This window comes from Barbus barbus, assembly GCF_936440315.1.
Source record: "Barbus barbus genome assembly, chromosome: 13".
Classification (NCBI taxonomy): domain Eukaryota; kingdom Metazoa; phylum Chordata; class Actinopteri; order Cypriniformes; family Cyprinidae; genus Barbus; species Barbus barbus.
In genome coordinates, this window is record NC_136741.1 from 6686621 (window position 1) to 6756949 (window position 70329).

General features: G+C 36.6%; 8 protein-coding genes across 13 annotated transcripts; 1 reads left to right on the plus strand and 7 right to left on the minus strand.

The window, feature by feature from the left end:
- Positions 1–1006: 1006 nt before the first annotated feature.
- Positions 1007–6339, minus strand: LOC306878815 (lysosomal cholesterol signaling protein-like). 3 transcript variants are annotated; one of them, XM_079431358.1, is made up of 8 exons: positions 6161–6239; positions 5034–5550; positions 4069–4136; positions 3871–3974; positions 3602–3696; positions 3445–3499; positions 3219–3356; positions 1007–2338 (listed from the first exon to the last, which is right to left on the minus strand). In XM_079431358.1, the coding sequence occupies exons 1-2, from the start codon at positions 6171–6173 to the stop codon at positions 5288–5290; spliced, it is 276 nt and encodes a 91-aa protein (XP_079287484.1). In that variant the 5' UTR covers positions 6174–6239; the 3' UTR covers positions 1007–2338; positions 3219–3356; positions 3445–3499; positions 3602–3696; positions 3871–3974; positions 4069–4136; positions 5034–5287. The 3 variants fall into 3 exon arrangements, with proteins under 3 accessions (XP_079287484.1, XP_079287483.1, XP_079287482.1); XM_079431357.1 differs by having other exon boundaries at positions 1015–2391; positions 6161–6339; XM_079431356.1 differs by having other exon boundaries at positions 1015–2394.
- Positions 6340–6563: 224 nt separating this feature from the next.
- LOC306878949 (WAS/WASL-interacting protein family member 1-like) lies at positions 6564–20016 on the minus strand. Of its 2 annotated transcripts, XM_079431575.1 has the most exons (10): positions 19947–20016; positions 19608–19683; positions 14060–14145; positions 11517–11646; positions 10932–11081; positions 9935–10687; positions 9637–9846; positions 8448–8561; positions 7607–8258; positions 6564–7306 (listed from the first exon to the last, which is right to left on the minus strand). In XM_079431575.1, exons 3-9 carry the CDS (start codon positions 14108–14110, stop codon positions 8206–8208), a joined length of 1461 nt encoding a protein of 486 aa, XP_079287701.1. In that variant the 5' UTR covers positions 14111–14145; positions 19608–19683; positions 19947–20016; the 3' UTR covers positions 6564–7306; positions 7607–8205. The 2 variants fall into 2 exon arrangements, with proteins under 2 accessions (XP_079287701.1, XP_079287702.1); XM_079431576.1 differs by lacking the exons at positions 19608–19683; positions 19947–20016 and adding an exon at positions 19752–19805.
- Positions 20017–20407: 391 nt separating this feature from the next.
- Positions 20408–25795, minus strand: LOC306879217 (acetylcholine receptor subunit alpha-like; the record flags this gene model as incomplete). Its single annotated transcript, XM_079432005.1, has 8 exons — positions 20408–21180; positions 21327–21566; positions 22842–23074; positions 23191–23386; positions 23523–23620; positions 23844–23888; positions 24030–24188; positions 25778–25795. 6 exons carry the CDS (start codon positions 25793–25795, stop codon positions 23069–23071), a joined length of 522 nt encoding a protein of 173 aa, XP_079288131.1. The 3' UTR covers positions 20408–21180; positions 21327–21566; positions 22842–23068.
- On the minus strand, positions 25316–28596 carry LOC306879421 (ATP synthase F(0) complex subunit C3, mitochondrial-like). Its single transcript, XM_079432356.1, has 5 exons — positions 28536–28596; positions 28252–28339; positions 27525–27602; positions 27037–27227; positions 25316–26610 (listed from the first exon to the last, which is right to left on the minus strand). Exons 2-5 carry the CDS (start codon positions 28288–28290, stop codon positions 26496–26498), a joined length of 423 nt encoding a protein of 140 aa, XP_079288482.1. The 5' UTR covers positions 28291–28339; positions 28536–28596; the 3' UTR covers positions 25316–26495.
- Positions 28597–29311: 715 nt separating this feature from the next.
- Positions 29312–38163, minus strand: LOC306879422 (endoplasmic reticulum junction formation protein lunapark-B-like). Of its 2 annotated transcripts, XM_079432357.1 has the most exons (14): positions 38030–38161; positions 37707–37756; positions 37560–37601; positions 35995–36182; positions 35715–35773; positions 35490–35530; positions 34982–35065; positions 34831–34882; positions 34535–34747; positions 32487–32592; positions 32284–32354; positions 32026–32190; positions 31731–31817; positions 29312–30547 (listed from the first exon to the last, which is right to left on the minus strand). In XM_079432357.1, exons 2-14 carry the CDS (start codon positions 37731–37733, stop codon positions 30366–30368), a joined length of 1317 nt encoding a protein of 438 aa, XP_079288483.1. In that variant the 5' UTR covers positions 37734–37756; positions 38030–38161; the 3' UTR covers positions 29312–30365. The 2 variants fall into 2 exon arrangements, with proteins under 2 accessions (XP_079288483.1, XP_079288484.1); XM_079432358.1 differs by lacking the exon at positions 31731–31817 and having other exon boundaries at positions 29314–30547; positions 38030–38163.
- Positions 38164–42095: 3932 nt separating this feature from the next.
- Positions 42096–45857, plus strand: mtx2 (metaxin 2). The gene is made up of 10 exons (XM_079432812.1): positions 42096–42289; positions 42639–42686; positions 42803–42849; positions 42976–43048; positions 43225–43301; positions 43365–43457; positions 44187–44225; positions 44368–44493; positions 44608–44684; positions 44820–45857. Exons 1-10 carry the CDS (start codon positions 42250–42252, stop codon positions 45022–45024), a joined length of 825 nt encoding a protein of 274 aa, XP_079288938.1. The 5' UTR covers positions 42096–42249; the 3' UTR covers positions 45025–45857.
- On the minus strand, positions 45651–55774 carry LOC306879663 (transcription factor NF-E2 45 kDa subunit-like). The gene is made up of 4 exons (XM_079432811.1): positions 55681–55774; positions 50345–50557; positions 50038–50199; positions 45651–48079 (listed from the first exon to the last, which is right to left on the minus strand). The coding sequence occupies exons 1-4, from the start codon at positions 55711–55713 to the stop codon at positions 46865–46867; spliced, it is 1623 nt and encodes a 540-aa protein (XP_079288937.1). The 5' UTR covers positions 55714–55774; the 3' UTR covers positions 45651–46864.
- Positions 55775–59884: 4110 nt separating this feature from the next.
- On the minus strand, positions 59885–63000 carry LOC306879037 (cytochrome c). Of its 2 annotated transcripts, XM_079431721.1 has the most exons (3): positions 62752–63000; positions 61760–61934; positions 59885–61665 (listed from the first exon to the last, which is right to left on the minus strand). In XM_079431721.1, exons 2-3 carry the CDS (start codon positions 61926–61928, stop codon positions 61520–61522), a joined length of 315 nt encoding a protein of 104 aa, XP_079287847.1. In that variant the 5' UTR covers positions 61929–61934; positions 62752–63000; the 3' UTR covers positions 59885–61519. The 2 variants fall into 2 exon arrangements, with proteins under 2 accessions (XP_079287847.1, XP_079287848.1); XM_079431722.1 differs by lacking the exon at positions 62752–63000 and having other exon boundaries at positions 60178–61665; positions 61760–62661.
- Between the last annotated feature and the right edge of the window lie 7329 nt (positions 63001–70329).

The window sequence follows — 70329 nt, forward strand, 5'->3', positions numbered from 1 at the left end:
AATTGTGAAAAAAAAAAGATTTTATATCTAATATTTTTATTGTTCCAAATAAAATAGCTATGTGGAGAAAAATTATAATTATATATGTGACCAACTTATAAAACCCTGTTTATGAAAACTATAAATTTAAAGGGATTTTATAGATCTCAAAGTTGCAGCGCAATAAAAAAATGTAAACCTCCAGCTGAATTAAATATATGATTTGGAGCACATTCACACGTAGCATAAGCATAATTCTTAGAACTAAATCCAATTCTCTGAGGCATTCTTGCAATTACTTTTAACCAAGGTTCCTGCTTCTGCAACCAGTTAGGGTTCACAATGATGCTGCTAAAGCTAGAGCTTCCTGCTAAAGCTGCTCTGGTCCAAAACGATTCTGTCACAGCTGCATCAAAGCATCCTCTCACGTCCTCAATGTTTCCTGTCACTGGTGTGCCATATTAAAAATCACACAAAAAATGTGCTGTTTTAACAGGGAAATATATGATCAGGAAATATTAACCATTTCTATTGTGCTTGAGTTCTTGAGAGGTTGTGCCTCCTGTTTTATTAGTTCGTATTTATCACTTTGAATGTTAATTTGAATAATACACCCACCAGGTAAGTAATAAGTAGCATCTCAAAGAGGAGTGACATGACTATGTAGCCCTCCATTTACTATTTGAAGCCCACAGGGATATGGCAACCCATTTTAACATTTAATACACCTGGCTCTGCTAGTCGTAATTCCGATTTGACTAGAGAAAAATATGAATTCCAGATATCTATTCCACAATTTTGAGTAATTATGACTAGTCAAAATATACACTGAAGATCATCCCACATGTAATAGTTTTGAGTTTCTGTTACAGAACTTGTTTGAGAGATTGTCAGTGGGCCAAATTCTGATATAAATAAATCGCTATCAAATTGCCTTTTAAAACATTGCCCTTTAAACATATAAAACCTGCTCTGCAGCTGCCATCTAATAGGTACAGCTTTCGACTGTAATGTATAAACAATATTACAGAAATTAAAAAAACAACTTTATTTTTATACATAAAATTTTACAATTTATGACATCAACAAAGAAATAAACAATAACTTTTCACCAGTGACTGCCCTCCTGCTTTCTAATGTCATTTCACATATCTAGATTTAAATTTATGCTATACATAAATGCCATCGCCTATATAGAGTAACACCAGAAAAACAAATTTACATACATAAAAGATGCTTAATAAGAGAATTTTCACTTTAGTCAACATTAAGGTACATAAAGTAATGCTGTAGATTGAAAATGGAGTGACCCCATTGTAAATTCCAGAGATTGTCCTGAATTTCTGCTTAGTTCGTTCTAAAAACGTAACTCTGTAGGATAGTTTTAGGTTTGTAAACATGTCTTGCATTGCTTTGCTACAAGGCAGTATAGTCTTGTCATTAAAACAAGCCTGACAAGTAACACAAAGCATACAATTAAAATCCCAGTCAGAAGTGTTTTTAAAGCACTTGTGTAGACAGCATATTTCAGTGTTTCAGCGACCATTTCATCATAATTAATGTAATTATAATAATTAGTTCACATTCATGCTCTGTTCCAAAAAGCAACATCCTTGTTGACTATTTAGAATTGCAACTCTGTGCACCATACAAACAGGGTACTGCATAGCAGACTCAACTTTCAAGATTTAAACAGTGTTTAACATTAGCATATATAAGAATAATACCCATAAATACCGGACAAAATAACATTTTTAATTCACCTCATTCACCATCTTGGACTTATTCTTCACTGAAGATTGTCTCAGTGTATTCTGGGATTGCCTTTCCACCAAGTCTACATGCTATGCTGCTTTAAAATTGGGCTAAAATTACTAATCTTAGGAGTCAGAATAACCACGTTACTCACCTTTCATAATAGCCTTTTGTTGAAGCATGCCTATGATGCCTTAAAATGCTGCCTCCAAAGGCAGCTCACTGGGATTTGGAACAGAGCAAGTCTGTGTGTAATTTGATGGCTATTGAATGAAATAAAGGGAGAGTTCTGTGCTCTTTGCATGTCATGCATAGTAATTCAAGAAGTACAACAAATACTGATGAGAGAACAACTTGTTTCATAGTTCAGTCTATTTAGTTCTTTCTTGGGCTTGTGTCACATTACAAAGTGGAGGAACATTTGAAGCAATATCACAGGGAATTGGAAGCCATATATATGGGTCACATGGAGTAAGACACCGCTCTTCTGCAGCTGTGTCCTGAATGCAAGGCCACGCCTTTCTGTCTTGGCCACGCCCACACACAGGAGCCAATCAACTCACTGCCAGTGTACCAAACAATACCCATATACCAGTGAGTACACCTGTCAATCAAAGAAAGGATTCACCAACGGGTCCAGTGAGAGATTCAGAAGACCTACTAGGAAGAAAGTGAGAGAAGCAGATCAAAGAGAAAATGGACAGGAAATGTCAAATGTGTGATGAAATGTGTGATTTTTTTTTTTTCACACTTAACCTTTTAATGTAGATTCCCCTTTATGGTTGATTCCCCCAACAGTGTAAACCTGTGACTGTGGCACTATTTAGTTTTCTAGAGCATCCTGACCAGTCCCTCACAGAAAATGTGTAAATATAAATCTACAAATTGCTAAAATATATGACTGGTCTGTATTATGCTATATTAATTTAATAATACATGTCTTGGTGGGCTTCCATCTCTTTCCCCATAATTTATTGTCCACACTGTACTATGAATAAAAATGGCCCATAAATATACTAATAATAATATGTGTGTTGTGATCCAAAACTGGAGAATGTGGCATGTGGAGAAACGCAAAGAAAGTGCAAAAATGAAAATGCAATAGAAAACATCTATAGGACAGTGCAACAATACTGCTTCAAATTATAAATTAAAAATGATTCCAGTTTAACCAACGATCAAATATATGAACATTAAACATCTCAAACACAGAAAAGGAAAAAATACAACCATAAAATCATGTTTGTCATTGAAAGAAGTATATTAAATAAAAGAAAGTATTAATATGTCATATATAATAATTCTCAAGAAATAATTTCTCATTTTCTTTTAGCTTAACTTGAAGAAATAAAATAACTAAAACTAAACCAGAAATAAAAATGTATAAAATAACTTTACAGACATGTATAAAATATGAAACAATGTAAAAATAAAGACAATTGTAGCAGTATATCAGTGATACTAAATTAATTATTGACACTCACCCTCTATTGCGAACAATATCCTGAACGCACTGATCTTTATGGTATCTCACAAACTGTGTACAGGTCAGTCGTATTTCCTCAGGAACAGCAGCAGATTCAGGGCTTTCATCTTCACCAAAACCACACAGAGCAGCCAGCCTACAAACACAGAACACTGTTGCTGAAGCTACATCCAAAAATTGTCACATAAGAGTATAGAATAATAACACAAACATGGCTGATTCACCTCTTTTTGAATGGAAGAATAAGTCTAACCCAAAAATTCCAAAGGAAACAAAACCCTGATAGAGAAATAGGACATTTTAAATATTAACAGCAGATCTTCAGATGTATCTAGCTACGCCTATATAAGTTTGCAGTGAAAAATGTGTGACTGTGATCACCTGTCCATAATTGGCTACAGCACAAAATAACTGCAGTTCGAGGTAAAGTCGTCCTGGATCAGATTGAACAACCACCACAGACAGCTGGACAGGTTCTGAATTATACAAATAAACAGTCCCAAATATAAAAAAGATTTTAGGAGGATGTTGAAAATAGTGGTCAGAGTATAATTTACAATGCTTCATGGTGCTTACTTCATTATGCATGTGTATGTATGTGTTTTTTGGGAGTGTGTGTTTTTCTCATAGAGTATGTGGAGTGGACATACAGCCAGCATGCTGACAACGAGGAGCAGGCAGAGGAGCACATGTCGAGCTATCTATCTCTCCTCCTGCTCACGTGAAGAGCTTGACGCCTCACTCAGGAAAATCCCTAGAAGAGAAACACAATTTTATTTTCCCTGATGAAACTTTATTTAATAATTTGACAATGGATAAAAATTAAATAAAAAAATATGTCAACCTGCTGAAGGCACTGGTGAGTCATTAAGATGCCCAACTATCATATCTGGCATGGGTTCACTGCAACAAACATCTTTCAACAACAAAGGAGAAGTTATACTACACATACACTCTAGAAATATATGCAGTACTGTCACCTTACTAAAAGGAATAGTTCACCCAAAAATGAAAACCACCCTCCGGCTATCCAAGATGTAGATGAGTTTGTTTCTTTACTGAAAGAGATTGGGAGAAATTTTGCATTACATCACTTGTTCACAAATGGATCCTCTGCAGTTAATGGGTGCCATCAGAATGAGCTCACACAACTAACCAAAATATCACAATAATCCACAATAATCAATTAATGATAGATTTGCTTCTTACAAACATGCAACTTTTCACTTCACAAGATGTTAATTGATGGACTAGAGTTGTTTGGTTTACTTGTGAATCATTGAGATGTTTTGATCAGCTGTTTGGAATCTCATTCTGACGGTACCCATTCACTGCACATGATTTAAGTGATGTAATTCTAAATTTTTCCAAATTTGTTCTGATGATAAAACAAACACATATACATCTTGGATGGCCTTAGAGTGTACACTTTTTCAGCACATTTTAATTTTTTTTGGTGAACTATTTCTTTAAAGGCATAGTTCATTACAAAATTAAAATTTAACATTACTTACATTTATTCAATGTGTCAGTGTTTTTTTTTTTTTGTCCATACAGTGAAAGTCATTTGGGTCCAATGTTGTTTTGAACCGCGTCAACTTTTATTACACAGACAAAAACAGTTTTAAACATTCTTTAAAATATATTTTATGTTCCGCATAAGAAAGAATGGCAGTCAGGTTTGGAATGGCATAAATGTGAGCAAAAAACTTTTATTTATGGGTGAACTATCCCTTTAAGTTAGTTGCTTTCCTACTTTTAGCTCCCCAATACTGAATATATGCACATGCATACACCAGAAATATACAGTTACCTGTGTTGAGGCTGCTATAGGTTTGCTCTAGCTCAGATGAGTGCTGGTTCTCTGTCTGGGGTTGTCTCACATGTTCTGTTGTGGCTGTCATGGAGTTCTGATCTAGGGCTTGATAGTTCTGCTCCTCCTGGGTCCCTCGGCTAAATATCATCAAAGACAGACCACCCAGCATGATGCTGCAGCCCAGAACTACCACAGTACACACAATCTGAAGAGAAAGAGAGAATGAAAGGGCGGTGGGGGGAAGAAACAAGTTAATAGGCAGACACAAAGAAATTATGACATGCATTTGTGATTCTCTTTCCCAGGCCTTTGACCTGTCCCACACTGATGATGTCACTGCGGCCCGCCACATAGCCACACAGGATGATGCCAAAGCACTCCAGCAGAGCTGGGAAAAGTTTGTCGATAGACATGGTTGGTGCTCCAAGAGGGCTGTGAGTGATGTTAAGGCCATGAATGGTGACATACTGGCCCTCCATGATGATGAGGTTGACAGGGGCCACTGAGAGATGATCTAATGGTGAAAATCAGAAAGCTAGGAATAAAAAAAACAGACCGAGGGGAAAAAAACATCTGAGAGATGCAAAGCCAGGGCACAACAAAAGAACTGCTGCCCTATATGCCACTGTTTTCTAGCAAATGTTTATGAAATTGTAGCTGCTAAGGACCAGCTATAAAAATACATTATATTAATATAATTTAAAAAATGGTATTGCTGTAACTTGTTTTAACAATAAAACAGAATTCAAATAAAGCAACACATAAAATGAATAAATTAAATATCTAATTGCAAATCACACATATATATATATCTTCTATATAAATTATAGTATTAGATTATTAAAGTATAGTATATTATATTAATATATTATAGTATTATACACACACACAGTGGTATATTATTTGAATTCTTAAAATAAATTAACAAAGATGTTATTTCTTATGATAAACAAGGCCATTGAATGCAGTCAAATCAGCTACATTTGTCATCTGTACTACAAAGGTTTCAGTCTTACCTTGCGAAAATAACAGAAATATGACTGTTGTCGATGACGTACCGTGTGTTCACGTGTCGATATGATCGATGCATGGATTGAATATCATGTTGTAAAAGAAAAACTCACCCGAAACATCCATGCTTTCCCTTTGCTCACAGCAGCACCTCCAGCGCTTCGGGACTCCGTTACTTTCAATGTCACTGAATGACTGACGCGTGAGCCCGCCTGTGTCGTTGCAAACCCCGCTATTATTTCGTCTGGTGATGTCGCTGATTGGTAGAAATGTAGACTAAATGCTGATATTCATGGCGCATTCTCAAGTGATTGGCCAGAGTCCTGCGGGCTAGTGGATGGGCGTTATTTTGCCTTGTTGACCACGTACTTTTTTTTTTTAAATGGCAGGTTTCTTTTCATTCATAAAGTGCACTGAAGTTACAAAGAATATGCTTACAAAATACATAAACAATTGTCTACTGAAAGTATAAGAAGAGCTTAAAAAGAACTGCGTACTGAAATGCGTTATTTTTTTATGAAAGGCAAAATCCAGCTTCACTTGAATATTTATTTAGAAAACAACATATTTGGCACACCAGAATAGCAAAAGACTGTTTGTTATAAAGTAAATATGCAAATTAAACAACATATGTTGTATGAAACTGAAATGTGCATTACATGCACAAAGAAAACATCTAAAGTACCACATTAAACATCTGGTCACACAACATTGTCAGTGACGTGCGAACAGAACATAAATCAGAGGCCTTTAGTATTACTAATAATGCTGGTGGCAAATATTGTTACTTTTTGGCTGTGCAATCATCTCTCTCCTCTAATAAATTCAAGATGCTTCAGATGTTATGCTACATTGCATATATCACTGTAATTTTCCTTTTTAATGTATCATTAAAAGGCCGTCATCTCTTTATGTAAACAAACACAAGGCAGCATAAACCAAGCCATTGCTCGGCTTCTTGATTCTTTTCAAAGTATATAAATGAAGAAAACAAATGAAATTTAATTGAAGGTATGATACACTTATTGAATATGCTTTTAGTCAAGTGCTTTAAGCAAATATAACAGCACACATCTGAGAAATATACATAAGGCAACATAATACTGAGCAATCATCAACAAAACAAGCGAGTGCATACATATATCATAAAAATATAACACTTCTTAAACACTTTTTTGTCTTTTTCTCTTACATCAACACAGATACAATCTCATAATACACAAAAACACCCACCTGCATGGGATTTTATGGCAAATCATCTTTCATTTAAAGATCAGTCCTTTACAATGTCTGCTCTCGGGCTTGTTTAAATGGGGGGGGGGAATCTAAAGAGGCTTTAATAAATGACATCTACATTTTCCAATAAACTCAGTCCTTGCTATTTTCACATCAGGGACTGCATATGTGAACAAATCAATCTGCAACAGAGTACTGACAAACTGCAACTGCTTACTGGAGAGATTTTAGCATTCTGTATATCATTCTGGCTCTTATCGCCACATATACACACACATACAGGTACTAAAGCAAACACATACTCCTTTAATATTTTAAGTTACTTTTTCAGTCTGATATTGTTCTAGCTACCTGATATTTTACATTTTAGGGCTTGAAATGTCAATGCTATGTAACTACCGTGTTGTATGAAGACAGGAAGGTAGGGGGCGCCACAACACATCAAAATGCTTTAATGAAAATGTTGCACTCCTTCTCAAAGTATAATAACATCAAGGACTGTCTAACAAACACTGATGCCCTATGTGGCTCTATAAATGGCTGCACCATTATCTAAGGGAATGGCCATTTGCGTGTATGTGTCAAGGACCGCCAAAAAGCCATAACATTCACACTCTCCCGAAGGCCAATGAACTGCTGCAATAACTCATCATACTCAGAAAAACACTCAAAATAAAGTAAAAAATAGCTGTAGTATCACTGTAAAGCTCATCACTTGACATAGTCATAATAGCCATTATGTTTTAATCTCTAAAGCAGACAAAAACAAAATATTATAAAAGATAAGTTGTCTGTAATATGTTGTTATTTTTTATAGTTCTTTTATGACTCTGGCAGAATAATATCAAAAACAGACAGTACCAGAGAAAATAAGATAATTGGGTAAGGGAAGGATTGTCAGGCCCTGAGACAACAGTTTCTTTCACCTAGGTATGGGGGGCAGGGGAGGTGCCCCTCGCTCTTTCTTTCCTGAACCTGAAACAGACAGAAATATGCAAACAGAGACACATAAACAAATGGGTAAGACCACGATTGTGCTGAAAGCACTGAATGTTATTTGAAGTATTATTGGCATGTGGAAGCAACAGCTGTGGGTCAGTTTTGTCTATGTGCATAGCAACAAAAACGGATAAAATGAGAGAGAAAACAGCTGTGATTGGTTACCTCGGCTTTCATGCCTGGCCATTTTGCTGGGATAGGTCTTCTGACAAGCAATGTAGGGCTCTGGGGGTGGAAGATCCGATACAGGTCGGAACGTGAAGCGTGATTCCCACTCATCTTGGAGAAACAAATCAAATGCACACACCATGAATCTGTAGCACAATCTACATACAAATCTAAGCTACTTAGAGTGTTATTTACAGCTCAATAGGAGTATATAAAATGACAAGGAATATGCATGGGTGATGGTCAATACATGTTCTGTTGAAAACATATGTGAAATGCAATACAATTTGACTCATCCCTCAGTTTGTAAAAACAAACTAACAATATTTTTACAGTAATGCAGAAGAACAGAAGCATATAAGGGAAGGCATTCTGAAGTTTCAAAGTAGTAATGTGAACTATTTATGTAAAAGCCTTTTCATTTATTTTTCCATTCAAGTATTTTTATTATTTGATCTGTAGTTAAAACTGTGAGACTATTGTTCTAAGCTGATTAAATTCTTGGTTAGTTCAGCCCCAAAATAAACTTTTACACATATTTTAGGGTATGTGTACAGTGCATATGACTTACATTTCATAAGACATGCATCCTGCACATGTACAGGGAGGAGATTATGAGATAACCGCAACTCTGGGATCTTGTGTTAGTTACTCAATTAGTTGATCCACAAGGTAGCAATATTTGCCTATGATGTTACATGTCCAAAAGTATGTGCCCCTTATAATTAAACGATTTAGCCATTTCAACCACACCCACTGCTACACTGCTAAAAGGTACATAACATTTCATCACACAGTCTCCTGAGTATGGCACAGGCTTAAGATGCCACCAGTAAAATGGTCTACTGAGTCTGGTGTGGAAGAATCAGACTAGACAAGTCCAGATCTCAACAGCATTGGGACGAAATGGAACATGGCCTGCAAACCAGACTCCAATGCCCGATATCCAACACTATCCCTGATGCTCTAATGTCTGAATGGGAGCATAGGATAGCAGCAAAGGAACAACCAATTAATTATTAATGCCAATGGTTTTGAGATTAAATGTTCATCAAGCAAATGGCTGGGTGTAGTGTATCTTTACTTTCTGGTGAATTGCACCAATACAAAACAACAAAATAGATGATATTTATTCTCGGTAAACTCTGCAAGACTCTTGAACAAGCATAAAGGAAAGTCACAATACCTATATGATGTCCCTGATTGTGGTATCCATTGCCCATAGGTGGGGGAGGAGGGGGCAGAGATCCAGAGGAGGGTCTGTCTGGGGGGAGCGGTGGTCTACTTCCACCACGGTGAGGCTCCACACCTGGTCTGTTCGGTGGAGGAGGGGCTGGTGATGACCTCACACTTCCTCCTCCTGGACGGCCAGAAGGAGGTGGAGGTGGAAGAGGACCTGAGGAAATACAGACAAAGACATATTCTAAATGTTCAAACAGGTGAATTTCAGATTATCCTGCAAGAACCTGTAACTCCTCCTCTACCTGTTCGTCCACCTGCATTCCGGCCCAATGCGGGCGGTCTCTCAGAGGGAGGTGGAGGAAGGGGTCCGGATCGCCCAGGTGGAGGGGCAGGAGGATGCGAGCCAAGTGACAGGTTCCGTTCAGGAAGGCGTGGCATATGCTCCTCAGGAGTAGACGGGCTTGGGCGTCCGGGCGGCAGAGGAGGTGCTGCACTAACAGGTGGCCTCAGAGAGGCAGGAGCAGGAGCTGGAGGAGGAGTTGGTTTACTGCTCGCTGATGGTGGAAGTGGAGGGGGCGGGCTGTCCCGAGTGAGTGGCAAAGAAGAACGGTTAGCAGGGGGAACAGGTGGAGGACGGTCATCACCTCGACCAGGTGCAGGGGGAGGAGGAGGCCGCCCAGCATGACCAGCCGAGGGCGAAGGAATGGAAGGAGGACGACCAAATGCAGCTGGCACTGGTGGTGGTGCAGACTGTCGTCCAGGAGGGTTTGGAGGTGGAGGGGTTGGTGCGGAACCAAGACGAGGAGTCCCTGGAAGTGAGGGTGGTCCCCTGTTCTGTGCCCCACTCTGAAAGGGCCGTGGGGCACTTGGAAGGGGTGGAGGAGGTCCTCCAGGTGTTTCAGGACGTGGTGGGGTCATTCGTGGGCGAGGGGGGTCAACGGATTCACTGCGTTGCAGAGGTGGACGAGGGGCGGAGCCAGATCCTCCTCCGAAGGGCCGTGGACCAGAGCTACGAGCACCAGGTGGCAGAACTGGAGGCCTGACACTACTAGAGTCTGAAAGGGAGCAAATAATCTAATATAAAGAGATAATCCAACAAATGCAAGGTCTTTATTTAAATAATTTCTCAGTTTTCTAAACTAAATATTATATTTTATGATTGAATATATAAGGTCCATCATTGGGATTGGCCAAAATTTCTATACTCTGTTGAATGAATGAGTTGGAACGAGTAAGTACACAGTAGTAGTATGTAGCAAGCTTTAGATATATGTTTGACATACATGTGTGTGTTATTACCATCTCGAGTGGAGCGCAGCTTTGGCATGCCTCCATGGAAGAGCCCACCCAGACCAGCTGGAGCTCCACCTCCAAACCCTCCCCCTCCTCCACCTCCACCTCCCCCTCCTCCTCCAGGCCCGCCTCCTCCTCCACCGCCACCTTTGGGTTCTGTCAAAACAAACATGTATTTAATATTTTGGACTGGAGAGCAAATCCGCAACCAATAAGTGTTGCTACTCATTTTACATGCAAAAATCACAAACACACAGATGAGTTTCGAAAGTACAGTAGCATAAAACAAAATCTGTTTAAATATATGTGTCTCATATAATTAAATTGTGACTGCTGTGGCTAGGGTGACCATATGTGCCATTAAATATACTGCCTAAAATATCTAGGATTTGGCTTTGTTTGCGTGTGCAGACCGATCGTTGTATGACATCGGTTCCATATGTTTTTGAAATGCTCTCGAGGTACTTTGAATCGAAGCAATATAGAAATCCTGGCCAGGACGTATCCGGGAAAAATGGTACGTATGGTCACCCTAGTTTTGGCGCATAGACAAACATAGCCAGTATAACTCCATAAGGTGCTGGTTCTTACTGTCAAGTATGGGGGCGCTACGGTCATTAGTAACCGCCTTCTTTAGCCTTGCTCCTTTGCTGATGTCCGACAGCAGAGCATTCCTGCCCTGCTGCGCCGATTTATTTAAGACAGGCTTCTCAGTGTTTGCCTGTGAGAAACAGAAGCAAAGATATTTTCTGTAGAAATCATTAAAGCATTGGTGCCCCATTGCTTTACCACTTAAGACTGGAATACACTGTGTGACTTGCCTAGATTTTTGCCCTAATTTGCAGTCTAGAAGAGTCGACAACATTTAGCAAAAGTCAAAGCCAGTCTGCAGATTTTGGAAAGTCCAGTTAAATGTCAATAACTTTTTTTTTTTTTCCGATTTGACAGAATATAAAAGTGTATGATGGGCCCAGTCTCAGGTTTATTTTAGCTTCAGACTATTATTTCATCCAGTCCATCCATATTTATAACATGCTTGATATTTTGATCCGATTTTAGATCACATACAGGTACATCTCAAAAAATCTGAATATCGTGAAAAACGTATTAACTTAAAACTTATAACTTATTCCAAAAAGTAAAACTTTCATATATATTTTACATTCATAACATGTAAAGTAAGACATTTCATTTTTTTTAATTTTTTTTAATTTTGATGATTAGAGCTTACAGCTCATGAAAGTCAAAATCCAGAATCTCAATATATTAGAATATTTATATTTGAGTTTCATTAAACGACCATCTCTACAGTATAAATTCAGGGTATCTCTTGTTCTTTGAAACCACGATAATAGGGAAGATTGCTGACTTGTCAGTGGTCCAGAAGACAATCATTGACACCCTCCACAAAGAGGGTAAGTCACAGAGGGTCATTACTGAAAGGTGAGGCTGTTTACAGAGTGCTGTATCAAAGCATTTTAAATGCAAAGTTGACTGGAAGGAAGAAATTGGGTAGGAAAAGGTGCACAAGCAACAGGGATAACCGTAAGCTTGAGAATACGGTCAAGCAAAGCTGATTCAAACACTTGGGAGAGCTTCACAAGGAGTGGACTGAAGCTGGAGTCAGTGCATCAAGAGTCACCACGCTCAGACGTCTTCAGGAAAAGGGCTACCAAGCCACTTCTGAAACAGAAACAATGTCAGAAGCGTCTTACCTGGGCTGAGGAGAAAAAGAACTGGACTGTTGCTCAATGGTCCAAAGTCCTCTTTTCAGATAAATTTTAATTTTGCATTTCATTTGGAAATCAAGGTCTGGAGTCTGGATGAAGACTGGAGAGACACAGAACCCAAGCTGCTTGAAGTCCAGTTTGAAGTTTCCACAGTCAGTGATGATTTGGGGTGCCGTGACGTCTGCTGGTGTTGGTCCACTGTGTTTTATCAAGTCCAAAGTCAATGCAGTCGTCTACCAGGAAATTTTGGAGCACTTTATGCTTCCATCTGCTGACAAGCTTTATGGAGATGCTGATTTGCTTTTCCAGCAGGACTTTAACACCTGTCCACAGTGCCACAACCACTTCCAAGTGGTTTGCTGATCATGATATTACTGTGCTTGATTGGCCAGCCAACATGCCTGACTTTATCCCCATATGGAATCTATGGGATATTTTCAAGAGAAAGATGAGAAACAGTCGATCCAACAATACAGACGAGCTGAAGGCTCAATAGTGCCTCAGCAGAGCCACAGGCTGATCGCTTCCATGCCATTCCTCACTGATGCTGGAGTTTGTGCTAAAAGAGCCCCGGCCAAGTATTGAGTGCATAAATGAACATACTTTAAAGAATTTGAACTTTTCTGCTTTACAAATCCTTTTTTTGATTGATCTTAGGAAATATTCTAATATTTTGAGATACTGGATTTTGACTCATGAGCTGTAAGCTCTAATCATCAAAATTAAAACAAAACTTTTGAAATGTCTTACTTTACATGTAATTAATCTAAAATATATATATGAAAGTTTAACTTTTTGAAATAAGTTACAAAACAAATGCAGTTTTTCACGATATTCAAATTTTTTGAGATTACCTTGTATGTGACCACAAAACCAGTCATAAGGGTAAATTGAGATTTTTGAATAAATAAGCTTTCATTTGATGTACAGTTTGTTAGGATAGGACAATATTTGGCCGAAATACAACTATTTGAAAATCTGGAATCTGAGGGTGCAAAAAAATCTAAATATTGAGAAAATCACCTTTAAAGTTGTCCAAATTAAGTTCTTAGCAATGCATATTACTAATCAAAAATTAAGTTTTGATATATTTAAAGAAGGAAATCTACTAAATATCTTCATGGAACATGATCTTTACTTAACGTCCAAATAATTTTTGGCATAAAAGAAAAATCAATAATGTTGACCCATACAATGTATTTTTGGCTATTCCAGGAATTTAAGACTGGTCTTGTGGTCCAGGGTCACATATTGTTTCCATTTGTCACGCCTCTCATAGCAACTAGATACTTGTTTCTGTGTGAGGTTATTGTGTACAGAAATGGTCATGTGTGATCATTTAGTGTACGATGCCCAGTTTTTCTCTCTAAAGTTGTGTAGTGTATTTAGTGTGTGTGTGTGTACCTGAGAGAGGGTGGGGGGTGGGGGAGGGGGAGGTGGAGGAGGTACCGGCATTTTTTCTCCTTGTTGTAAACTCCTCTCACTGAGACCTGACAAACAGAAAGATAATTTATACATTTCATATTTTAAATTCATATTCATATTTTTTATTTCAAAGGTTTTTCAAAACCATACGAAACCAACATGAATACAAAGTGTAAATTCCTAAGACATTTGGCACTGGTGTTTTAAACTATATTCGAAAAAATACTTTTTTTTTATCATGGATTATATCATTCATGTGTCATTGAGCTCATTAACTTTGACCTTGTAATAATATTAGTGGTGCTTGATCACCACTAACAGGAAACCCAACTGTGGCATGAATAGAACCATCATCAAACTTTTCAGGTTTAAAAAAAAAAAAAAAAACAGGCCTGAAGCATTCACTAAATCGCTAAACCACACCACATGACCATACTAAAGTGGTCTCGCACAGCCGCAAAGTTTTGAATGGGTTTGACAGTAAGTAGTGAGTCTTGAAATATCCTATTATGCAATATACCCAGATTTCTTATTGTGGGAAAGACTGTAACAAAAAAGAAGGTAATTTCTGAGATATAGAAAGCTTACTGTAATAGACTAGTTTTTATAATATTCCCTCATACACTCATAATACAGCAATGACAACAATTACAAGCTTCAACTTTTATAAAGGCCTCTCACTGCTGACATCCGGAAGAGATCATAAACAGGAAGAGCTACAGCAATATACCTCTCACTTCTCATTCTCTCTTTGACAAACACACATCCACATGCGTTACTATCATCCAGACAAAGGTGACAAAGAAACAACAAAAGGTTTAAAACCAGAAGTGGGAACACAAATGAGACTCAAAGGGAACAAATCAACACACTAATACACGGAAACACAGTTTACAAGCTCTTTAAAACGTCTGCTCTTTCATCATCAAGATCACTCAAGGGAGTCTTACAGACATCCACATTACACTAAATTTCTCGCTCTTTCTTTCACTTCCTCTCTCTCTCTCTCTCTCCCTCTCTCAGGTATTTTTATTCAGAAGTAAGCGAACATTCAGTCAGTTTGGCAAACGTTCTGCTCACTGTGAAATGTGCAAACTTCCTGATGCTGTGCAGAAATAAATAAAAAAACATTTTGTGTATTTAAGTTGTGCTAATCTTGAATGATACGGTTCTTTGTAACTGATAAAACCAAAAATCAGCAAAACACTGCTTTGAAATCCCAGAAGTGCAGGGGTCATAATAACTTCATAAACCATTTTTAAAAATGTTCAAAACTTTAGGGAAATCATCACAGCATTTTAAAAGCTTCATTTTGCATAGTTGTGGTGTGAAAAGAAAAAAGGCTGTGTAAAACAACCAAGCTGGAGCCTTTGCCAATTGGTTCCATTGGCAGTAAAAGTGTATTTAACTATCATTAAGAAAATCAGTTAGGACAGGGTTGAATGTTACATCACCTATTTAATATTCATGAGCCATGCTGATTAAGTATTTTAGAGGGGTCATCGGATGCCCATTTTGCACAAGCTGATATGATTCTTTAGGGTCTTAATGAAAAGTCTATAACATACTTTGGTTAAAATTTTTCAATGGCAGTGCAAAAAACACCTTCTTTACCCTGTCAAAATCAGCTCTGTTTTCATCAAGCCATTTTTTAGTCCATGTTGATTTAAATACTAACGAGCTCTGCTCGCCCCACCCCTCTCTTCCGTGGAGTGACGAGCAGTACTGTTTACTTTAGCTGCGAAACTGGCTAACTAGCACGTTATTAGGAAAGGTGATTTGCAAAGATTCATTAAAAAAACATTATACTCTATACTTCTGTGGATAAAGCTGGATCACGAATGATTCGCGCGAACAGACGCATTTAGGCAGATCGGGGATCGGCGCATTCACTTCAAAGCGAAAGTAACGTTAATCCTCTGCATCTTCAGCGGCTCAGATGTCAGGAGTAAATGACGACTGCTATGTTCATTATTACATCCAACAACTAAACACTTCAATCGCTTAATCAGAGACATTCTTGTCTTCCACTGCACCGAAGTCAACACAATGGCGAATGGATGACAGCTCACTCAGGGCGGGTCTAAGGTAAGACAGCCTTGTCAATCAACTATCGTGGGAGCGGCCTGTACAGAACTACGTCATTCTGACCTCAGAACAGCCTGATTTGAGAAAGGGGATTTTAAAAAGTGAAGAAGACACGATAGAAGAGGTGCACAGTAAAAGTTCCTGGACATGGACTATATTTACATTCCAGTGTCTTGAGAGAGAACAGTGGAGATGGACTATGGAGAATATGATGCTGGATATACATTCTACAGCTGCCCTGTCCGGACGGTGCTTTACATCCAGCAGTCTGAAATGTCATCATGTCTAAAACAGGGACTTTGGCTGGACATTGTGTTCTTTTTGGAATTAGTCTGCACCAAGTGTGTGTTTAAGTATGCCAGTGTCTTATACAAGCACATAATGCATTTCACCTCTGTCAAGACAGTCAACCCTTCATCCCAATTTGTATATTATGGCCCGGTTTCATAGACAGGGCTTAGACTAAGCCAGGATTAGGCCATAGTTCAATTAGGACATTTAAGTCATTTTTATAAACGTTTCTTAGAAAAAAAGCATTACTGGTGAGCATCTTGAGACAAAACAAAGGCACTGATATATTTTAAGATCAGTCAGTGCAAGTTTATTTCATTTGAAACAGCTCAGACTTACATTTTAGTCTAGGACTAGGGTTACTTGTCTGTGAAACCGAGGGCTAGTGTTCTAAATAGTAAGTGAAACTTGCAGCTTTCACATCTGACGTATGTGTGTAATTTATATTGTAGAACAAATTGTGAAAATGCTATTCTAAAAACCCATCGAAAAATCCCAAAGGAACCCATGCCAAATTAGCCTTCCAGGTAGTTCCAATTTACAGTACATCATGACTGAACAACTGGTGCAACAGTCAGGTTACAGAAGAAAAAATCTCATTCATTGTTCACAGTTGAACAATAACTTGTAAAACTTTAAAGGCAGAACTACTGTGAGCTACATGGCTCATAATCAATGGTATATGGTTTTGTTAAAGCTGTCAGCACTTATATATTTAACCTATATAAAAATAATTGTGCTAACAGAGGAAATCCTGGTGAGAAACTACACTATCATTGATTTTGCAAGAAATCTCCACCAGTCAAAGAATCAAAACAAGCAAATCAAGCCAAAACAATGCTATAATATAACTACTTAAATATTTGTACATATGCATATTTTGCAATAAATTAAAAATATTGTTTTTATATGCACTATCAACATCTTTAAATCAACAGTTTTATATTTATCTGTTGTTTTTAATTGGATTATGTCATTATTTGTATTATGTCATATAAAGCCATTTGTATCATATTCCTTTTAAAGCTGTTAATTACACAGTCTTGTACCTTTGACTTTTAGTCATATTTTCAAGTACACTTTTGCGTCAAATCAAAGTTTGTAATGTTGTGATTCACCTCGTAGCTGCTTGGTTTGAGTCATGGCTTATAACGCTTTAATGAAGACTTTTTAAAAATATCTATGGGAAAAATGTATGGAAAAAAAATACACTTTCAGAAACAACGCCACTGAAAAAGTGGACGGGCACCACTGCACTCTATTGAGATGCAACGAAAGACCCAGAATTTATGGAATCCAAATGTAAGGCCAATGTCAACAATGAAAAGTTAAATATATCCAGCTCCCACTAAATAATGTTAACCTAAAAAATTTAAAATGGGTGGAGCCCATTAGCCACAATGCAAAATCAGGCAGGAAGGGGCCACCCACAAAGAACCATAGGTTCGTTTATTTAAAAGTGCCATGTCAAGATATAAAGCAGGATTTTTGTCAATTACGCTTTGCAATGCTTGCTTATAATACCATATCACAAGCAAAAAAGTGGCTTACAAGTGCTCAGCTTACATAATGTGAGCATGCTTGAGCAAATAATGTGCCCACTGTCTCTTACTCTGTCTTTCCATCACTTTGTAGGCAGTCTTTACTGTCCACTTCCTTTCTGAAACTCATAATGTTGACACCTCTGGCTATGAGCAAGCTTGTATCTAATGGATGATCGCAGATCCCGTCACATGATTTCTGACTCTCTTCGAATCGCTGTTCAAATAGAACACTAAACCAGACAAGAGAGAAGTAGAAGTTATGACAGTACTTCTGTCGCTGAGAGGAAGTTAGAGAGAGAACTCTATTTGTATGACTTATGCAGCCTAAAATTACTTGTTCCTTCTTAAGTTCTTACTAAAAACTGCATGCCTATATTCAGTCTCAGCAGCTCACTGTGATTTAAAAAAACAGTTGTTTAGCGTCACATTTCACACTTGGTAAAAACCACATGAAAAATCAAGAGGACTTAGCATTGACATAAGCAGTCTCAAAGTCTTTAATGCAAGAAAGCAGATTTGCATTTTCCATCAATGATCAAAACATTTTCATGTGAAAAATCCATACAATCCCAAACCAACTAACACACAAACAATGTGCTTAAACCCATTTAAGAGGAATGAACAGAGCAAAACAATGATACTGTGTTTGAAATAACTTGTGACACTGACAGCTCAAAATAATGTGGTCTTCAATTCACAAAAAAAAAAAAAAGTTTAAAAACAAAAAAAGTGGAAAGCATATGAGTTGCATTGTATATCACTGTGGAGACCCCATGGCCTGTCAATTAGAACCACATGCTCCAACTAGACCGAATCATTTCCGCGAATCGATTCTTTCGAGCAGTTCATTAAAAAAAAAAAAAGCTGTTAAAACAGACTCATCAATTCTTTTATGTAATTCCTTGCGCCATAGGGTGGTCTCTCGAAAGGCACATTTATTGCTCTTTATGTATGTTTTATTGCTAATTTCGATTATGTTTTTAATAAGAATATCAGCCATGATTCAGCTCACAAAGTAGTTTACCTAAATACAACTTACACTGACATTGCACAATCCTAAAAAATAATTTACATATACTCGGTTCACTCCAAATAATCTCCTTTTGATAATACATTGGTTTGATGAGCCGTTGTATTTGACTGACTCGATTCAGTTCGTGAACAAATCGCTCGGTACGACTTTAACAGATTCAATGAAAAGATCCGACTCCTATTGATTCATTCATTAATCAGAAATCGCTTGCTACTACAGCTGATTTAAATAACTGTGACATGACAACTGTAAAAAAAAGAAGTTTGATTTAGTTACCAGGAAAAAAATTAATATTAAGATTTATTGCGTTTCTAAACTACAGACTTATTCACCCTGCCACATATTCACGCAACTCAGGAAGTGGGGGAGCCTCTGCTTCCCCTGAAAGTTGGCACCGTTTGCGCTTTTGTGGATGAAAAAGTAGTTTTAAACATAACACTTCATCCAAACAAAAATTAACTCACATAATAATTACAAGTTTGCGGCAATAAATGAATCACGGGAAATCGGGTCACAAATTAGATCCTTGAGTCAGGCATTTTAGAAAGCAACAGGCTGCGTAAACACTTACCGGTGGTTTGAGTCTTTTACTCTGCGTCCTGCGCTTATGAAACAAATGCAGCTACGATCTCATCATCATGAAGCATCTACACAAACACAGAGGAACACAAGCTTTGAGCCACTCCTTCATGGCAGAAAACACACACACACATACCTTCTCCCCACTGTTTCCGCGCAGCGCGTGCTGTCTACAACCCATCACATGCACAGAAATAAAATTCAAATCTTATCGCTTTAACAATGCATGCAATAATTCAGTACGTCTCAGCAGTATCACATCTCTTTAAATGAGGGAAGTACAGCTCAATGCTTTGAATAAGTCGTGATATATCCTAATGCGGTTCTTTACCCAGTTTTTCTTCCTCCACCAACACAACAGACTCTTCGTTCCCTTTATCCGGGACATTCGTCTGTGATACAACGTTTCCAGATGTGTCCGACTGCCTCGAGCTGAGCTCAAACATCTGTCAAACTCTGCACACAATGTGTGACAGAAAAGCTGAGCGTTGTGTGAATGCACAGAAAATGTAACAGATATTCAAAGAGATTCACTTATAGTTCACAAATTTCTGGTCATAGTGAGAAAAAAGTCAGCAGAAAGGGAAGTGGTGTGTGGCCAAGTATGGTGACCTATACTGGGAATTTGTGCACTGCATTTAACCCATCCAAGTGTACACACAGTAGTGAACATACACCCGGAGCAGTGCATGTATGAGCAGCCTGGAAGATAAAACATTTACTGAACCACTAAAGCCAAATTAATTTTTAGGCATAAAAGCAATTACGAAAGAGAGAGAAAGAGAGCCCAAAAACTGTGATTACCAGTAGTTTATTATGCATTACAAGAAAAATGTTACATTATATGCTTAATCAAAAGCATGTTTAAACTAAAACCAAAACTTAAATTAACTATTAAATATGTGTCTGTATAATATATTTGACCAAATACAGTGGCATATGTCAGAGAAATGTAACAATGGCAACATCATCAGATTTAACCATTTGTCTGCTTTTAGGTTTAGTTAATGTGCAGTAGATCAAATACACTTTATTCATTCTTTTCTCTTTAAATATCTAACAATTCAAGTACATTTGTTACCATGGAAAACAAAGACCAAGAAAAATGAAAACAAATCAAACAAACTGAATATAATATACTCCTATGTAAAATAGATGCCACAATAAATGCCATTCTCATATTTCTCTGCTTCTTTGCTTAATTCTGTCAAGTTCTGCATAGTTTACATTTGCACATATACATTCTGAGGTTAGGAGAGAGCAACTGTATTAGCAGAAATGCTTTAAATGAAGAGAAACAAACAGTGTGTGTGGTTTATTTTCCAGTTGTTGAATAAGCTCACTGTTCCATTAACATCTGGTCTGATCAGGAATCTTTGCCTCTTTGATACAGCTCAGCAGAGTCAAGGCACTCCAGTCCCTGGCTTCATTTGCCCTTTGGGCTCTCACAGCATGCTGAGCTCGATCAGGCGTCCGGCAAACACTCCTAATGTGCCAATAATACACACCGCCATAAACACACATAGAAAAATGTGATCCAGGACAAATTTCCATTCCTCTGCGGCCTAGATGAACAGATAGAAGGAAAGAATCAAGTAGTCAGATGAAGGTAGAAAAGGAATGTAGAGTAAAACAAAAATTCTAAACTTATTTTCAAAGAGCTGCAAAAGTTTCAGAAATAACAAAAAATGATGCTGGTGAATGTTCTCACATTGTTGGACTCCTCGTCGCTTTTCATGGTGTCTGCGATGTATTTAACACCCTCAAAGGCACTACGTACATCAGGATTTTTGGTTATGGGAGAGTGGTAAGTGACAGAGGCAGACATGGGTTTCCCTGAGATGTCAGAGATGTCAAAATCTGCAGGAAAAAGATGCTTTTCCTGTCGTTCCTGGGATGGCCGCTTCATAGTGGAGAAAAACATCAGGTTTGGAATGGTGTCTATGAAGATCTGTGGGACAGAGGAGAAAGTCAACATACATCTCTGATCAGAATCTCAACAGGTTTGATAGCTCAAAGTAAAAAAAAATAAAAAAAAACTAATGTATGTAAAGTTTAGAAACAAGTAAAAATCTTTAAACAAAAAAAACAAAACAAAAAAAGACTAAATAAATAATAAAGTATGTGTTCCACTAGCAGTCCAAACAGGACAGCAAAAATAATGATTACCATGGCTGGAAAATCTGTATTTTGAATGTAAATATGTAACTTCCAAAAAAAGTACCTTTGTTAATTGAGTTGAACAAATTTCAAGATAAAAAATAAGTTTCTAAAATGCTGTGGAAGAAATCATCCACCCTTACTAAAATGTTAATTTTATTAAGTAAACTTATGAGAAGTTCAAGTATATTTTCCAACTATACTTTATATAGCAAATACACTAAAATAAATGTACTAGTAGCATACTTGTAAGTGTACTATTTCAATACTTCTTGGGTGTAAACTGGCCTGTTTTAGTTTATAAAGTTACACTTTTAAGTGTACTTTAGGTGTAACAGTAGTAAACAGAACACAGCTAGTTAACGTGTTTCTTTTGTATTCCATACACTGTGAACTATATTACAAGTGAGCGTATAGACATACTGCTGATATACAGATAACTACATGCTTCCATCCTCCTTTATTAGTAAACTACTAGTGTAATTGTTTTTATAATAAAAATATTTCTAAGATTTCAAGGGAACTTAATATACTTTTTGTTTATTATGTTTACTATATATGTATTTATATTCATATATAAATAATATTATATTATATTATATTTTTTCATTATATTCACTATTCATTATTTTATTACTTTATATTTACTACTAGATTCCTGCTTTTTTAATACTCAGTCTAACTATACTTGATTTTCATTTAATTCCTATGTATACTACCTTTGGATTAATGCCAAAGATTTAAGAGTCTCGCTCCTTTAGCCATTTGACTTGAAGTTTTTTGATGAGATTTAAAATCACTTATTCTACTAAGAGTATGAATTAGGTCTGTTACTTCTCACCTAGACAGAATCAAGTACAAAAAAGAGAAAGTATTCATGTATTTTTGTTTGTAATATATAATAATACACAAATAGGCATTAGCCCATTTAAATATACTACCAGAATGTTTCCAACAAAAATAATCAGTTACCATGATATAAAACAGAAGTACAATATGATACAAGATTTGGGTCATACTGCATACCCATTAAACATAAAACCCATACAATAAAACACAGGGTTACCAGAGTCTGTGGGCAGGTAGAACACAAGCCCAGTGAGGAAGGAGAACAGCATGCAGGGGATAATGACGTTCACAATGAAATAAAGTGGGAGGCGGAGCAGGAGGAAGTGATAAGTGATATCAAGATAGGGAGTTTCTGGACAGCAAGCGTAATACACCCAGTGTTTCCAGTTCCTGTAATCCTTCATCACGCACTCCCCGCTCTCCATGAAATTACTTAGGTCTGGTCTATCGCTGTCCTACACAAGCACAAAAAAAATGTATGAATATACTGGTTCGTACAAATAAAAACAATAAGCAATGTACAAATATTCATGCATCCTGATGATTATGTGTGGTGATATAGTTACTGGGTTGATAATGACAAGATTGCCATCATAGGTCCACATTCCAAGTTTCATGCTGCAGTTTTGCAGGTCGAAGGGAAAGTGAAGGACCACAATCTCACAGTAGCTCTTAAAGATTGCTGGAGGAGTCCATGTTATCATACCCGTGTGCTCCAACAAGACTTTTGTCTCATGGACAATGGCAAAGTCTTCATCAGCACTGCACAAACACATAAACAAATAGTGAAAGATATCAGAACAGGTATATGTATTTTTAAGTAAATGAGTATTACATGATGGATTCACACTAATGTACAGGGGCAAAGAGATAAAGTTCTGGACAAAGTGACTCATACTTGTTATAAAGCACTAAATCCGGTTTCCAGATATCAGTGGAGGGAATTCTGATCTTCCTGATGCCACTGTAGTCGTCAGGATTCACTTCCTTCCATTGCTGAACATCAGATGAGGAGAAAGAGATACGCGTATAATGACTCCTGTCTCCAAGCAGGTACTGTCATGTAAAATTTGCATTTTGAAAGATTTATGCGTTATGGCAGCATTTCTTGAACTGCCTTTAATTCCTTAAAATTAATAAACAAAATCACATCACATCATCAGTGATAGCTACTTAGATAGCAGCACACAGGAACTAATACAGCAGCTGAAACCCACACCTGCTTTAACCGTACATTACTGGTAACAATCTGATTAACTTCATCCTGTAATTAAGAAAGAAAGGAAAGATAATGGAAGGCAAGAGAATACAAAAAGTTTATTTGTGCAATGTAAACCTTTATTAACATATGGATAAATCATGAATCTGAAATAAAAAAATAGAAATAAACAAAGATATAATTTACCACGCTGATAAGCTGAATGAGTTGTAGTCTCACAGTAACCACCACTGGATCCTTAAAATGGCTAACAGGGCGAACAACCTTGTTATACCTGGTAAACAGAGACTTTACTAATCTTGTCTCATCTTCGGAGCACAATGCTGGTCCTGCAATGCACACACACTATTAAATTGCTCTGTGAGAGAAAGTTATCACCCCACTCCTCTAACTCACACACAAACACACACATAGATCCTAAATGGCACAGAGGATTAACACTGATGGAGTCAAGCAACTGCATATGAAACACACACACACACACACACACACGAAACACTAAGACATGCAATGTCTGAGTACTGTTACTATTCTTTTATAACCAGAACTAACAGAAGTGCTGACATTCTGCAATCAACCTACTCAGGAAACTAGGCTTCAATGATAGGCCACAATTAGGATATTAGGTTTCTTTACATTTCTGAACAATTTTGTTGAGAATAATGAAGTAAAAACAATCCATATTGTTTATTTCATCAGCTTGAGTAGTCTATTGAGTGTACTCACACAGGTAAATGAGTGAGCTTTGAGTCCACATTAACATTTACGGTATTTTTGATAAAACAAATAAAGAAGAAAAAGAAGAGCTATTTCCGGTTTAAGTTTAGGCCACAACCATATAGTTCATAGTATCACTTCTCCCTGCTGAATAGAGCCTTGATTTCAGCCTCATCCGAGAAGTAGGGCAAAAAAGAAACAGAAAATATAAAGAGAGAGACGAGACGGGAATATTTGTCAGCAAATAGCACAAAACTGACCGCTGAAACACTGATCTCACCTCAGCCACAAACCTCTTGAATGAGCCGCGCACTTCCACTTGTCAATCAAACAGGACGCATAGTATGCATACTATACACGTAGCAAATATATCTTTTAAAAAGGTTTAAAAACTAAAAATTTCGAACATAACTTGGGTTTCCAACAAAAGTACGATTTGTTTTTTTGTTTTTCTGTAGTCCTATTTGTCACGGAGGTCTTTTCTAGGTAAGTACACTGTTCTTCTCCATAATAGTTTAGTTTAGAATATCAGCTGAACTGAAGCCTTTATCAGTGTATTTGAAGTCATGGAAAACGAAAGGAGTTTGATGTCTATAGGGCAGTTTTCCCTTGTAAAAATTCGAATATAAAACAAAGTGGTTACTCACCGAATAGAAAAGCCAAAATTGGTAAAAATCAGTATGTAGGCCTAGTTATTCAACTCCTCGTTATGAGTCAGAAAGTCTGTGTGGTCGACTGAAGAAGCACCTCGTCCTGACTGTAGCTGAACTTTCTCTCTCTGTGTGGGTGTTGCGTTGCAGTATTGTTAAACCCGCATGTGGCACGAGCTGGCAGCTGTCAGTCAGCGCGAGACTAATAACATTGCTGCACGTGCATGCTGGGTTTGAACTTACAGCTCTATGCACATAATTATCAAATTATGTCTTAAATGTGACCCTTTTAGCTGATTTAAACCTGTTAGTTGTCAGTGATCTTTAAGAAAAAGGCTAAAATATGTGCACCTAATTTGTTTCCCTTTGAAAAATTTGCGGGAAGATCAAAAACGCATTCTAATGTCGCCCCCTTGAACGATCAACTGTCGTAGAAGCATTTACTTGTACTTTTGTAATAAAAACAAACTATCGTTACACATCTTAACGTGTCCTTGTTGCAGTATAATTATACGTTTAATAATAATTAAATACATATACTTACTGCATGGTTAGTTTTAGGGTTACTTGTATGTCATCATGCATGATTTGTTATTATAAAAGTACAAGTAACGTGTAACAAGGGCACCTTAAAATAGTGTTACCGATGTAAACTCAGATTTGTTAGATGTTACTTCAGAACTGTGAGAATTTTTATTTGAATTTTAAGAATTCTGATATTCCGTTTTTTTTTTTTTTTTTTTCAGAATTTGAAATATAAATTGAGACTTGCGATAAAACGTCATGATCACCTTTTGGTTCTTTTTAATTCCTTGGAGGAAGCAAGATTCCATACATTTTAAATTGTAACAATCCTAATTATCACACACTAATTCTTACACTGAAAGAGACAACTACCAAAAAAAAAAAAAAAAAAGTAAAATTTTTAGATTACTGGTAAAATAAGTAATGTGTAAAATCTGAGCCATTCTGTAATTGACCGCACTGTTCTTGTTAAATAACCTGACTTGTTTGACTAATAAACACAGAAATCAACATGCAAGTAACAACCCTCTTCATCGGCACCAATTTCCAACAAAAAAAACTAATTCAAACATTTTAAATAGTGAAATACATGTATTTATTCTGTTTTTGGATCCATTTTTACAATACATGTTTTACCTTACCAGCCTTCAACAAAACTTGGAAAATGTACAATTTTAATTATACCAACACAGAACTCTTTTGGTAGCCAGTGTAAAACGTGTGTCGTCACAGCGGTGGGAAGAGGCGGACGGAGCACTATTTACATGGCAAACAGAATAAGGAAAGCCACCATCAAACAGAAGAGACCCATAGCCTCAGACAGGGCAAATCCCAAGATAGCATATGAGAACAACTGCTGCTTCAGAGATGGGTTCCTGTGAGAGAAAAAGAGGTCAGAGATCACTCATTATCAGATCTCTGTAAGGAACATTGCTGTGTCATGGAAAAAAAGACATCAGTTAACAACAGTGCGATACATGACAGAAGTTACATTTGCTCAAGTTGAACTATATAAACTCAATTTTACATAATACTACAGTTGCATTGCTGCAATATTCACAAGCTCAGTTCTTAAACTTAACTTTAATATTTGAATATTTTAGAACTATAAAATAAATAAAAACAACAAATCTGAGGACATGTATAGTTTACATTGCACTACCCTATAGAAAGATCAGGAACTCCTTCTTAGAAGCATTGCAATATTTAGAAGCAGCCATTCTGTTGCAATATAACTAATGGCAACAAGATGGTGATTATTTTCAGAGATCATATCAATGGTGCGCGTTGGTCTAGTCTACCTGGCATATCCAATAATGAGGCTGCCGAACACTGTTCCGATTCCAGCTCCTGATCCTGCCACTCCCACAGTGGCGGCACCAGCACCGATGAACTTGGCGGCTGTGTCGATGTCACGACTAACGGCGCTTGTCTGAAAACCCCGCACTGCAACCTGGGAAACGGCTGTGTGTGGCAGAAAAGCTGGGCTGGCCTTTTTATAAAAAAAAAAAAAAAAAAAAGACAGACAGACACATGATCCATGATGAATGAGCTGCATCTACCATCACTTAACAAAAAGAAATCATGTTGTAGATTGTAACAAGCTTATAATGCAAGTAAGTGCATATAATAGGCATTAATCTGACAGTGATTTATGAACTGTTCCTTGCATAGGAAAAAGGCTTTACAGGGGAAATATCTGCTAAAAGGACATTAAACGTCCATTTACAACTGCAAGCGCATGCCACAAATCTTAAACATGGCATATGCATATACATAAAGCACTCACCTCTGCAGAGCTGACATCTGGCCTGGAGAGCACAGAGGCAGAGAGTGGTCTGTACAGCGCTCTTGAGCCAGAGCGGACCTGAGATGGAGACCAGAAGTCACATTAGCACCCAAGACATACAATAAGGTTTATTATAATTACTGTACTTAAGACTGACACACAAGGCCCAACTGTTGCTTCAACACATACATAGGAGGTACCTTGTGTCCAGAAAATGTATTAAATATTTGCTACAATTAGAAATTGTACTGGACATTTATCAATCACACTCCAAATGTCAACTGAACGAATCATGACATTCATAAATTAATATTGGTCTGCGGCTAGTCGAGTGCAAAAGGAGAACACCCGCAGTCTTGAACCAACCATCACTACTATATTTCACCCTTTAGCTCGAGTGGAATACATTTAAAAGAGTTCAGTTTTTGTTTGACATTCCAGCTGACTACAAAACATTGTTTTTCTGTCAGATTTCTATAATGACCTTGACTTCCCTGGAATCGCCGTTCAGATGATAGCATTAGCAACAAGCGGCCCATTGACATCTTAACCACAATGACATGCACACAAACCAATTCTGCAGCGGTGTTTTTTGCAATACGTGACGCAAACAACGCACTGTATCACCACAAGAAATAAAAGTCAAGTGTACCAGGCCTCCTGCATTTTAAAGAAGCATAATTCTCTGAGATTACCCATTCTATCATAACCGCAAAGAAATACTCACCAGTGCGGGTGTGGACACGAATTTTGCACAGGCGTACATGTTTGATTGAGCTCGCTGGCTGTGGGGAGGAATAAACCCGCGTCTGTCTCTATGGGAAAAGCAGACAGTTTAAGGTCAATGTAAAATCAGCGCTTTCAAAATGCTACTAAATAACTCCTTTTGCAAGGGCTATATAATCTGTAGAATATGAAATGGATCAAATGGTTTGATTAAATATATCTAAAGCGTAATGATGGTATAAGATTGTGACAATATAGGTTCTCGTTTAGCTCTCCTTCACTTACCCGGCTGCAGAGGTCGAACCGCTGAGGAGCTACTGCGCATGCCCGACCCTCTATTTAATGACGCTCCCGTATGCTTGTATGACGCGCTTGAAGGTCATTCAATGGTGCTTTATTTAACACTGCTGATGGCAAAGAAAACATTACAGTTATAATTACTTCTATTTTACACTTTCAGCAGTCAGTAAGTTAATCCTGATCAAGTGATCTAGACAAATAAGGTCAAATATATTACTGAAGCACGACTTTTGTAAACTAAAAAGGCCTATACAACAAAGATCAAATACAATATTTAGAACTTTGGTTCTGGACATTGTCTTCATAATTGTTAATTAGCTAATGCAATTATAAAAGCATATAAAACATTACTGGGACCATGAAAGAATTCCTAGTTTTGTACAAATATTTAATATCATATGTTTTTGGTGTTATATTAGATTTACTGGTTTGACAAATATCTCAAAGAACACATCTAACATATTTTTTTAGGTTCTGAGAAATAACATGTTATATATCCTATCAAGCAACACGTGATTGTTGTAACTTAAGGCACTGCTGGTGTATTTGAGTTTGAACAACTGAAAATCCAGAGTAAAAATAAATTTTTTTTCAAGATGAGTTACTTCAATTGCTATGGGCAACATATGACAAAAAGGTTATGTATTAAACTGAATATTATCATGCATTACATTTGTTCAATTAGCCTTTCTAGAATGTGCTTCTTAATTCTTAAAGAATCACGTCTTTGTTTCCTACCAGAGTAAAACTCACGTTTCATGATCATGTTGAAAGAATCATTCTTCAGGAAAAGCATTTTATTGGATTTACCATGCACACAATCCAGTCTGTAAATGCAAGACATGTGCACAACAACTTGCAAGTACTGACAAACAAACAAGAACAAGTGGATAATTTCAGTTCCAAAGCACATGAATTTTGTGTTGCTTATTGAGATTAGAGTCAATTCACAATGAACATGGAAATTAAATAACTAATGCAAAATGCAGAGGAACAAATGACTAAAAAATTATCATTATCATCTTTTTATTTATTTTTTTAAATCCATGAATAAATACCAGTGTCCCTCTAGCACAAGTTCACTTAAACATCAATGCAGAAAACATCCTATGAATGAAAACCAATTATTTTGACAAATTTATCAATTTTGTAAACTGTGCAGTAAGTCCCAGACATATTCCTAACCAGAAAGGCACAAGACAGTTGAATTATTATACACAAACAAGTAAACAAACTGTTGGCCAGAAAAAACACAAGCAATTAAAACAATTACAAAAAAAAAGAATAAATATTTAAGACTCAAAATAGTGCATTTGGCAAAAAAAGCAGCACTCCCCTACAAGGACTATGCTTTTTTCAGTGTATTTTTGTTCAGCTTGCAGCTTCAAATAATTCTGTAAACACAAAGACAGCAACTCCTACTACATGTTTTATCCTTATTTACTATGCAACTGAATGCTAACACTGTAAACTTATATACTATTCTGACTTCAGCAATTGCAGTTTGTTTGTGAAATCACCCTCATAAACAAACAATGCACAGGTATTGTACTGGGTGAAATCACCACTCTGGTGCGCACCACACCATTAGTATTACAAACTGTAATGTGGTATGATATTTAGCCACCTATATGTAAACACTGTGGTGCATATATAAATAAATAAGCAGTAAAAACACTTAACAGCCTCCAGAATTACTAAGATGTACTTAATGAACAAGCTTTAGAGTGAATTCAAAACCAAACAGCCCAAAAATCAAAAGCTGCAGTGAACGGCATTGATGAAAACCATGTTTAAACTGCATTCAAACACAGTTTAGTTTGATTCCTCCTCTTTCTGCTGTTGCCCCTGAGCGCCAGCCTCTTCCTGTTGGACATCCTCTGAGGGGGACGGGCTCCGCTGAGGCTGTGCCTCTTCTTCCTCTGATTCACGTGCAGGAGGTGGATCTTCAGCGGTAGGTTCCTGAGGCTCCACAGTGGTAGTTCTTTCTATGTCATCTGTAAAAATGAAATAACGAAGCATATAAAAGTTTACTGCTAAAAGCCATGGCAATGTTGTGCGTGTGTCAAATTGTATATGTATTAGGCCTGTTATTGCATTAAAAATGAAGTATATAATTTGTGGTATTCTTCATTCAGTATGATAATACATGTTTAAAAGAAGCACAACATGCATTATCAAGACTGTAAATAAGCCAATTAATAATTATAGGGAAAGCATTTAAAACAATGAGCCATGCACCCAATGGTTTGGAAACAAGATCTTCAGATTTTTTAAGGAGAGATATTCAACATTTTAGACATTCAGTATCTAACCATCTTGCTAAAACTAATAGTAATTTTGCGGCTATTTTGCAATATTAGTCGCTCCTGTCCACATTTTGCAAAAAGCATCTTTTTGGTTGCAATTTCTATTTCTATAAAGAGCAAAAAATAAGTTGAATGTCAAAAATGCAAGATATTTCCCTTAAGACAGATTTTCTAATCACATTTTTCCTTTATTTAAATAAGATTTACAGCCATTAACAAACACACACCATCCTGCTTTGTAATGGGGACAGTCATTATTGTGTTGTGTGATTTTGTGTAGAGTGTAGAGTGGTCTATGAATAGGAAATGATTGTGATCATGATTATGTTGCCCACAGTAACTGAAAGGAGGAGAGAATACTTTAGCTCCAAAGCATCATGCAGTGCATACACTACTGTTCAAAAGTTTGGGGTCAGTACAATTTTTGAAATAAACTAATAAATTTTATTCAGCAAGAGCACATTAAATTGATCAAAAGTGACAGTAAAGACATGATAATACTACAAAAAATATTTCGAATAAAATAAATTTAGTTTTCTATTGATCAAAGGATGCTGGTCAAAAAAGGTATATAAAAGTTTCCACAAAAATATTAAGCAGCACAAAAGTTTCAACACTGATAATAAAAAGAAATGTTTCTCATGCACCTAAAGCCTATAATTAAAAATGAAGACTGAAGTAAAACATATTTTAAAGTATATTAAAATAGAAAATAGTTATTTTAAATTGTAAATTGCATTTTTGATCAAATAAATGCAGCCTTGGTGAGCATTAAACCCTTTCAAAAACACACAAATAAAATCATACTGACCCCAAATTTGAATAGTAGTGCATGTTTAAGTAAAGTGTGTCTGTGTGTGGGTTCTGGGACCTGAGGGAAATTTCTTGAAACTATGAACTTTACTCCAAGGGGTGCCAGAGTGAGAAACACGAGCGGAGCGAGCCGAGACAATACGGTCTAAAAAACACACAAATAAAATAAAACACAACATTCATTCATACAAATAATAAATGTGAATGATTTCTTAAAAACTGCAAAACGTTGTTTGCTCTCCTCTTGGAGGCTTTCCAGCTGCAGTTTTAAGACCGATTGACACATGGCATGACAAAATGATTTGATGAGGTCTTGATAATGAGTGTCACTGGCTGTCAGCAACATGAAATACCTTCAGGGGCGTCACTGTCCTCTGGTGTCTCTGTGGCGACAGACGACTGTGTTTCAGGAGATTCAGAGCGAAGTCTGCGCTCAAAACTGAATTCTGGGAGTCTGGGTGCCTGGGGGCGTGTCTTTCTCGCCGGGTTCATGAAGTAGCAATAAGCACAACGGAACGCTGTCACATTAAACAACACATGAGTATTAAAATAAAATCCTCAGTTAAGGAAGTATCTTCACAGTTCCGTACTGTGTTCTGACAGGTTCTTACCTACATACTCAAATTCCTCTTTCAAAGCCATACCATTGTGGGAAAAACACTGCTGGCAAATCAATGCATATCTGAACGTATAAGAATAAATGGGAGAAGTGCAAGAAACAAATTATTATCACATGTACTGACATGATTCTAGCCTGAGTGTGTTTCTCTTAACTTGTACATCAAGCTGTTTGTATGTTATACCAGTTTAATACCTGTTCTGAGGTCCATCTCCCACCAAATACTCAATGACTCTGTCCACAGCGCTGCGCTCTCGTGGAAGGATGGGTCGAGCAAGAGGTGGACCAGGAGGACGCATACCTAAATGATCAAAAGCATAATCATCACTTCATCACTACACAAACCAAGAAAATGACACACTAGGACTTCACAATAATGCAAATGACATCAAATATGGCAAAGCAGTAAGAAGCCTATAAAGTTCAGCTTGTGTTAAAGCCCCAGAAAATGTTGATTTAGTGAGGAATGCGAATAAGGATTTTTTATACAGGCTTAAACTGTGTGAATGCCTTGATCCACACTATCCCGGTATAGTTCACCTAAAAATGTCATTCCAAACCTGTATGACTTTATTTCTTCTGCTGCATTTTGATAAATGTCTCAAGTGTTGTTTTGTCCATACAATGCAAGTCAATGGTCACCAACATTATTCACAATATCTTTCGTGTTCTGCAGAAGAATGTTCATCGTACAAGTCTGGAATGACATGAGGGTGAGTACATGATGACAGAATTATTTTAAGTGAACTATCACATTAGAAAGGACAGCTTCATAACTTAGCATACTTTTATATGTGAAATTGTATTAAAACAGTGTATCTAAAAATAGGAATGCACAATGCTAAATGTTAGTCTTTACAAAAAAAATTTATTATGCATGCTCATTTCCCTTATTTTTACATTTCTATATATAGTTACTCAAAGTTGATCTAAAAGCAATAATGACACTAATAATAACCTTGTTAAATGTACACTTCAGCATACCTAGAAATAAATATGAATTTTTCTTACATATAGTAAGAAATATAGTATAGTTCTAATGTTGGAATGCACAAATTTATTATAGTATTTAAAATTAATGTTTTAATTTATTAAAATTTTTAATTTTAGACAAACTAGCACTGTATTTTAGCCATTTATTATCAAAATATAAAAATAATTATATAGATTTAAAAAAAGCGTAGTTTACCGCGGCAGCACAGTTGTCGTGTGAAGTCCTCCTCGTGTGATGACCGAAGAGTTGAAAAAGACCATCGGGCTGGGACACCGGCAAAGGATATAAGTATCGCTTTTGATTTCTCCTCTTTTCTACTACTTGTTTCACTTCTGATATAGTTTTTATAACCATTTCTTACTACGTGTAAGTAAGTTGTTGTTTTTAGCATGTGTGTTTGGCAATGTTATTTCTTAGGATTACTGATAAACTATACTGCAGTGATTTGTATTTGTTATCTATTTTAATTTTAGTTAAATAATCTCTGAATTTATTATGTCTGTATAGGTCTTTTATTAAGTTTTATTTTTATTTTATTTGAGTTATTTTAATACTTCAACAAACTAAATGGAAATGAAATTATATATATATATATATATTGAATTTATAAATGTGTATGTATATATACAGTATGTATGTGTGTGGTTGTACATATACATATACATATATATATATATTGTTGTTGTTGTTTTTTTGGTGTTTGGCTTAGTGTTATGTTAGAATCATTATTATACTCAAACCTTTTGTTCTTTAATATTTTGAATTGTTTTAAGCTTTATTTTTGGTTTTTCATTTAAATGTTAAGTTTTGAAATTTTGTTGTATGCATTTGTCATTTTTATTTAATTTCTTTATTTTTAAAATGTGTATGATAGTATTTATAAAGTTTTAGCTTTTAGTTTTGGATCTGTGTTTAGTTGTTTTAATACTGCAATTGATTGCTTCTGTTGTCCTCATTTGTAAGTCACTTTGGAACAAAGCGTCTGCTAAATGACTAAATAATAATAATAATAATAATAATTATCAGTGCCTTACAGTCACTCTAACACACTTATACTGTATGATCGAAGACACAAATGTTCAATAAACAGGTGCATGTATTAAAAAATAAAAAGGTATGATTAAATATAAATTCAATTGATTTACAGTCAAAGGATTTATTATCTGCTATTTTATCAGAATTTACAGCTATCTGCTTTTCATTTACTTATCAATACAAGGATTTATATACAAGTATGAGTGTACTGAACCTGATCCAGGTCCTGGTGAATAAGGACTCATGCTTCTTCTCATCATTTGTTGCGGTGTTTCTGCCTGGCTCGCTCCTGTTGGGCTGGCTACAGACCCGGCTAGCCCTTTCTCTGGAGGCCCTCCTGGGGCACCGTGAAGGGGTGTGCCTCCTGGGGACCTGGGCCTGGGTACTGGACCAGGAGTAGCCATTGCAACGTGCCGCTGCCGAAGGTCTGGATATAATGAGAGTGCAGCGTGCATGACGCATAAGGAAAACACACATAAACACAAAATCAAAAATATAACATATACAAACCTTGTCCTGGTCTAGGGATCATATGCGGTCTGACTGGAGTGGCTTCTGCTTCCTGTAAAGACAAACCATGTATTCATCGCTAGCTCGCTAGCTCCAAAAATAAATCTCTACATCCGTGTAAAGCTTTAATAATACATATGACTGTACTAACTGCTTTCTTTTTAGATTCTGGATCGAATCTCTCCAATATGAGTTTAGCGTTTTTGTAGGTCTCCGTTTCCATCACCTCCTCAAGCTGACAAAAAACATAGTTCATTTGTTTCATGGTTCATATGAACAATTTTATTCATCAGGGCCCTTTAATGGCTGTTTCCGGCAATCTGCCTTGGAATGTAAACATTTTAGAAACATTTGACTATAATGAGCTTTTAAAAAGGTAAATCGCCTTAATCGAGGGGGTATTATGACTGGTGTATAACTTGTCGGGGACAATATTAATTTGATTTGATTATATTTGCATGTCTTACAGTCAGCCATAATTATTCCACTCTGTTAATTAAAAGGCTGTTTATAAAAGGCTAAAAACTTTTACTGCTATTTAGGAGAACTCTTAGTGGTAAGCTAAATTGTTTTGTGAATACAGGCCCTGATATATTAGTAGCCAAAAACAAGCTTAATTCCTTAGACATCAGTTCAAATGTGTATGCAGTCACACTTACTATTTTCAGTTTCTGTGCTTTTAAATCCTCTAATTTTTCATCTGAAACAGAAGAAACCATAAATTAGTCAATATATAAAGATATTCACTCAAAAGACCAGTGAGTCCATCAATCAAAACCCAAGCAGATCCCTGTCAAGATCTTTGATGTATTCAAACATATTTATGAACAAGAAAATGAAGAAAACTTTGAAGAATTAAGAAAAACAACATATCATATGCTTACTGTTTCTCTCTGTACGTTTGCAGAAAAGGAAGATGAGCAGTTTTCTTAATAGCAACACTCTATGAAGCGAGAGAATATAAAATTAAGCAAGAAAACACATTAACAAACTAATAATGCAACACAATAACCTATAAGCCAAGCAGCCTTTAAAAAGGAGTATAACACAATGCAATACATATATATATATATAATATGTAATACAGATGTAATAACATCAAAAGTAATACAATAAGCAAGCCTAACACAATGTCATTATCCATGAATAAAACATAGGACTCACAGTGCAGGAAAGGCCAGCAGAGGCAAGGCAGTGATGAGCCGAGCGCTCCATTGCTCAGGGAAGTACAGGTAATACACACATAGACATGTGATCAGATACAGAGCAGATGAGTAGAAGAGAAGTCGGCCCACCCACAACTTCAGCAAACGCTGGTTCTTTGCACGAAACTCCTCAAGGTCCTTTATGTCCTGTGGATTCATGTCGCAATATAAGATCATTACCAATGTTATTACATTGGGCTAAATGCTGTAAAAATGCTTTACAAGGTAACCTAAAAATACTACATTTGATAACATTTAATTTAACCCTGTAAAGTCTACTCTACTATATCATATATGATTCATAAATTTGTAGGCTCTCTCAATTATTAACATGATCAAACTGAAAAACCATCTACTACATGCCTTCTGTCTGATTGATTCATACTTTTTTAGAGTAAATGGCTTTTTAGTTGAATTCTAAAAATCTCTACCTTGTGGTGCGTCCTTTTGCTGTGAAATCTTTAATTTAGAGTAAAGTAAATGCAAAAATAACTTTTTATTTTGTTATTAATATTTCAAAATGAACAATTACTGAACTGAAAAACTTGATTGTCTTTTAGAAAAATCATTTTAAATAATGTTGTTACGTGCTAAAACAGGCTTATGATGAACATTTATCTCAACCATCATTGTATGACACTACACAGCTTTGATGAGAAAACAAAAAGTATTTATCATCTTGATTTTAACTAATAATCTATATGCATTTTATGCAAGTAAGTCTTCAATACTGTCACAAAAAAAACTGATTTAATTTTCAGTTTTGGCCATATAAATAACAACATCTGCACTAAATTGCATATTTTTGCTCAATGTGGGCCTCTGAATAAAACTAATGTTTTTTTACAAGTTGAGCAAGATCTCCATATTCTCACAATATGGCCATAAAATCCTGATGTATCAAAAATACTACAAAACATAAAACACATATGCAAATAAACACATCGAAATTATAACATGACCGACTCCAACTACATTAGCTTACACTAACAAAAGTCATGTTTAAGGTCAAGTCGGATAGCAATAACTCCTCAAAATAAATTATAATGTTTGTTTATATGGTGGCATGAATAACAGATTTGTCACCATGTGTCATGTTACAGCATTTCATTAAAACCTACACCCAACATAAATCTGAGCAACATTGGCCTTGCTAATGCAGAACATGAATACTGAATGCCGGATATAAGCTCTGTTAGTTACATTTGAATGTACAGTAGAAATTAAACTTAAAGCCCCCTGGAATTGCATAGTGTATTCCTACAGCTCACTCTAAACCAAAGCAGTGACCACCACTGGACAGTTAAGGTCAACCGCAGCAGCCCAGCAAACAGATGGTCCTGTCAATACAGTCTCCAGATAGACGGAGGCTTCAGGAGGCGAGCCAGGAATGAGTAAAGCGAGGAAATGCAGCCAGTACAAGGGTTCAGATGATGACATACAGCCCTGTGATGTGTGATAAGGTCACAATGGCTGAAAGTAGTCTGTGGGTTTGAAAGGGCAGGACAACAGTGGAGAACATACCTTGTCCAGTACCTCTAGAAGTTCCACAGTGGAAGGTTTAGCCTGTTGGAACATAACAATTGCATTATTGTCTATAGAATGGGTTTGATAAAGAAGTGCAAGAACTGGATTGGGGGTAAAAATTGCAAAAGGGAGAAATATTCTCACCTTCCACCGTGAAATTATGGCTCCCATAGTCAGTAACGCGAAATCCACACCTTAAAAACAGAAACCGAGCATTTTAATTACCCTCCACACCCTCAAATGCTTGTACATAATATTAAGACACGCTTGCAACCAAACGAATACAACGAGTAAGTATATTGAACTGAGAAATAACAGAACAGTGCAACAGGATATTACTGTAACAGGGACAGGCAGAAAAACACCTGCCCTAAAACTGTCCTGAATCAAATTCGCTTAATGCAAAGCCGTACGCAATGGAGCATATTATAAGATTAAAATTTGCATGAGTTCACTCGTTAACTTGCCTTTCTACAGAGATGGGTCGGAGGCTGAGCTTGAGACGGTGACGTAATCAGAGGATTTCGGAAGTTAATTTGAACCTTCAAAATAAAAGCCCTGTAGTTTACAATTAAAAGCCTTGCAACAATTTATCTTCTGCATTAAAACTGCACTGACTGCATAGATTAATCCCGCTAATAATCCCGTGATTATATAACAGTATAACCCATTTGTATGCCCCTGTTTTGTGCGATAATTATCAGAAATTACACTACGAAAAAAATCAAACAATTGAAAGAAGAAAAGCAATGAAAAAAGAAAGGTGGTATCCTACATGGAAATATAAAATATGTAAATGTAAAAACGAAATAAGAATGTTTTAGCTGTGAAAACTGTTTTGTATCAATATACATCATGCAACAAGCGTAAAACGTAGGCTTACCCTGCACATATTTATTTATTTATTTATTTATTTTATTTGTTTGTTTGTTTTTACCAGAAATAGTAATAGTAATTTTAAATAATAATTTTGGAAGCCCAAAACACTGAGCTGTTGAGTAAAATATGCTATAAAGCCTGCTCAATCAGGGACATGCATTCATTGAATTGACATAAAATGTGCCTAAAAAACACAGCTCTGTTGAATGATAACATTAGCCAGGACCAGGAATGTTGTAGCTGTCCATCTTTTTGTTGTTGTTGTTGTTGTTGTTTTGTTTTTTTCTATTACCAAAAAAAAAAAAAAAAAAAAAGCCCATTACATTCCACCTATATTCATATTACATAAACTGGCATTTAAGAGATCTTTTGATGGTTCCCTTAATTTATATTGTTCACATTAAATATCGAAAGAATCTGCAGTAGACCTATCCATAAATGTAGGCTTCATGGCTACACATAGACACTCAATTATAGACCCATGCTTATTTTATTAGTTGTGGGGAAATGCAAGTACTGTATTACAAATGCTGCATAAAAAATGTTCTACAGAGCGATACACAGTGTCTCTTTAGCTTATATATGCACGCACACGCGCTCACACATCAAAGTGAGTTTTAATATTAGGTACATGTAATAATGTATAATATTATAAATTGTTCGTATTCTAACACCCATGCACAAATACATTAAGGCTCTCTCAGCAACCTCCCCCACACACAGATATAGGCTACCTTGCAGGGTTATTGTATTGTAAGCTATTGGATTTTTATTTATTTATTTTTATTTTTTGTAATACCATGCTGTAAATGAAAGGCAGTGTTAGTAATAAAAATTGTAACTTTGTTCAAATTTATTACAAGAGCTTTTGTTTCCTTGTTCACAAATCCTGCACAGAGCAGTTTTTGGTGAACAGGGTGTAGAAAAAAGAGGGAATTTCTGTTTTTAAATGGATAAGGGATTTTACCTTTTTTAATCATAAAATGATAGAAGATGCCTGACATAACATATTTTACAACGAGCAGTCGATGCATGTGCAGATTGCTGCCCATATTACCGGACTGCGCCCTATATTTTGAGCTATTTCAGGCGTTTCTGTTTCCTTCATTTGTTCGTTTTTGTAGATTGTAAATGGTTAGCTGGCAACGCCACTGTGGGGTAGAAAATCTGCGGTTTCTAAGCTCTTCCCAGCTCAAAAGTTGATTTACAGCTCAGGTTGTAAAACGGTTTTACGAGCCTCGCGCGTCCGTCATTGGGTATCAGAGATGAGACGCGCTCTGGGCTCGCGGTAATATTGGCCCCTCTCTTTCCTTCCCACGCGCTCTGTTGCACAGGAAAGCTCAGTAAGAGGACGTCTGTCTGCAATTCTGTCTGTTTTATCATTTGTGCAATATATATATATATATTTTGTAGCCTATTTCTTTTTATTTTATTCTTTTCTTTCTCTTTTAAATATCGACTATTTACTTTAATACAGGGAAATGTATTTTAAACAGGTCGTTTTTGCATCAAATGGTAAGTGCAGCTGCAAAATCAAACTTAATGCTTTTTTCTTTTTAAAATAAATTAATTGACTTTTTCTGATCAATCAGTAGCTTTATCAATAATTATCAATTGTGAATTTTAACAGGAAAATTCTTATAGTCTGGCCATCCTGTGTCTTTTTATGCAGACGGCAATTTACCCTACATTGTTGAATAAGAGAAATTGTAAATCTAAAAAAATTGAGACAATAAGACAATCTTGAGAGGAAGTCAAATAAGTCCAAATGTGTTGTGCATTTCTGTTCTATAAGTAAATCTGAATTTATTATTCTGGTTTCTTTGTTAACGAATCAATTTAAATTTGAAAGCGAGAGGGTTCTCCTAATTTACTACCTTACTGCATTGCGGCGAGAGAGAGAGAGAGAGAGAGATAGAGAGAGAGAGAGAGAGACACAGAAACACCATGAAAGAAATTAGATTTTCTTGATTTCCTAAGATAGCAGATTTCTCAAATAGTTTTATTTTTTTTATTATATGATTACAAAAGGCACAAATTTTATTAATATGAGAAAATATCTGAAATTAACATCAAATTCATGCTCAGGAAAAATAGTCAACTCATTAAATACCTCAAAAAAGCATTTTTTTGAGAGACATTTTATTTATGTTTTAATTTGATCGAAATAATTGATAAAGTGGTCTTTAAGATAATTCCTCACAATTTGTATCTTAACTGAAATGACTTTGTTTTAAAAAATATTTTCTTGTTTACAGGGTGTTTTCAATTTTCATGTGTTAAACATTATCAACGCCTTATTTTTTTTTTATTTATTTTTTTTTTTTTATGTCTGGACCGTGGAAATGTGGTGCTCTTAATTTTTTTTAGGACGTTCCATTTCGGAACATTCATATGGAATCTTTGTTCGGTCGTCTATATATACCCTGTAGAACCGACTGTGTGTTTCCACAGCACATTCACAGATTCGGTTTTAGGGGAGTATATGGACGATGCAAAAACGTCTGCTTTCCATATAAAAACACACTGCATTTGCTGAATGCAACGACCACTTGCTCAACCATATTTTTTATTCTGTTTCATGAATCAAGGATGAAAAAACAAACAGTGCTGGTTAAAATAGCTATTTTATTTATTTATTTTGCCTGTCAAATATTTAGCTATTACGGTTAGGTTAAAAGACTATGATTTTGTCTAACATCCAATAATAGGCCTATCCTAAATAATTAGAATATTACCAAGTCTTTAATGTGTGTTTGTATTGAATTTGGTTTCTTCAGCTCGCCTTTCTTCCCTTCCTTGCTTTTAGAGAACAGGTTAAGATGCCCCGACCTCTGCTCAAGCCTGGAAATAAATAAATAAATACAGCACCACAATAAATATGTACTTTCTGTTTACTGATAAGCTGAAAAGTGACTTGAATATATGTCAATGTTCTAAATGTATAATGAGCTGTAATAAAAAGAAAGTGTATAAATGTGTAATTTTTGTTTCCAAATAAATACAATACAATAACATCAAGAAATTATTACAATACATGATCTCTGTTCTCATATTAGCCAATACCATACATATAGTTTTAGGTTTAATGCGTCTATTTAAAAAAAAAAAAGTTGAATATAGACATATTGATTTTTACAAGATTTAAGGCTATTAATGCATGCACCTATATTTATATCGAAGAGCTAGTGTCAATATCTGTATGTATTGGGATATTAATACCTTAACATTTGACGAAAGAACAATTGAGATGCGTCACACACACACACACACATACACACACACACACACACACACACACACACACGCACGCACACACACACACATACACACACACACACACACACACACACGTGATTTACTGTCCGCGCGCAGTTCTAGAGAAGGATATTGAGTTCTAATGGCACCATAATGACCGCTTGCAGAAACCTGCTCCTCCACTATAAAAGACATTAGCACATACATAGCTATAAAATATACAGAACCGGAATCAAAGGTTTAAATTTAAAAAAGAAAGGAAAAGGTTCTAAGAATAATGTTGCAAAAAAAAAATCCACTTTCTCGGAAGTGGAGGACCGTGATTGCAGAAGGTGGCGCTAATGCGCCAATACGCTGGATACCAACCACCGTAAAATATAAAAAGAAGAAGAAGGAGGACCGTGATTGGCTAGAAAGCAGGAAAAACTCCAGGGTGACGTCACTAGACTGGGACAGGAGCTTGCTTTGCCCTTGTGTGGGAAATAAATGCCATTTCAGTTTTTCCATCAGTTATTGTGCTTCGGTTAAAGTAGATTTGCTCTGCGCCGCCATGTCTCTTGCTGCAGAGGCTTTCGTCTCTCAGATTGCAGGTAATGTTTTGGCTTGTGTGTCATGTAGCGAGTCCATATGGCTGTGTTAGTGTTTTGTGCTAGAGATGGGCAGGTCAGGATGATAATCGGTATTTACCTTCAACACAGTCGTTTAATTTCTCTGCGTATTAGTAGAACTAAGCCAATACTTCTGTTTACGAGTCTGTTACAGTTCTGTTGTTTCCAGCGCTACTGTCAGGGTCAAAGATAAAGAAACCCACTAAATGTTTATTAACTTGATGTTAGAGCGTCGATAGATATTTTGGGGTCCGAGTTTCTAAAAAATGGAAAGATATGCAGTATTATTTGTGAAATATCAGTTGTTCATGTCATGCTTTTTTTATTGCAGCTGCTGAGCCGTGGCCTGAAAATGCAACTCTGTATCAACCTCTTAAGGGTAAGTGATTCAAAAAAGAGGCTGTTTATTCATTTATACATTTAGAATGCACTCTGAACTACAAAAGATGTCAAATGAAACGCACATTTATATTTTTAATGTTTTTTTTGGTACAGAGGATCAAATCTTGCTGTCAGATTCTGCATCCTCTTTGGCCGTTCAGGTGAAAAGTAGTGCCTTAATCACTTTGTCAATTTACACACCAATTCACATTGGCAACTTGAAGCACAAATATATAAAAATGTATTGGTCACTTGTTTTTGTTAGTGAAGTTATTCTTGTTTTCCAGACTTTTCTGAGGATGTGTGGCCTGCCAGTGCTGGTGTCCTGCCGTGCCAATGCTGAATACATGTCACCGTCAGGTGAGCAACCAAAGTCTTTACTTAACAGTCACTCGTTTTCAGCATTTTGTTTTATTTTTTTTAGTCTTATCTTATGTTGGAAGGGTGGTGGTAAAGAGATTTGGCTTTGTCAGGTTGAATGTATTTATTAGAGTTTGTTCGTATGTCTAAAATGTCTCTTCCTCTCTGTTTATTAGGGAAGGTTCCTTTCATCCACGTTGGAAATCAAGTTGTGTCAGAATTGGGGCCGATTGTTCAGTTCGCAAAAGCAAAGGTATCACACTCACTCTAAAAACAAATACAATGTTTGACTGTTGGCTGACATTGCTGTCCATAGGGTCATTCTCTGAGTGATGGGTTGGATGATGTCCAGAGGGCAGAGATGAAGGCTTACATGGAGTTGGTCAATAACATGCTGCTGACTGCAGAGGTACAGACCTGCACACATCAGCATGCAAAACCTGTAAAAGTTTGGGGTCTGTATAATTTTGTTTTGAAGTATTTTATTCTCACCAGTGCTGCTTTTAGTTGGTTAAAATACAGTAAAAGGGTAATATAATGAAGTATGTTTTACAAAAATAACTCTTTTCTATTTTAATATATTTTACAATATAGTTAATTTTATATAAGTATAATTTTTTCCTGTGATGGTAAAGCTGAACTTTTAGCAGCCATTACTGCAGTCTTCAGTGTCACATTAAACTTCAGAAATCATTCAAATGTACTGTTAATATATTACTCTAATATACTTATATAATCTAAAATAAATAACATTACTATTATTAATATTGTTGTTGTGCTGCTTAATGTTTGTTGAAATGTGATCCATTTTTCAGGATTATTTGATGAACAGAAAGTTCAAAAGAACAGCATTTATTTGAAATGTAATGTTACCTTTTTGTAACAATTGTAAATTTGGATCAATATAATGCATCCATGCTCAATAAAACTATTAATTTCTTTAAAAAAAATTAAAAACCTTACTGACCCCAAACCTTTGAATGGTCTCCATATACAAAAAATCTGATACATTGATGCAAAAAACAAAAAAGCACATTATTTATATTTGCTTGTGGATTTCTATAATTATATGAATTATATCTTTACATAATTAGTGAAAAACTGTGCAGACTAGTGAAACTTTGCCTGTTTTTTCTAGTTGTATATCCAGTGGTGTGATGACTATACTGCTGCAGAGGTATGTGTCATGTATAAGGATGTTCCCAAATCTTATGTATCATATTAACAAAGATGACATCAGTGGCACTACATGTCCACATATAGATAGATATGTAAATATATAACATCATGGTATATATTTAATGGTAGTGTGTGTTTAGATCTCTAGGCCACGATACAGTAGTCCCTATTCTTGGCCCCTCAATCACATTCTGGCCTATCAGAAGCAGTGGGAGGTACGGAGGAAGATGAACGCAATTGGATGGTCTGGAAAGAGCCTGGAGCAGGTATGTTTTTGTGTGCAGATAAATTAAGTATAATTCACTGACCAAGTCAGTTTGTGTGTTTTTCTTTCATCAATGTGCGGAACATAAAGTTTTGTGTTTGTTTCCTCATCTCAGGTGTATGAAGATACGAGTCAGTGCTGTCAGGCCTTGTCCCAGCGATTGGGAACACAGCACTACTTTTTCAACAAACAGTACGTTTTGTGCACATACACTACAATTCAGAAGTTGAGCATCAGTGAGATCTGAATGTCTGTACACATACAGACATGTAACAACTCAGTTATTACATGCTATCTTAACTAATTGTTGTACTTTCAATGTCACAGGCCAACTGAACTAGATGCTCTGGTATTTGGTCATCTTTTCACCATACTCACCACACAACTGTCCAACGACGAGCTTGCTGAAAAGGTTAAGTCCTACACCAACCTGCTTTCTTTCTGCCATCGTATTGAACAGACTTATTTTAAGGAGCATGACCGAGAGAGCCAGTCGGGAGCCTCGCGCCATTCCAAAGGCTCACTACCCTGAGCAGCACACTTTGCCCAACATTTCTCACTCCTCTGATCTGAAGTGATAAATCTGGCTGAAATTATTGATATATTTAATGTCCTATGTGCATTAAAAGATGACATTGTTAGTTTTGTTGAGGCTAAACCATCTCTATAGATCAGTAGGAGGGAGATTAAATAGAAGTTTGTGAATATTTAAGTGTTCCCAACACAGTTCCAAACCACGTCTTTGTCTGTTCATAATGCCATAACAGGAACTTGCCTGCTGCAACAGTAGAATTAGATTTCGTATATGTAAAGATTTAGTTGATGTAAATCTTTTTTTTTCCCACTGTGTGATGCCTTTGTCTAAAATGATGTGTACATGGAAAGTGCCTACACTATGAAGTATAATAAACTTCAAGTTTAGACTCGAGTTTCTGTGTTAATGAGGAATTCTGTTCATGCAAAGTTCAAACGTGTTCTAATATATAAGATATGTAATTTAAACATTTGAATGGAGGCAGTCGTTTGATGCAGATAAACACCTGGCATAATGTTGCTGTGTTCTATTTGTTCCAGCAGAGGGTGTATTAATGCTGCATTAAATTGAAGTCCTAGCCTATACTCAATATTCAGTGAATACATTGTTTTTAGCCATTATTTAGCTTTTAAACAGTTTTTTATTGGATTTAAATATATTGGAACTACATGACAATCTTAGAGTATTTGAATACAAAATAATGCGGTTAAAACTTGCTTATTAATTAGAACACGCAAGTATTCATAAAACAGATTGTCTGTTGCAGTTAGATACACAGTACAAGCATCAAATCTTTTTCCATCTGAATATGTATTTTAGACAGCCCTCCAAGAAATCTTACAGTTTCCAACAACATAGCATGAATATTTAATTTATTCAGAATCTCATCATATAATCTGTCAAATTCTGTAGTTGTCGATAAATAATCTCTGCCTATTTCCAAACTTGTGTGACAGATGAATATACATAAGTCTACACACATATATTTTATATATACTGTTCAAAGATTTTGGGTCAGTAAAAGAGAAATTTGGTATTATGCAGCAAGGATGAATTAACCTGATCAACTTTCTATTCATCATAGAATTCTGAGAAAAAAAAATGTATCGCTGTTTCTACAAAAATATTACGCAACACAGTTGTTTTGAACCTTCATAATAACTACACCTTTCTTAATCACCAAATCAGCATATTTGATTTTTGAAGCATCATGTGATGCTGTAGACAGGAGTAATGGCTGCTGAAGACTCTGTTGCCATTACTAAAAAAAATTACATATTTAAATATATTAAAATAGAAAAGTTATTTTTAAATTGTAATATTTCATAGTTGTTACTGTTTCTAATGCATGTTTATCAAAAGACTTTTAAAAAGTTGACTTTAAAAAACCTTAACAACACCTAACTTTTGAACACTTTTGTGTGTGTGCGTATATGTATACACACACACAGTATATATGTATATGTACAGTATATATGTATGTATTTGCATTAACTGGATCAGCCTCATGAGTCAAGCTAAAATTTATAATACCATATTTGTTTGATTTTATTGTCATTTAAAAGTAACATTGACATCAATTTTGGAGATTTCATTCTTTCCCTATTCAAGTAGACAGTAGCTGTACTGCATGACTGAAAACAGCGGCTGGGGGATGACGCTAATGTAACTGGATAAATTGTCACTCAACCAACCTCCCTTGACAAAATCAATAGGAGATGAATGTGAATGCCAGACACAAACATTGTGATTCCTCAAGACCACAACATCCCAAAACTAAAGTCCCTGGTTTGTAAAGTTATAAACACCAAAAGAGCTTTGCTGTACTTCAGGTTTATTATAAAGCAAAAGGTAAATCCACCATCTGTGTATTTGTCTTGTTGGCTGTGCCACGTGGCAGCAGGTAAACCGTGCCGCCAGTGCTGTGCTGTAGTTTGTATTCTCTAGGGTTGTAGGAGTTTCCATGTTCATCTCTCAGCTGTCTGAACACCTCATTGTAAAGTTTCCTGAGCTTTTCTTTCGTCTCATGAAGTTTTCTAGCGTTTCTCTCATTTTCTTCCTTGATTTGCTCCTTCTCCCTCTTCAGCCCCTCAATCTCTTCTTCGAGATCAACGAGACTATCCAGCTTTCGTTTGCGACAGCTCTGGGCTGCCATCTTGTTTTTACCACGTCTTCGAATGTCTCTGATGAGGGTATGTTGAGTGTTGTTGAGTTTGCAAGAGCTGATGGCTTCGTTAAATGCTTCCACGGGCAGGGTGATGATGTCATGCACACTAAGCGGCAAACTCATGGCTTGGGCCCGCTGTTCATCACGACATGCGCGCCGGACACCTGCAGCTCTGCTTGTGGTTAAGGGATTTGCTTGAGGCGAATATTTAGGTGTTGATTCATTTTGAGTTTGGTGTTGTGCAGACGTAACAGTTTCATACAGCGTTGCCTCCACAGCATCAGAGTGTAGAGATAAAGGCAGCAGATCGGTGTAATCTGATTGGATACTCTCCAGCTCATCCTTGTCTGATTGGCCATTACTTAAGGTGTCAGCAGCGTAGAGGGATGTCTCTAAATCCACAGAGCCAACAGAAGCAGAGTCATTAAACCCCAGCAGAACGTGGCGCTCCTCAAATTGTAAAAGCGTTTGTGGAGCCTCCCTTCCAGGTGCACTATTTAATTGTTCAGGTTTACTGGTATTGATGGTATATGGGCAAAACTCACTGAAGGTTGAATCGCTTGAGTTTATGTTGCATTTAGGTAAAATCACTTGATTCTCAGGGGTACTGAAGCTGTAAATTGTGTTTGAAGGTGAAGGTGAAGGTGTAGGATTTCCTGGATCTGAGAATGTCTGTATGCATGTTTCCAGGATCTCTACAGGATCAGAGGGTATGCATGACAAAGGCTGAGCAACCTCAAAAGAGTCTGATATTGTCTGTGTAACGCCACATAACTCATCTATTGAGTTTTCACTCTGTGGCTCGGGCAGGTTCTGGTGGCAGATTTCGGTGATATCCTCTAGGGGCAAGCTGGAGCCCTCAGACTCCAGGACATCCAAATAAAACTAAGAGAGAAACAAAATATTAGTAATTTTTAAATACATTTATGTGAAGAACACATTTGATCCATTTTATTTTGCAGTTTACAAAGAGGTATGTTAATATTTTGCAACCTCCACATTATACATTTTAACATTTTTGGAGACTTTTATTTTTTTGGAGAGATTTAAGTGCAAATGTGCAGTACATGGTAAACTAAAATATTTACGCTACTATTCAAAGCTTTGGGGTTAATACGTTTTGAAAGATTATATATATTTTTTTCAGCAAGGATGCATTAAACTGATCAAAAGTTACATGAAAAACATTTACAAAATTTCAAATAAATGCTGAAACAAAAATATAATTTTTATTAATCAAAGAATCCTGAAAATATATATCACAGTGTCCACAAAAATATTAAAGCAGTATTTAATATTTTAAACATTGATTTCTTGAGCAGCAAATCAGCATATTAGTATGATTTCTGAAGGATCATGTGACACTGAAAACTGGAGTAATGATGCTGAAAATTAAATTATGTATATGTTAAAATTGAAAACAGATATTTCAAATTGTAATTATATTACACAATATTACTGTTTTAGTTGTAGCTTTGAGCAAATAAATGCAGCCTTGCCTATTTGGTAAGACAGATCAAAATATTGAATTTAACACAAAATGTGTTCTGAAGTGATTGTGGCCATTTTATCACTTGGGGAAAAAAACAGTATTAAAGTTGTTTTAAGTAATATTAGCCGTTTTGCTGACTTCTGCCAGACTTGGTCATTGAATCAGACCACTCTCTCTCACATCCAAACACTCACCTATCATTCACTCATCGACCTCAAATATTGCTTTTCATCTGAAATATGTATGTAGTTGCAACTTTACATGGCCGCTCAATCTAATGTTAACCTAGAAAAATGTGCACTATTCAAAGTGTCTGTGCGGAGTGTTGAAGCTGAACAGTAACGCGCTCACTGCAGGACAGATGGAGGTGCCGGTGCGCTCACTTGCTCTTAAAATACTCTGTCATTTCTTCTCAGACAGATAAAAGTAATACATCTTTTGAATCTGTAAAGACTCTACGTTTAATTGTGTGCACTCACAATAACAACAAAACATTCCGCTTTTGTAAAATAAAGCAAACAGCGTCTGCTTTCTGCCGTCTCGGTCTCATGAAAAATATATATATAGAGAGTGAAATGTCTACTTTTAACTGAACCAATTCAAATAGAAAACGAATATTCTCAGATTATGTAATCCGTATGAAACATGCATAAAGGTGCACGACGAGTCAGTGTCGGCGACTTCATCTCTTAAGCCAAACACAAAGAAAGCACTAGTTTATCAACAAATTATTAAAACATTAATAGTCTCCTTGCTGTTTTTCCCTGACACATTCATAATTACTAAATCTACCGGTGCGCTGTGGCAAGCTTTTTTCGCGTGCGCTTGAACACTTATTAGGCTATGTAGGCAATTAAAGGCTCATTATTATGATTTATATGGTTTATTAATAGACATGCGACTAATAATCGACTAATGCTTAAAATGAACGACTACTAGTCGACCAGAAAAATATTTAGATGAGGCCAGCCCTAGAAATAATAATAAAATATTGAAATATAGATCTTATCTTGTTTGGTAGCTACCAGCAACAGTTTAGGCATCTGTCAATGTTAACTTTTAATGTTTTTTACACTTCATTTAAACCATCATTAAATGCTCACTATTATTTTTTATCTAAGGTAGAAAGGCAACTCTACTAAGAATGTGCTGATTTATTTATGATTTATTAAATTCAGTGGCTGTGATTTCATAATTACCATAGAGCCTCTTACAATTTAAAGTTACCCAAATTTAATGTAATTTTGTCTGTAAACTTGCAAGAAAGAATATTTGTTCCAAAATGAAATGCCAACCATGCACCAGTTCAGGCATGTCTCTATACATCTTTCTGCATTGTGTACATAAGTACCTGTAAGTCCGGCAGTGACAGCAGTTCTCTAAAAGCCTGCTCTTGAGAAGGAGGCTTTTGAGACTTCTGAGAGAATAGCAGTGCAGACAGCAGGGGATTCTGGGTAACAGGTGAATGCTGAGTCAACACTGTAGAATGCAATGTCTCTGAGAAGGACACAGCCTAAATCATGGTGAAAATAGCTCTGTAAGCAACACTAAATAATAGAGAGTGTGAATGTGCACACGGGTGTTATTTTGAGAGATTTATTAATATTAGGGATGCACACTGTTTATTTGTTTACATGTGTAGTTAATAAAATGGTCACCTGGGAGTTCACAGATGAAGGACTAGGCAAAAATTCTCCAGTTTCCTTGTCTAGTTTCTGTAACCTTTGCATTATCCTTTCAAGCTCTCGCTCTCTTTTTAACACTCTTTCTCTTGCTCTTGTGATCTCCTCTCTCTGCTGAAGACATCCATCATAGATCTCTCGCTCAACCCCCAAATCGACATCCTGCCTCCATAAAATATCAATCAAATCCTAAACAGAAAGACATCATGTAAAACAGACAATTGACCATGTTTGTATGTGGCTGTGCACACTGGTATTACAATACGAGCATGTTTGCATAAACTTTCAGTGAACTCTCACAATATCAGTCATGTTTTTGTGCGCGATTTGCATTCACATTCATTTGCTTGGCAGGTGCCTTCTTACCAAACACACCTGTAACTTTTCAGGTTGGTGTAGCATGGCATAACAATACACACTATCAGGGTGGATCATTTTATTTTATGAATACAGTAAAACATGCTTTAATTTCACCTTATCAGAACCAATGCACAAAACCAATTAAACTGAACAACATATTAGGCAACTTATGAGCAATCTTCAAAGAAGGCCGCCTAAAATGATAAAAAAGCAAAAATAACAATGAATATAGGCCTACAAGAATCTAGTAACTTAGTAAAACATATTTGTAAACATCAACCAGTAAATTATGAACGACTGGAAAAGTTATGGTGACTTTGAATATCATTGTGGACAATGTGGGGCCTTGGAGTCAAAAAGGTTGAGAATCATTGATGTAAGATCACGTGTAATTACTTCTTTTGATATGATAAAAAGGCAATCAATGCATTTATGAGCCCTGATTGTATGGTCAGAGGTTGTACTGCCACTTAGGGAGCCTGATATACGAAACTAGACCAATAAAGTGCTTTAGTATGTCTCTTCTTTGTTTTCCACTCAAAGTAAATGTCAGTGACATCTATGGTGCACATTACAGATGTGGAACTGAAAATAGAAACATTTCAGTTCAGGTTCAGGTAAGTTCAATTCAGTTCAGATTAGATCCGTTCACATCAGACAAGTTCATTTCAGTGCAGATCAGATCAGTTCAAACAAGGGGTAAATGTTTGGCTGGTTGGCATGAATCCAGTTATGGCTTAGGTGATTGGCGCAAAAAAAAAAAAAAAAAAAAAAAAAAACCTGAATGAGCCCATGAGCAGAGATGGCAGGATCTAAACTGTGCACTTATGGGAGTAAAACAGAACAACTGCTATTGAGTTGAATGGGAATGCTAACAGACCTTTGAGTTCAGTTCAGAATTCAGATCAATTCATTTCAGGTTAATTTATTTCCCACTGTTTAACTATAGTATCCCATATTGCAAAATAATGTATATATTTAAACATAGTATAGCAAATATATTTTTGGCTATTTTGAAATGTATTTTAAAAAATTAAAATATATAGAATTGTTTTTGTCATATGGGGTTCAAAATAAATTATGTTTCCCCCAGTGAGCAAACAAAATGTTACAGTGGCCAAGAAAAAAAAAAGTTGTTTATTTCTAATATACTGCCATTTTTTTTGTACTGGTCTTCTCAGATAATCACACATTAGGGAACAACAGGAGTCAGCTTGTCATTTACTGTGGTTTAAAGCCTAATTTGCAAACTATTTTTCCTGTCATTTTAATTCACTATCAGTGACAGATATTGCCATTGGTGTACAAGGTGAGATATAGAGCTGTACACAGTGATGTCTGTGATTAAAAATGTTTTCAAGCATATTTTACCACTATCAGATCCTATAATCGGCGTATGTCCATTCCAGTTTTTTACACGGAAACAGCAAAGCTGGAATGGACATGTGTTAACCTGAAGGCCATGACACCGCGGTCCTCTGAGTGAGCACACTTTATATGCTGGTACACAAACAAAACATCTAAGCGATGGGCATAGCATTTGTAATGGAGTCAGTCATAAAGACCTTGAACTGGTTGCGCTCTCACTGAAGTCACGCAAGTAAATAAATGCTCCAGCTTACGTAGGAGGTTGTGAATTTAGTTCAGTGAGCAACTAAGGGAAAACAATTCATCAGATAATAGAAAAAAACAGAACAAGAATAACTGGGAGAAAGAAGGTATAAAGGTAAGCTGAGTGAAAGGTGAATACACACGCCTACAGCTGGGTGTGTGATGATGCAACTGTGTTAAAGTGTAGACAGGCTGATAGAGCCTTGTGTGCATAAAAGACAAGTGATTTATGAATTAACTCTTCTCATTGGGGTAAATGGCAACCCACCCTAAAACAGCAGTGCAATCTTGGGTGTGTCTGGATCAGGTGCACAAAGTGAAATGTTTATTTAACCAACCCAGTTACTTGAATTCATGACAGCTGAGACCAATTTTATGTGGGTGGCCAGCCCCAGTGTTACAGAGACATCAGGCCTTTCATCAAGTTTTTCACTCCCCATTACAGCCCAATATTCAAATACGTTGTACAAAAAAGGACTATTTTTGCAGTTCAAAACTATGCTCTAATTGCTATTTTTTAAGAATATATATCAAATGTGCATATACTTTAATTTATATCGTCACATCAATATACGCGGTTCCTATGCTAGACCTTCAAACTAACTTCACTACTCATAATTTATTTATGATAATACACTTGTCTGGGGTTATATGATTTTAAAAAAAAATACTCCAATCTTCAGTGTCATATGATCCTTCAGAGATCATTCTAATATGTGACCCTGGACTACAAAACCAGTCTTAAATCGCTGGGGTATATTTGTAGCAATAGCCAAAAATACATTGTATGGGTCAAAATGATCCATTTTTCTTTTATGCCAAAAATCATTAAGATATTAAGTAAAGATCATGTTCCATGAAGATATTTTGTACATTTCTTACCGTAAATATCAAAACTTAATTTTTGATTAGTAATATGCATTGATAAGGACTTCATTTGGACAACTTTAAAGGTGATTTTCTCAATATTTCGATTTTTTTGCACCCCCAGATTCCAGATTTTCAAATAGTTGTATCTCGGCCAAATATTGTTTGATCCTGACAAACCATACATCAATGGAAAGCTTATTTATTCATTATATACATTATTACATTATATGTATAAATCTCAATTTTGAAAAATTGACACTTAAGACTGGTTTTGTGGTCCAGGGTCACATATGCTGATTTATTATCAGTGTTGAAACTGTTGTGCTGCTTAATATGTTTCTGGAACCTGCAATACTTTTTCCTTTGATGAATAAAAAGTTAAAAAGAACATCATTTATTCAAAATAAAATCTCTTTACTATCACTTTTCAGAATCAGAATCAGAATGAGCTTTATTGGCCAAGTATGTTTACACATACCAGGAATTTGTTGTCTTGACAGAAGCTCCACAGTGCAACAGAAAAACAGCAACAGGACAGGACACAGATAATAAAAGAATAATATACAAATATCCAAATAGGCAATGTACAAAGCAGCAAAAACACAATATATAATATAGACAACTATGTATGTACAGGTCAAGTATGTGCAAATTAGAAATGAGAAAATAAAAATAAAATAAGTGAGTGTGGTGAATAGATAATGTATTATAGTTGTGTGTTCCACGTTTATTGTTGAGTGTTCATGAGATGGATTGCCTGAGGGAAGAAACTGTTCCTGTGTCTGGTCGTTCTGGTGCTCAGAGCTCTGTAACGTCGACCAAACGGTAACAGTACAAAGAGGGAGTGTGCTGGATGTGAGGGGTCTAGAGTGATTTTACCAGCCCTTTTGCTCACTCTGGATAAGTACAGTTTTTGGAGAATGAGGAGGGTTGGACCAATGATTCGCTCAGCAGTCCAGACTACTCTCCATAGTCTTATGAGGTCAGATTTGGTAGCTGAGCTGAACCAGATAGTTATTGAAGTGCAGAGGACGGATTCAATGATGGCAGAGTAGAATTGTTTCAGCAAGTCCTGTGGCAGGTTGAACTTCCTCAGCTGGCCAAGAAAGTACAACCTCTGCTGGGCCTTTCTGACAATGGAGTCTATGTGAATATCCCACTTCAGGTCCTGAGAGATGGTGGTGCCCAGGAATCTGAATGACTCCACTGCAGTCACAGTGCTGTTCATAATGGTGAGTGGGGGGAGAGCAGGGGGGTTTCTCCTGAAGTCCACGATCATCTCCACAGTTTTGAGCGTGTTGAGCTCCAGGTTGTTAAGACTGCATCAGACAGCCAGCTCCTTAACCTCCTGTCTGTAAGCAAGCAGACTCGTCACCGTCCTGGATGAGGCCAATCAGTGTGGTGTCGTCTGCAAACTTCAGGAGCTTGACAGAGGGGTCTTTAGATGTGCAGTCGTTGGTGTAGAGGGAGAAGAGCAGTGGGGAGAGTACGCAGCCCTGAGGAGCTCCAGTGCTGATGGTACGAGTGCTGGATGTGAATTTACCAAGCTTGTAAATTTTTATCCATTTATCACATGCTTGCTGAATAAAAGTATTAATTTCTTAAAAAAAAAGAAATAAAAAATGTACTGACCCCACTGATCTATAATAGAGAACATTATATATAGATCAGTGACTGACCCCAACTTTTGAATAGTAGTGTATATCGTAACACAAAATTTCTATTTTTAATAAACACTGTTCTATTTATGTAACTTTTTATTTATCAAAGAATCCTGAAGAAAGTATCACAGGTCTCAAAAAATTTTAAGCAGCATAACTGTTTCCAACATTGATTATGAATCAGAATATTAGAATGATTTCTGAAGGATCATGTGACGATGCTGAAATGATGATGCTGAAAATTCAGCTTGGCTTCACAGGAATAAATTATATTTTAAAGTATATTAAATAGAAAACTTTTATTTTTAAATCGCAATAATATTTAACAAAATTACTTTTTTTTCTGTATTTTTGATCAAATAGATACAGCCTTGATGAGCTTTAAAAAACATACTGATCCCAAACGGCAGAGTATATACACACTACTTGATGATGATGACAGTAAAGGTAACCAAAAAAGACCAAACTGCATGTAGGCAATATAAAATGCCAAAAAAAATAATAATACTTGATGGCTTTCATTTAAAAACTGCAAAGCTTTAGTAAGTTTATCATTCTTAACAGGCCAGTTCTGTCCTTTTTATTTTAATTATTTTTTACCTTCATACATTTCACAGGTAACTTTTAACATCATCTCAGCAATTCTACAATAAGGTTACAATTACACAAAAAAAACCTACTTCAAAAATGGGACTTCAAAAAACAAATTAGTCCTTTTCCATCAGTTGTATTTACATGAACCCAGTTCAAGGTGTAAAGTTTGACAAAATATATTTGGTTTCTTATCAAAGTACTGTTTTTTAAACTTACCTCGTGTTGAAACTGAGCTGAAGGGTCGTCCATGTCTTTCAGTCTTGTCTGATGGATGTCTAATACAAGCGTCAGCAAAGCATATTTCTGAATCAAATCTGACGACACGCGTGTGTAACGACCCAAATACAGACAGGACACGCCCATAATCTCCATCAGCCAATCAAAGAGCAGATAACAAACTCAGGAACCATCCATCAGCCAATCAAATAGTAGAACACAAATATTAACATTGACCCGCCTACAAAAGTATCGACCAATAACAGTTCTCAATTCAACTAGACAAGCCTTCATCACTTTACAACATGCCTTTAAATTACAACCGTTTTCCTCATCAATAATCGTGTTGATGAAACGGGTCTTCACACTTTATCTCGAATCTTCAAAGTCACGAACGAAAAAGCAAAGTTTAACTTAAAAAAACTTAAAATAAAGGCATAATAACTGCTACTTGCTCTGATTTTCTATTTAGAGTCTACAACTAGGGTACGTAAAAATTATTTAATACAAGTTTAATGGCCTGGTAAAATCTTTTGTTTTGATGAAATGCTCCCAATATTAGACAAGCACAGTGTACAATGTTAAACATAATTTTTAAAAACAATTTACATAATGTATTTAAACACAAGTTCAGATGAATCATGCATTGTCCGTCTTTCAAGAATGTCTTCCCCCTCAGTTTTCAACACGCCACGAAATGTGACAGGTAGCTGTGATTAGCACCATGCCCACTCTACCTATGCCAAGGGTACGAGCTCAGAGAAGATCTCCGACGAGCGCGTTCATGAGCACCCTACACGTTCACGTTTGGCAGCTCCACGTCGACATTCCTTTAGCGACGGAGAGAGAGAGAGGGGGTCCAGCAATGCATTCAGTCTGCTTCAGCCAGGAGAGCCACCGGTCAGCCGTGAGGTAAGCAGACACTTTACAGTCCAGAATTAAACTTTCATTAGCGGCTCTGGACTCTAGTTTATGTTTTTAGAGGTGATGCATTAAACTCAGAAAAGCGTGCGCAATAAATTATACTGCTTTAGGCTGTACTTAAAGTGATGCCAAGCTTAAACTATTTAACAGAGTAATTTGAGAAGTTTTGGATATAAAACCTGAGCAGAGAACCTGTGCAAAAACATGGATGACTGTTGTTTTACACAACAGCTCTCAGCTCTTTACAAATTCAGATGTAGGCCAGTATGTACATTGTTGATTCTTAAATATGCTTCTGAAAACTGAATTGATGAATTTAAATGTTATAGCCTACATTAGGAGGAAAAAGTATATGTGTATGTTTCCATATATTGCATATCTTGGCTGAATTTGTTTTTTTTCTTGTTTCAACATGACTAAATAAATATTTGCGGGTTGTATAAAATAAGACCTCCATTACAGGCTGTGTCAAATTAGCATTCTCCTTAATATTGTTGCAACAGTTTGAAGTTGTTAATGCATGGAGACACGTCAGCTCATTCTAGAGAGTGGACATAAATTCTAACATGTGTTTTACTTCCCAGGAACCTCAGGAGCTGATTGGTCCTCAGTGGGTAACCTTCTCAAGGCAACTGCCAGCGAACTGACTGAAGCCCAAATGATTGCAGTAAATGTTTGATACATTTTGAAGACAAATCTAGAATTTCAAAAGGCTTATAGGCTTCGTCTTCCAAAGTTGCATACCCACACAAGATAATATGCACATATGGACACACTTATACAGAGAAACACACACATTCAACCATGGCTCCTCGGGGAAAGTTCTGTGGTCCACTCTGGCTGTGTGAGTGTGTGGTCAGTGCATTACAGAACTTTGCTTTAGAAGCTCCACCCGTCAAATCTCTATTGATCCCCAAGAAAATAAAGGCTTGGTTTTACAAGTTCCATGACTGGTTTAAGTTTATACTTTAACAGATTAATATGCTTTTTGTTAACATAATTTTGTCAGTATTTCAAATGTTGACAACAAATGGACCTTTTTTAGCTGAATCCTTCCTACTAGTATTTATTAAAATCTGTAATTTAGAAATTATATAAAAAATATTAACAGCATGAAGAACATTATACAAAAAAGACATCCGGTCAACAATGAATGCTAAGTATTTATGAAGTATTTATAACTCATAATACTGCCATGGTAACAGCTTGCAGATTTTGGAACTTATTAAATCTTCTATGTTTTGAACAAAGTGTTTTGTTTTTCTTATTTACACCGTCAAGCATATTTCACAAGTGTGAAAGTATACACTCACTGGCCACTTTATTAGGTGCACCTTGCTAGTACCGGGTTGGACCCCCTTTTGCCTTCAGAAGGGCCTTAATTCTTCGTGACAGACTCAACAAGGTGTTGGAAACATTCCTCAGAGATTTTGGTCCATATTGACATGATAGCATCATGTGAAGTGAAGTGACATTCAGCCAAGTATGGTGACCCATACTCGGAATTCGTGCTCTGCATTTAACCCATCCAACGTGCACACACACACACCGTGAACATACACCCAGAGCAGTGGGCAGCCATTTTATGCTGCAGCGCCCGGGGAGCAGTTGGGGGTTCGGTGCCTTGATCAAGGGCACCTCAGTCGTGGTATTGAGGGTGGAGAGAGCGCTGGACATTCACTCCCCCCACCTACAATTCCTGCCGGCCGGAGACTCGAACCCGCAACCTTCGGATTACAAGTCCGACTCTCTAACCATTAGGCCACAACTTCCATGCAGTCGCATCCATGATGCGAATCTCCCGTTCCATCACATCCCAAAGGTGCTCTACTGGATTGAGATCTGGTGAATGTGGAGGCCATTTGAGTAAAGTGAACTCATTGTCATGTTCAAGAAACCAGTCTGAGATGATTTGAGCTTTGTGACATGGTGCATTATCCTGCTGGAAGTAGCCATCAGAAGATGGGTACACTGTAGTCATAAAGGAATGGACATGGTCAGCAACAATAGTCATGTGGCATTTAAACGATGCTCAATTGGTACTAAGGGGCCCAAAGTGTGCCAAGAAAATATCCCCCACACCATTACACCAGCCTGAACCGTTGAGACAAGGCTTTCCATGGATCCATGCTTTCATGTTCTTTACACCAAATTCTGACCCTACCATCTGAATGTCGCAGCAGAAATCGAGACTCATCAGTCCAGGCAACGTTTTTCCAATCTTCTATTGTTCAATTTTGGTGAGCCTGTGTGAATTGTAGCCTCCGTTTCCTGTTCTTAGCTGACAGGAGCGGCACCCGGTGTGGTCTTCTGCTGCTGTAGCCCATCTGCTTCAGGGTTCGACGTGTTGTGTGTTCAGAGATGGTATTCTGCATACCTTGGTTGTAACGAGTGGTTATGTGAGTTACTGTTGCCTTTCTATCATCTCTAACCAGTCTGCCCATTCTCCTCTGACCTCTGACATCAACAAGGCTTTTTTGTCCACACAACTGCCGCTCAATGGATATTTTCTCTTTCTCGGACCATTCTCTGTAAACCCTAGAGATGGTTGTGAGTGAAAATCCCAGTAGATCAGTAGTTTTTGAAATACTCAGACCAGCCCGTCTGGCACCAACAACCATTCCATGTTCAAAGTCACTTAAATCCCCTTTCTTCCCCATTCTGATGCTCGGTTTGAACTTCAGCAAGTCGTCTTCACCACATCTAGATGACTAAATGCATTGATTTGCTGCCATATTGGCTGATTAGCAATTTGTGTTACCAAGCAATTGAACAGGTGTACCTAATAAAGTGGCTGGTGAGTGTACAATTTTGTTTTCTTGGCTTGTAATATTCTGTTGCAACTCAAAATGGTTTATATTACTAAGTGTTGCTGGAACTGAAATGGTTTAGGTAAATTTATATTTTTGCAAAAGCCAGGCAGTCATGGCACATAATGTACTTAAAGATGCTAACTTCTCACAGTTTTTAAGTGTACTGCATCAGAGAGACTAATCTTCTGACTATTCTAAATGTTATCCTTGAAGCCCAAAAGCGAAATAAAGTTTTGCAGTTGTTACGTATGCTGCATTTAATGCAATCATATTTGATTATAGTCATATTTGGCTTCAAATTTCACGACCCACCATTAACATCCATTAACATCATTTAGTTATTTTAGGTTAAATTTATATTAATTTCTTACGAATTATTACATTTTGCACTATTTTCAATAATATTTTTGCCTTCACTGGTTAATTTTAAATTTATTGTTAAAAAGTAAAAATACTTCGTGACTCTTAAAGAATAATAACGCCTTTATTAGCCAATGTGCATGCGAGTTTTGTAACTGCAACTTTTTATGTTTCCACCTGCATTTTTATTGCGGCTAACATTTACAGTTTTAAGAAAGAAGGAAAATGAAATATAGCTGACTGCTGCCCTGTAGTGGATTTCTGTGGCAGCACCATCCTCTGATCCCTCCCAGCTCATGTCTTATTCATATTACTTATCTTGGTTCCTGTATCAGACACTTTCACCTTGAGAATGTTGATGTAATTGACACAAAAGAGATAAAATGGACCATGAATATGACAATGAATATGTTTATTCCACTATTACAGACACATTCACTAGACTACCCCTGTGTCCACAACCTGCTCATAGATTGTAGGTCAACGATGCTGTATTTGTTGACACTGTGACCTAACACACTGGCTACATCTACGATATACAAGGTCTGGCAGGGGTTCCTCTCAATGACAAACACAGACAGGATAAGACCAGCTGTGCACTTTCTGAGGGATCTCTGTTCGTACTTTGCTCTCTGATGTGTATTGCACTTGTCTACGTTTAATGTTCAAGTTCAATCAAAGCTGAGGCTGATAAGGTCTGTTAGGCCATTGTCGCTACGCAATTACTTTATGAGATCTTCTAAACTTTATGTCTTTCCTGGTAAGTTTGTCTGAGGAGATTTACTCATGAAGCTACAATGTTGACCTTAGTACCCAGGTCACATATAACAATTAATCAGTCACTACAAGCTAAAGATGAAATCAAGTGTCTGTGCTTACATCCATGAATGATAGTACTGTTATTCTATATCTAAATCAGTAATTTGGATGTTATGAATCTGAAAAAGAGAGCACATAAAGCAATTTTTTCATTTTTCAGCCAAGAGCACCTTTTATACTGAACTATGGTCATGATTTAAAAAAAAGAAAGAAAAAAGTACAACCTACCTCAGCAGGAAAAGCAACTTTCTAGGAAATTTCTAGGCAAACCATCTTGAAAATATTCTTACCGCATATTTTTACCAGGAAATTGTTAGAATTTCTCAGAGGAAGAAGAGCATACCTCATGCTTTATATACTGAATTTAAAGGTCTCAAGTACATTGTCATCAGACTCCCTCTAAAGGGTCTGCTTGGTACATTGAGAACTGAAACTCAAAAGGTAAAACTGAAGAAATTGTGAGTGCACAAACAGCAACATCAGCAGGCAAATGCATTAGAACATGAATGGACATGACAAAATTTTATTTGACAGATCAAATCCATCTGATTCAATTAGTTACCAATAAGCATGCTGCTTGTTCAGTCTCTCATTGTGATACAAATACTCTAAGGGTTCAGTACAATTTAATAATTTAAAGTACAACAGCTCCTGTGAAACCAGGGGACATGGTTTTCATTCCCTCAGTGGATACACTGGGGATCTGCAGTAACTCGACTCATTTTAACATTACTTGGACAAACAAAGAAGTGAAAATCTTCACTGCTAAAATGGACTGGCATTAGAAGCATGCCACATGTTTTAATTAATAATCCTGGCCACTTGATCTGTCACACCTTTTGTATAGATATCATTAAAGACATTCAAAGCCAAACTACAAACAGTTAATTTAAATATCGACGTCTCCTCGCTCTCCAACTGTATTATGATGTGGCTGACTTTAAGTATGCAATAAGGTCTGCCCTCTCGCCCTTCTTCTTGATCCCAGCAAAGATCATCTTTGTGCCTGGAATGTACTTCTTGGGATTCTCCAAATATTCCATCAAGGTGTCTTCACCCCAGACAATGCCTGTAAAAAGTAAAAAAAAAAAAGGTTAAATATTGTTATTATTATATAATTTTGTGAAAAGCAAACAAACTGTAACATCATCAGTAAGCCTTACCTTTGCTCTTATTGGCATCTGTGTATGAATATCCCTCTGCCTGACCGGTCTTGCGTCCAAAAAGACCCCAAAGATTTGGCCCCACTTTGTGCTTGCCTCCGTTTTCAACTGTGTGGCACTGGGCGCACTTCTGGACGAAAACCTTCTTTCCCTTTTCAACGTCACCCATATTTACCTAGAAGTAAAGGAGAGGTGAAAACACTGCAGAAAGGCATTTGAAGGGTGAGCAGTTTAAAGCACAGCGGACAGATCATCAGAAGGTCATTCAAGGATGGAGCATCTACAAGCTTAACCCATAAGCTTCAAGACATAAATCGACTAAATCAAGGTCTAAAATAGCTTAAAAGGTGGGTTCACCACCCATTTAGAAGTAAAGCATCTTCTGCTGGTTTCTAGGCAGATGGATTATGTTTCCTATGACACCCAATCTCTGCAAATTCGTATCTGTAAACCTCTCGGTATTAAGATGTTCATTCGAGGATAACCTTAAATCCTCTTCATTAAAAGAAGCCTTAATCACAGAGGTATAGCTCGTTAGAACTAGCTTACCACTAATGATCGTGTGACAAAATCCCAAATTAACTAATCAGAAGACTCTCAGATAAACTATAACGTTACATGTCTGAAGAACAGAGCAGAAGTCGTAAACCGGCGTCAGATTCACGTTGCGGAAGCTAACAGCTAGCCACATCTGGCTAGCTTCCTATAAAGCACATTTTCTCATGAATTACTAAACATTTATTACTGCTCAATTACCAAAAACGAGCCTTCCTCCTGTTACAATAACACAAATTCAGAGATTGTTATTAAACCCTGTATTTTCCTTCCGTGACATACAATTGTTCTTGAAGAGTAACGTTACTGGTGAGCTTACGCAACCTTACGCCACCCTTCCTCAGAACAGCTTTAAAATCCTCTTTTTCGTTTAAATGTCACATCTGTGATCATCAACGCGGCGGACGCGGTCGGTTTAATAGGACTGATAATATTACCTTTCAGGCAGCGTGAGGAAGCTCCTTATTTTGCGGTATGCGGTACTCTGTTCGTGCCGGTCGGCGGACCGATTCTGTATCAGGGAGAAAAGAAAGGTCACTTCATTTCAGAGGCGAGAGAGGGCTCTGGTATTTGACGTCACAATTACGCGCTGCGTGAGCCGTCACGTGTCGCTTTCCGACGAATCTGGTCGCGGTCCCGAAGCTGTTCCCCTGAAGATCCATCTATGGAGTTGTGACAGTCAGTGCCTTTAAAGAGATAATCGGTTTAGATAAAGCGGAGTTCAGAGTCTGGACATGTAAATGAAAGGGAAGGAGAAAACATGGCTTACATTTTCAATAAAATGACTATGTTATTTCCTAGTTATTCTCAGAAAATATATTATTTTTTAAACGTCCTATATTTCTATATAATGATTCATTAATTAATGAGAAACTATCTAAATTCGTTAAAAGATGTGGTTACCCTGATAACAACATTAAGCAGCGCTTTTTATATCAGCATACAGTATACTGTTAATTAATATTCATGGTGCACATTGAAACAAGCCTCAAAGTAGGAATGACTCAAGCAGACCATAAGCACATGTAGCCTGTTATGTGACTCTGACGTTGTGTCACATGAGCGTTTGTCTGCGTGACAGGAGTTTAATTACATCGCAGCACGTACGATTCACGGGGAAATGTCCAAAGACTTGATTTTCAAGTTATCTGGGGTTTCGCCGTCAACACCTGAAGCCGACAGATGACTCACAAGCTTATAATTACGGTGGTTTACACTCACGTGACTGACAGGAATGACAAATGACAGGTCTAGCAAAAAAATCGTTTCTGTTTCTGACAATTCCCTAAATTCCTTTGCTCTTCCTATCCTGATGACACCCTAATGTTCAATTAAAATGTCATAACTGGACCTTTCCGTGTGAAAACAACAGACCTCCTCCAGTCATGTAACCTACAGAACACACTTGATTTGTCATTGTGACTCTGACTAACCAGGTAGGACTGCTCTGAGTTAGTATCAGAGGGGTTCCTGATGTGATGTGAACTTGGTTGTATGCAGTATGGGAAAATAACACCTGTCATAAGCTAAATGTTATATATATTCTTGACATAGATTCATTACATGTAAAATAAAACATTTCAAAAGTTTTTTTTGTTTTAATTTTGATGATTAGAGCTTACAGGTCATGAAAGTCAAAAATCCAGTATCTCAAAATATTAGAATATTTACATTTGAGTTTCATTAAAGGACCATCACTACAGTATAAATTCCGGGTATCTCTTGTTCTTTGAAACCACAATAATTGGGAAGACTGCTGACTTGGCAGTGATCCAGAAGATAACCATTGACACCCTTCACAAAGAGGATAAGTCACAGAAGATCATTACTGAAAGGGGTGGCTGTTCACAGAGTGAAGGAAGAAATTAAGAAGGAAAAAGTGCACAAGTAACAGGGATGACTGCAAGCTTGAGAATACTTTCAGGCAAAGCCGATTCAAACACTTGGGAGAGCTTCACAAGGAGTGGACTGAAGCTGGAGTCAGTGCATCAAGAGTCACCACGCTCAGACGTCTTCAGGAAAAGGGCTACCGAGACACTTCTGAAGAAACAACGTCAGAAGCAACTTACCTGGGCTAAAGAGAAAAAGAACTGGACTGTTGCTCAGTGGTCCAAAGTCCTCTTTTCATATAAAAGTAAATTTTGCATTTCATTTGGAAATCAATGTCTGGAGGAAGACTGGAGAGGCACAGAATCAAAGCTGCTTGAAGTCCAGAGTGAAGTTTCTGAAGTCAGTGATGATTTGGGGTGCCGTGACGTCTGCTGGTGTTGGTCCACTGTGTTTTATCAAGTCCAAAGTCAAAAGGAGATTTTAGAGCACTTTATACTTTCATCTGCTGACAAGCTTTATTGAGATGCTGATTTCCTTTTCCAGCAGGACTTTAGCACCTGCCCACAGTGCCACAACCACTTCCAAGTGGTTTGCTGACCATGATATTAATGTGCTTGATTAGCCAGCCAACATGCCTGACTTTATCCCCATATGGAATCTATGGGATATTTTCAAGAGAAAGATGAGAAACAGTCGATCCCACAATACAGACGAGCTGAAGGCTCAATAGTGCCTCAGCAGAGCCACAGGCTGATCGCTTCCATGCCACACCTCACTGATGCTGGAGTTTGTGCTAAAAGAGCCCCGGCCAAGTATTGAGTGCATAAATGAACATACTTTAAAGAACTTGAACGTATCTGTTTTGCAAATCCTTTTTTTGATTGATCTTAGGAAATATTCTAATATTTTAAGATACTGAATTTTTGACTTTAATGAGCTGTAAGCTCTAATCATTAAAATGAAAACAAAAAATATTTGAAATGTTTTACTCTACATGTAATGAATCTAAAATACATGAAAGCTTCAGTTTTTGAAATAAGTTACAAAAAAATGTACTTTTTCACAATACTCTATTTTTTTTAGATGTACCTGTAATTTCATAATTCTGTTGTCTTTGAAATATTGTTAAATACTGCTGAATGTACAGAAAAACATTTATTGTACACTAAAATACTTTATTTTATTTCTATTGAAACTTTGATGACATGTATTGTAGGGCTGTAACATCCCAGTCGATTAGTCGATTAATTGGTCGATACGGTCTGGTTCGACCAAAAATCTGATTGGTCGATTTTTTGCCGCGCTCATTTCATCAGTTTGGCCGCGCTCATTTCATCAGGTGGAAAGCACTAATTGCTAATGGGGGTGTTTTCAGAGCACCCCTGTTTCACAGGTAACAGTCTGTTTTCAGAACACCCCCCATTGTTTTCACTTTTTTTGGATTAGCCCAACCCACTGGAGAAGAGAGACAGATAAGTAGGCTTTAGAAGGTTTGATGCTGAATATTATTTATTTAATAATAAGCTAGTGTAAAAACAAGAAGCTGTCTCCTTCCAAAGAACCAGTGTTAATTTCGTTAACGAAGAGGACGACGAAAAATATTCGTTAACGAACCTTTTTTCTGTGACTAAGACGAGAAGTTGACGAGATAAAATTAATATCTGATGATAAAAACTATGACGAAATGTATGCGCGTCTTCGTTAACGAGACGAGACGGGACTAAAATGTTATTTGAGGACTACCGGACATTCAAAATACATCCTATAGGCTAAGTTGACTGTCTTGTCTTTTAAAATGTGCGTCCCTGTCACTGGATCGCAATCAGATGAGGGGCGTTTGTATATCTCACAGTATGGCAGCCGCAGTGGGCGGATACGCTACCAAAACGCAAACTAGCGATCTGAAACAATGGCCTCAGCAACTGAATGGTTATAGGGATAGGGTGACTAGACATCCCGTTTTTCCCAGGAGTCACAATTCGTTGTTGATTAACTTAAAGTTAGTGAAGGCGCGATAGGCGGAATCACTCTGATAGAAGTGCTCCACTTTCTCATCAGTTCTCACACAGCGCGCGATCAGTTCTCAGTTCTCACAATATTGCGCTGTGCCCACTGTTTGTGTTAGTTTTGAGCCTAAGATGCTTTATTTTTCAGTTATGCACTTTATTTGGTTTCTGCTCTTGTTTGTTTAATAAATATTCTTTTTTTTTATTAAAGTGGACGCGCCTTTTGTGTTTATTAAGAGTAAAAGCTTTAAGTCTATTCGTGTCTCAGCCGCGAAGCTGAGCTCTTATCTTCAGCCTCGCTCTGTGCGAGCTGCGCAGAGCGGCTGAAATGATAGTGTCTGACAGTTATACTTATAACATATGACAAAAATAATTTTCTAAATTATGTTGCACATTCCTCAAAAGTTCTTGTGATATCACTAGTTGACAACATAGTACTGTTTTCAGAAATCACAGGCTATGATATTGCGCAGGTGCACGTGATGCACCGCTGTCAGAGACGACAGACTCGTGTGTCAGACTCATTTCAGTGCAAAATAATTAGGTCAAAAACGATTTAATATACTGCAAATAGCCTATTAGTTTTTTTATGTTTATTTATAATTAATTTAGGCAGACAACAAGGCTACCAAGTACTGAGCACAGTGCATATCTAATGAATGTAACGTACGTTTTTTTTCTCTCCACAACGTCATTTTTAGTCGATTTTTAGTCGAACGTTTCAGGACTTCAGTCGACCAAGATTTTCTTTGGTTGATTACAGCCCTAATGTATTGAAATATATTTATAAATACATTAGTGCATTTAAAAATATTAACTTTAAATCTACTAGGCCTACCAAAGAACACAGTAGAGTTAAAATTATAATCAAGTATACTTTACATGTGGTTTAGTATTTTAGTCAACACTTCAAAATAAGTGTACTTCTTAAGCTTACTTTGAAAAAGGTAAGTATACTTAAGTATGGCAAGAAACAGCCATGAATGTGCTCTCTCCTTAAACACATTTAAGTGGCCTTTTATTTCATTATTACTAAATTGTCCTCATGTTCAGATGAACTCACTGACCCAACACAAACCAAAAAGAGAGCCATGAAATGTAATACCCAGCCTGAAAAATGTAAATGTCTTAAAACACTATTAACATCATCTCAACTAAACACAGTCAAATGCTATCCCAGATCTTTGCTCCTATCCTTTACTTGAACTGCTACAACACTGCAAGCCTCTGAATTCAATTCACTGCTGCCCTTCTTACCAAGACAACAAACCATTTGTGGACTGTTGCAATAGCAACGAACAAAAATCCTTGCTTTTGAAGCCATGTTCTTTTTCATATTCAGCACGCCCTCTCTCCTAACTAGCCGTCATTACAGGGTTATCACCTCTACTGTTGGCCAGTTCATAAATAGCTCCAGGAAGACCGAATGTAATATCAGTCTATTAATAAAACAACATCTGAGATCTAGGTGTTGATTCTGTTCTCAAAGACTGTGAAAGAAAGGCTGAGAGGCACTGCGAGAGTATTTCCTCTCATGACCTTTAGGTATTTAGCCTATAAACCAATGCAATTTTTTCTGGCCTCAAGATTCAAAAAAGCTTAAAAAGTTCCCATATTGCTAATAATATGAATATTAGGTTTTACATTGTTACAAGTTTTGCTCTCAGGCTCAAGAAACTCCTACTTTACATTTAAAGGTGACTGTGTCCTTCCCATATTATTCCCTAGTGTTCCTTGCTGCACTTCCTCTACCTCCAACACATTTTATTGTTTCCTGTGCTGTCTCTTCCTCTCAAATGTTGCTGACACCTGCAGATCAAGTGTAGTACTGTATCGTTATGTGAAAAAATTATTTTATGCAAGAGTGTCCTCTAGCGGCTAAATGTTATGGCTTGATTCTTTCTCTCTTTCTTTTTTGCAGTGCTTAGTTTAATGCTTTGAATATCAGAGCTCAAAATAGTCACCTGTGAAGGTTCCTGTGGTACTGACAGCCAATCAGCACGCACTGTCATGTCAGCATTATCATGTCATATTCCTGCAAATCTACAGTGAGTAGTCACATGGCATTAGCAACTTTGCTTTAAAAAAAAAAAACAGTACGCCCATGAGCAAAGATACAATATTTAAGATTGTCCACTTGTTTAAAAGTGCAGGTGTAGTCTTGTTGAAGTTACTTTGGGTTAAAGTGTCATGTAAAGGTGAAAGGTAGTCACAACTAATATCGTGCAATATTAACCTAACATTAAGCAGTGGGTCAATTTCACTGTAGGCTGCCGTTTGGTGTCCTGCTAATAAATAAATCATTTGCCATGATAACTTAACATAAAAATGACTATTAAAGTGTGTGTGATATTAGGCTAAGTTGTTATATTAGTTACAAAAGCATCACTTTAGATACATTTTCTAATATTTTTTTTAGTTTTGTGTAACAGGATGCGTTTTATTTTGCTATGTCCCATGCACTGCTCATTGAATTTGAATGATAGTAGAATATTGTCAAATCATAAAATAAAATAAAAATCTCCTATAAATATTTTGTTAAATAAGAGATTACTCAATTTGAGTGTATTGATCATTTGGCAATAAAAACTATATTTTTATTTAATAAAAAAGAAGAGTTTGTTCATGTCTCTTGAATGGTTGTCCACCCTGTCTTATTGGGGAATCCGCCACTTTAATAAAAGGTTATCCCCTTTAGTGAAATCAGGACAACAGGTTTTTTTTGTCTCTTCAGTGGCGGAAATTTCAACAGCTGAGGTGAATACTTTGGTGACTTTTCAATTGACATATTTTCTTCGTAAAAGTTTGCTTACTTGCTTTGAAAAAGCTTAACATGTCCACCCTGTCGGCATAAAATATGCCAGAGGTGATTCGAATACAGTATTTTCAAAATATGTAAGTTTAAATATACCACATTCTCTTCAACAGCTAGACTAAATATTTAGCTATTCACAGTTTGTTGTAAGCTAATATGGTAATTGAAAAACTCAAAAAGTCCACCCTTTCGGCCCTTTAGTGTGGACATAAACATGACAGGGTGGACATAGCATTCATTTGGAGTTAATATTGCTAAACCTAAACTGAATGGGGGGGGGGGGGGGGGATCAATAATCAATGATTGAGGTTGTAATTATATTAGTATTATTAGGCTGTATTATTTTTTTAATAACCCTGTTTAGGAAAGGGACATCATACGTTTCAGAAAATATAATTTGCATCTTAATTTTGCAATGAAAATATATTTAACAGTAATATATATGACTGAATGGACATATCTTACGGTTTATGCTTTGAATAATGGCCCATAATTATCTAAAAAAAATGTGTGGGAGCTCAGCTAATATATTTCTATTACTTGAGTGTCTACCATTTATGATATGACATAAAGCGAATGGGAAATTAAAACCCAAATTTTTGAGTATTGTGAGGGTTGAAAGGCACTCTATGGTGATACTGACATCAGTGAGACACCAGCATCTATCCAGATGGGGCTGGTTGCATAAAAGGTTTGGACTAGCCCTAAAAGTCGGTTATATAATACTGGTCATACTCTTTAAAATTTTGTTACATTATACAAAGATTACATAGATTATTCTCAGCTGAATCCAAAAAAGTAAGACTGCTTACCCCTTTGCTAACTAGTTGGTCAGATTAGTTTTTAAGACACTGCATGCCTAACATAGAAGATAAGTTTATACAACTGGCTCCAGATGAAAAATAAAAGGCAGTTTGGATGTCAGTTCTTTTATTAGATAATGCGGATAATAAAGCAAGACAAACATATTTGGCAAAATTACAACTATCGATAAATATACAACTTTATTTCTTTATATTTTTCCAAGAAGGTGCAATGGCACTTCCTCAACTTGAGATCCCCTGGATCTCTTTGCTCATGGGTATTCAGTTTAGACTGTTTTGACACAAATCTTAAGCCCTTCACTAATCACTATCCAAAACCAAATTTTGCAAATGTAATATATCTACTATAATATCATAACATTTTTGTGAAAATAACCTTGATCCCTTGGCACTTATACTGTCTAGCTTAAACAGTGCCAGCAATATTCTCAATATTCTCTCAATATTGAGCTACAATACAAAGCTGTAACTGGGGCAGTACCCTTTCAAAAGGTACTAATTTGTAGGATTGCACTTTGGGTTCTAATATGTACTTTTAAA

Coding starts and splice junctions, on each gene's coding strand:
- LOC306878949 (XM_079431575.1), bottom strand. CDS start 14,110: ATGCCGGTACCTCCTCCACCTCCCCCTCCCCCACCCCCCACCCTCTCT. Junction 11,082..11,516: donor TAGCGCCCCCATACTTGACA/GTAAGAACCAGC, acceptor TTGTTTTGACAG/AACCCAAAGGTGGCGGTGGA. Junction 8,562..9,636: donor CAATCAGGGACATCATATAG/GTATTGTGACTT, acceptor TGTTTCTCCAAG/ATGAGTGGGAATCACGCTTC.
- LOC306879421 (XM_079432356.1), bottom strand. CDS start 28,290: ATGTACGCCTGTGCAAAATTCGTGTCCACACCCGCACTG. Junction 27,603..28,251: donor TCGTGTCCACACCCGCACTG/GTGAGTATTTCT, acceptor TCTCCATCTCAG/GTCCGCTCTGGCTCAAGAGC. Junction 26,611..27,036: donor CTCATTATTGGATATGCCAG/GTAGACTAGACC, acceptor TTTCTCTCACAG/GAACCCATCTCTGAAGCAGC.
- LOC306879422 (XM_079432357.1), bottom strand. CDS start 37,733: ATGGGAGCCATAATTTCACGGTGGAAG. Junction 36,183..37,559: donor TTCTAGAGGTACTGGACAAG/GTATGTTCTCCA, acceptor ATGAATCCACAG/GACATAAAGGACCTTGAGGA. Junction 31,818..32,025: donor GGACAGTGACGCCCCTGAAG/GTATTTCATGTT, acceptor TGTGTTTTTTAG/ACCGTATTGTCTCGGCTCGC.
- mtx2 (XM_079432812.1), top strand. CDS start 42,250: ATGTCTCTTGCTGCAGAGGCTTTCGTCTCTCAGATTGCAG. Junction 42,687..42,802: donor TCTGTATCAACCTCTTAAGG/GTAAGTGATTCA, acceptor TTTTTGGTACAG/AGGATCAAATCTTGCTGTCA. Junction 43,458..44,186: donor ACATGCTGCTGACTGCAGAG/GTACAGACCTGC, acceptor TGTTTTTTCTAG/TTGTATATCCAGTGGTGTGA.
- LOC306879663 (XM_079432811.1), bottom strand. CDS start 55,713: ATGGACGACCCTTCAGCTCAGTTTCAACACGAG. Junction 50,200..50,344: donor CTTCATCTGTGAACTCCCAG/GTGACCATTTTA, acceptor ACCATGATTTAG/GCTGTGTCCTTCTCAGAGAC. Junction 48,080..50,037: donor TGTCACTGCCGGACTTACAG/GTACTTATGTAC, acceptor TTTCTCTCTTAG/TTTTATTTGGATGTCCTGGA.
- LOC306879037 (XM_079431721.1), bottom strand. CDS start 61,928: ATGGGTGACGTTGAAAAGGGAAAGAAGGTTTTCGTCCAGAAGTGCGCC. Junction 61,666..61,759: donor AGATGCCAATAAGAGCAAAG/GTAAGGCTTACT, acceptor TACTTTTTACAG/GCATTGTCTGGGGTGAAGAC.